Source organism: Delphinus delphis, chromosome 12 (genome assembly GCF_949987515.2).
Source record: "Delphinus delphis chromosome 12, mDelDel1.2, whole genome shotgun sequence".
Taxonomy (NCBI): Eukaryota; Metazoa; Chordata; class Mammalia; order Artiodactyla; family Delphinidae; genus Delphinus; species Delphinus delphis.
In genome coordinates, this window is record NC_082694.2 from 13,140,868 (window position 1) to 13,212,507 (window position 71,640).

General features: G+C 42.7%; 3 protein-coding genes and 1 pseudogene across 3 annotated transcripts in view; 2 read left to right on the forward strand and 2 right to left on the reverse strand.

Annotated features, from left to right (window-relative positions):
• NT5DC4 (5'-nucleotidase domain containing 4) overlaps positions 1-1,530 on the forward strand; it is a 12,520-nt gene extending 10,990 nt beyond the window's left edge. The window contains 2 exon segments of the mRNA XM_060026357.1: positions 12-89; positions 1,474-1,530. Of these exon segments, the coding sequence (XP_059882340.1) occupies positions 12-89; positions 1,474-1,530 (135 nt within the window).
• A 4,827-nt stretch (positions 1,531-6,357) lies between these two features.
• CKAP2L (cytoskeleton associated protein 2 like) lies at positions 6,358-37,129 on the reverse strand. The gene is made up of 9 exons (XM_060027699.1): positions 37,095-37,129; positions 35,145-35,211; positions 33,608-33,659; positions 25,807-27,053; positions 21,759-21,966; positions 16,497-16,652; positions 10,897-10,960; positions 8,976-9,165; positions 6,358-7,543 (listed from the first exon to the last, which is right to left on the reverse strand). Exons 1-9 carry the CDS (start codon positions 37,123-37,125, stop codon positions 7,318-7,320), a joined length of 2,241 nt encoding a protein of 746 aa, XP_059883682.1. The 5' UTR covers positions 37,126-37,129; the 3' UTR covers positions 6,358-7,317.
• A 5,568-nt stretch (positions 37,130-42,697) lies between these two features.
• On the reverse strand, positions 42,698-53,854 carry IL1A (interleukin 1 alpha). Its single transcript, XM_060027701.1, has 6 exons — positions 53,570-53,854; positions 52,184-52,232; positions 50,627-50,849; positions 48,092-48,265; positions 45,929-46,050; positions 42,698-43,640 (listed from the first exon to the last, which is right to left on the reverse strand). Exons 1-6 carry the CDS (start codon positions 53,614-53,616, stop codon positions 43,458-43,460), a joined length of 798 nt encoding a protein of 265 aa, XP_059883684.1. The 5' UTR covers positions 53,617-53,854; the 3' UTR covers positions 42,698-43,457.
• Positions 53,855-59,285: 5,431 nt separating this feature from the next.
• On the forward strand, positions 59,286-59,888 carry LOC132435594 (5'-deoxynucleotidase HDDC2 pseudogene; annotated as a pseudogene).
• Positions 59,889-71,640: the final 11,752 nt, after the last annotated feature.

Consider the following 71,640-nt stretch of genomic DNA (forward strand, 5'->3'; position numbering starts at 1 on the left):
GGTCCCTACAGATGCCCCATGAGTCAGCAGCAGAGCCAGAATGGGCCAGTCTGGGTCCTGCCGCCCACCTCCTCTCCTGCAGCCAGAGGGTGAGTTGCTGGGAAGTGGGAGGAGCCACTTGGCTGGCCCAGGAGCTCAGAGACTTAGGGGCTACCCCAGGGCTAGAGCAGGGGTCCCAATGGAGCAGTATCAACCCAAGCAGGCATTTGGGAGATTTGCAGGAGCTCTTTTGCCTTCCAAGTGCAATCATTCCTGAGTATTTACATAGAAATACATATTATATTATACATTGCTTTTCATTTCTCCTATGTTATAGTTATGGTATTATATTGATTTTTAAGATTATAGAGACAATCATTATATTATCTATGAATTTCAATTCAGGATAGAAGAATTGAAAATATTTGTTTTACATATTTTTTTAATTGAAATAGTTGATTTACAATGTTGTGTTAGAAAATATTTGGATTTAAAATGAGGCATTGGGGCTTCCCTGGTGGCGCAGTGGTTCAGAGTTCGCCTGCCGATGCAGGGGACACGGGTTCGTGCTCTGGTCCGGGAGGATCCCACATGCCGTGGACCGGCTGGGCCCGTGAGCCATGGCCGCTGAGCCTGCGCGTCTGGAGCCTGTGCTCCGCAACGGGAGGGGCCACAACAGTGAGAGGCCCGCGTACCGGGAAAAAAAAAAAAAATGAGGCATTGGGTCCGAGGGGGCCCAGAACCACTGGCTGTCAGCCCAAACTCACAGGTTCTGCTCAGCGGGGTCAGCTGACTGCACTGGGGCCCTGCACCTCTTCACACCAGTTCTGGCTCATTTCTCTGACAGCTCCGTCTCTGCCCTGGGAGAGGTTGCAGAGCACAGGCTCTCGCTGGCCAGGCTTCCTCTCCAGGCAGCTTTTATGGACACAATGGGTAGGGGCTTCTGCTTTGACCCCTCTGCTCCTTTGTGCTGCCTGACTGCCCTTTGAGTGCAAACTCCAGTTTTCCTGAGGGGCAGGCTCAGCTCCTAGCCTGGTTCTGCAGCCCCAAGCCCTGCAGGAGGGTTCCTGTTTCTACCCTGGCGTTCCTGGGCCTTGATTTTCAAAATGCCTGTCTCGTCGGTTCCCTTTAGATTGGTGGCTTCGGGCTCAGTGAGCATTCTTCCCACCGGTTTTTTTACCAAGCACCTCCAGCATGCCCGACAAGGTAGAAACGGAATTGTAAGCCACTTTACTCCTGCCCAGGAGAAGCTCAAAATTCAAGCACATCAATACTTTAATCAGTGCTTTGCAACTATTTTTCCCTCCCAGACCACCAGAGGGCTGGACCCACTCCCATCTGCAACTGCGTGTTCTCTGGGGATGTGTTGGTTTCTCTACCCCCTCATCTCCATCCCAGCCCAGGCTAGGGCATTTTGACACATTTTCTACCCCTGGTTGAGAGTCACTGTGTGAACCTGGGAAGGCTCCATGACCAGCTTTCTTTGTTTCTTAGAAGGCTGAGGGCAAAGAGAGAGGCAAGGACCAGGAGGGCTGCACGGAGGCAGACTGAACCCAGGACACAGGCTGGCATCACGGTCGTCTTCCACTTGAAATATTCTTCAGATAACGGGAAAAATATGGAAGAGAGAAAAAGCAACCATATTGAAGTCTCCTAAATATAACAGGTTTGGAGCCCAAGAGCACTTCTTTTAGGTAGGAGGAAGGTGTCTTGCTCTCATCCTGGAAGGCAACCCTCCCTGGCCTCTGGGCCATTTGTGTGTAACAAGTGGAATTATTTTGCCCAGTTCCCCTGAGTGTATCATTTCACATCCCATTTTATTTCTATCCATTTCTTTTTAAAAATAGTATTTCCGGGACTTCCCTGGCGGTCCAGTGGTTAAGACTCTGCACTTCCAATGCAGGGGGTGTGGGTTCGATCCCTGGTCGGGGAGCTGTGATCCCACATGCCTTGCGGCCAAAAAACCAAAACATAAAATAGTAGCAATAGTGTAACAAATTCAATAAAGACTTAAAAAAAAATGGTCCACATCAAAAAATAAATAAAAATAATATTTCTGTGCACTTTTGATTCCGTCACTAGTAACAACAATACCTAATCGGCTATAGATGACCTCATTAATGTTCTTTCCAGGTCACTATGAAAGACAGCGAGATGCCCAGACATCTTTGAACTTGATGTATACATGCATTAAAAACTGTAAGTCCTACTCATGATTTAAAAACTTGATTCTTTATTTTAGTCGGAGCTCCTCCGTGGTGTTAAGCCCTGGCCTTTCTTGTTCTGTCATTAATTTGAGTTCACTTTTCGTGTTAGTGTATCGTCTGGCATTAATATTGGAGGCTCAGAAGGAATATATTTACATGTTTGAAATGACAAAACAAACTCTTGAAGAAATTGGTCTGTGGCACAGTTCACTAGTTTTATTTTCTGTGGATAAACAAGGGAAACATTTGGAATATCTGAGGATAAATAAGGGACAACAGGCTGCGTGCTCAGAGAGTTCACAGTCATTTTTTAAAATCTGTTTATTTCAGAAGTTTCCAGGCCTTTCACTCTTCTTCCTGGGTTGACTTTTGGGCCTCAGAGTCCCGCAGGGGTAGGTTCTCCAGGCAAGAACCGGGTATCCCTGGCCTTTTGTCTTTAAACACTAGATTTTTATTCAAGAGGTAGACGATAGTATTTTACCGGGAAAACTGCTCAGACCCTAGGGTCCATGCTTTTCTGGAAAGGTGCTGAAATACAGTAGTATTACAAAAAGTATTTTGTAATGCTACAAAACTGAACCCTTAGAATTCCCTCCCAGGGTGGAGAGAATGCAGAAGGGCCTGGGGGTAATCGGCCTGGCAGCAGACCCCTAAGGGGTGTGAGGAAGAGAGTGAGGGAGAGGGAGAGGGGAAGGGGGGAAGGGACAGGGAGGGGAGAGAGACCTGCAAAAAGGAAGAGGTGGCCAAAGGGCCCTTCCCGTGTTTTTCCTTCTGCCTGAAGCACCCCCATCTCTGCCCCCCACCTCACATCTCCGGGGGCCTCCCCACCTCCCTGACTGGATCAGTTCCTTCTTTTAGTCCCTCCCCCAGGGACCTCTTTCTCAGAATCATCACACTTTTTTTTTTTTTTTTTCCCCCCGGTACGCGGGCCTCTCACTGCTGTGGCCCCTCCCCTTGCAGAGCACAGGCTCCGGACGCGCAGGCTCAGCGGCCATGGCTCACGGGCCCAGCCGCTCCGCGGCATGTGGGATCTTCTCGGACCGGGACACGAACCGGTGTCCCCTGCATCGGCAGGCGGACTCTCAACCACTGCGCCACTAGGGAAGCCCAGGATCATCACACTTTGACACTTGTGATTCTTTAACATGTGTCCCCTCCGGACTTGACGCTCCTTAGTGACAGGTCGTTTGGGTCATTATATCTCTGGCTTCCAGTGTCCTGTATGTTTTATTGAGTGAACCGTGTAACCTGATTTATTATTACTCTGGGTCAGCTTGTAGAACTGCAGGGGAAAGGGTGGGGCTAAAGACCTATCATGAGACGGACGAGAGGAAGTGGGGAAGGGCTATACAACTTTGGATTAGAACCCTCCTCAACTCTTAGGAACTCATCTGAGGCAGGGTAGGGTGGGAGATATTTCTAGCTCGGGGTTGTTCATTTGATGCAGTATATATATTTTTAATCCTGTGTCACCTCTGTCCTCATTTATCTGCACCTTAGAGATGTACTCCATTACCCCTAAGACTGTGGTAGACACCGAGAGTCATATCCCGTTTCTGGAAGAAGTTTTAGTTGGGCATGTGGCCACCCAGAAGACATTTCCCAGCCTTCTTTGAAGATGAGTGGGGACACGTGAGCAAGCTGTGGTCCCTCTCACCCTAAGCAGAAATAATGCATCCAGCTTCCAGGTCGTGACCTTAAAAGGAGAGGGTGTGCCTTCCGCCCCCTCTCTTGCCCGTTCCCACTGGCTGCCATGTGAAACTGCTCGGGAGCCACGCTTGTCCATATGGGTGAGGCTGCACCCTGGGGATGGCAGAGCCCCGAGACAGGTGTGCTGTGGGCCTGGCACAGCTGAGCATTGGCTGTTTCACCAGGGTTGCTGATGGGAGAGAGATGCATTTCTAGTTGTGACTAGTCACACCGGCTGAATCGGGGTCTGAATTCCGGCACCCAGTCCCGAGCGGGCAGAAATGACGAGAAGCACCATCCCTGGGGCGGCGCTCTTGTGGTAAAAATGTGATCGATCACCTCATCTGGAGGATAAATGACAGCACTTTGGCTATCACAGTGATTCTTATTTGGTAAGTTGGGAACCGTTCAAGAATGTCTTTCTCAGATTTGCTCTTTCCTTGTCACCGTCCTAGTTCTCATTTCCATACTTGAGAGACAGGAGTTAAAAGCTCTGCACTTGGAGCCAGGCAGCTCTGAGTTTGAAACTTCAGTCCTGCCTGTCATTTACTGTCTCACTCTGTTTCCATACCTATGCCATAGGGCTACTGTGAGAATGTAGTGAGACAATATGCCTGGAAGGCAGCCAGAGCAAACATGAAATAGGAGTTTCCTCTACTACTGTATATATGTGTACTAGTCAGGATTTTCCCCTAGCACCTGACAGAAACCTAAATGAAACTGGCTTAAGAATAAGGGAATCAATTGTCTCACATCACTGAAAAGTACAGGGCTTGGCCAGCTCCAGGCTTTAGCCAGGGATCAAATGATGTCACTGGATGTAAGCTTACTCTCCAGCTCTCAGGCTTATTCTGTGTTGGTGCCATTCTCTAGGAGGTTTTTTTTCTCCATGGTTATAAGAAGGTTTACAGATTTCCATCCTCTTTGCAGCAACTCTACCAGGAAAAGAGTCTCTCTAACAAAAGTCTGGGAAACGAGTCTCACTGGTTTTGAGTGAGAAATAACCCCATCGTCCAGTCAATGCCGCTGGCCAGGATATTGGGCTCTGGTTGGCCTAGCCTGGGTCACATGCTCATGTGGGTGGAGTCCGTTCCTGTTAAGCGACAGATTGTGAGTGGGAAAGAGGTGGTCCTAAGGAAATTAGGGCACTCTTATTAGAAGAAGGACTACACGCCAAGCAGGCACAACAGATGTCTTTTATAGCATGAGTACCTGTACCTAGTAAACAGTCATAAATGTGAACTGTCATGCCTCCTCCTCTCCTCGTCTTCTGGGTCATGGTCATTCTGCACCAGGATGCCAGTATGAAGCCATCCTTATTTATCTTCCTTTAACACTCCCTTTACACTCCCCCCTTCTAAGAAGTTGGACGTTCGTTAGACTTAATTTCTGCCGAGGCCCATATCTCCCCTGCAATTCCCTAAGAATCTTCCTCCCAAGTGATTAAGGGCCTGCTTCTTACCTTGCCTCTCTCCCTCCCTCCTGCTCCAGGTATCTAGGAACCGCTATTTACTAAACAAGAGGGTTACTAAGAATCTACAAAGAGCTCCAGAATCACGGTGCAGTTTCCTGTAGTTGCTATACCATCCCCATCACCTCCACATCCTTTTATATCCTGAAGATGCTACCTAGTCCAATCAGGCTGTTTAAAACCTCCAATTTGTCAGTTTGAAATCTACACGTTATTCAGTGCCAGTGGTTCAGCCGACATTGTCAGTACCCAGGGTGGTACTGTGAGAAGTCCTGCTGGGAACTGGCAATAGCGAAGGTGTTCTTTTGAGAACTGAGCTGTAATACTGAGACGATGTTCTGAGGAGAGAGAGACGTAACATCACCATAGACAGCTGAGTCCCAGTCTGGGTGGGGGGATGGGCATTAGGTGGCAAGGATGAACCGTCTGAAGCCAAAGAACAGGTAATGCACAAAGGACAGCAGTGCAGGCCCAGCCAGAGGACTGGTCCACGGACGTGAGCTGGAGGGCCTGAGGTCTGAGGCAAGGGCGTTCCTAACAAGGAGGGGCGTGCTTCAGGCTCTTTCTGTCTCGTGATTTTGAATATTTGATTTCCCCAAGTCCCATTTTCAGCTGCCAGGACTTCTAAGCAACCCCTCGGGCATGATTTGGCTTTAGAGGTAAAGTGAGTCTGTCTAAAGGGAAGGGAACGCCTAGCTGTGTGGATTCCTGCGTTTTGCTTGTGGTGACAACCTATTTCTCATCCAAAGTTAGTCTATGAGCATTATGGGTTTATACCTCAGCTTTATGAACCTCGTTTTTGTAAATCAGACTTGGAGAGATGGATCTGCTTCCCTCACAATGGAAAAATCCACATGAAGGTGAGCTCTCCAGGGTAGTGGGTGTTCCCTGGGAGGCCTCTTGGGATAGCCTATTGGCGTTCCCCAGACAGACCCCTAATTCTCTAGGCCAAGCCACCAGCACTGTTTTCTGTAATAAATATGATAAATGAATACGCAGGAATGAATAAAAGTCAATTGTTTTTTAGATGATACATAAGTATTAAGAAAACTAAAATCTCAAATACATCGACTAGGTTTTCCTATACATTATATTTACACAACGATTCTGATTTTACCTTTCCACAGGCAGTTGCCCAGGAGGAAGGAAAGGCGACCTATGATAGTCTCTGGGGCTCAGATGTCTTCTCAGGCCAGGTGTCCCCTAGCAGAGCAAAGAACTGAAGAGGCAAGGGTCCTTTCCCCGCCCCTGTCTGCTGCTCCCTTTTGTTTTTATTTGAAGCATTTCTCAATAACAAATGCAAAATTAGGTTTGAATATAAAAAGCTAGATGACCACTCCAGTGCAGGATTGTGTATCATTAAGGAGGCCAGGCCCAGAAAGGATGTGAATTACCTCTCATCTCCAAGGATCTGTGACGGAAGTCAAAGATCACACATAAAAGTCATCTGTGATCTCTGAGCGAAAGGCACAGCCAGCATAAACTCAGCTGCAGAATGAGAGGATCTGACCAGATGGTCTGTCACGTCCCACCTAGCGGGGAAGGCTAGTTTCTACACTCAGATCTTCCATGCTGGAAGGATTTGCCCTCTCTGCTAAGGTGGATGCAGGAAGGAAAGTCTATCATATTGTGGAATTGACCTCCTGATATAAAAAATAACTATGTTGGGATTCAGGCAGGTCAATAAAATTCAAATTGTTACCATACTTGTGGGGTAAGTTAATTTTCAAAGTTTGAGATTTCTGTGTGCTGTAAAGCTGGGGCAAACTACAGTCTTAAGTAACCAGACTTTCCCATGGGGGTGTAAATCTGAGAGTAAGCCCAGGGAATTACTTCCCAGGCCCTGGGCCCACAGTCTGCACCCACGATGCCCCTCTATTACAGTTTCTCCCAGGCCACCCAGGTAAGTGCATTTCTTGTCTTGTGGAGGCTCTGAAATGTCTCTCTTTTTTAAAAAAAAAAATCAAGAAATTACGACTCAAGGACTTGAAACCCTAATGTTACCGGCAAAGCCTCATTTTTGCGGAATATAAAACACTCTGTCTCTTCCACTTCTAACAGTTCGTTGAGAGAAGCCACCACTAGGTCATGTTCCTGCAGCATTTCCGGGTAGCGGGACACTGCTCGCTCGATCCTGGCTGAACGCCGTACAGGAGTGATAAGCTTCATGTCTTGCACTTCCGGCATTCCGTTTATTCTGAGAGACAGCAAGAGATGCATTCAAAACCTTCTAACTTCTTTCAAAATTCTACTTGTTAGTCTTTATTTTTTTCTTATTCCCTAATAAAACACAAGAGAAATGTCTATAGCAGCTCTCGTCCTAAGGTGGACTTGCCCTCATTGTCAGAATGAACTGGGTGGTGTCCATCTGCTCTCACATGGTGTCAGCACAGGGATTTAATTGAGTGAATTGTTAAGTGTGCTTTTATTTGAAGTCAGCTACTTGGCAGTTGGTGTTTGTTTATTCCATAAACTTTCAAAGAGCTGACACGTTTTGATGAAATTGGGCCTAACACCAAATGAGGCTGGACTAACGAATTCTAAGATTCTTTCTAGCTTTGACAGTAAATTATTCAAAAAACATCTTTTAAGATGGTGGACCAAACCACAAATTGAAACTGGAACAAATCAGGCATCTTCCTGGTAAACCTGAATGCATTCCAATCACAGGCAGCCTGGAGGGTACGTTGCAGAGACCTTTCCAGGCAGTGAATCCTGGTCACACATCACAAAACCACTGATTACATTAGCCTCACAAAACTCGTGGCCAGTCTGCTGAAAACGCCCATCACCAATTCCGGAGACAGTAAGAGGTGGTCTTCACGTCAGCTGCCTGCTTTCATCCACCCACGAGCTGACTACAGTGGGGAAATGACAGGTCTGAGACAGGAGTTTAGACTGGAAGAGGCCCAGCTGTGCTTTCCAGAGAACGAAGATACAGAACCGTGGTCTTGGTGCTTTTGTTTGGAATTTTCCTTTCAAGAGCACGAACAGAGACTGATGTGACACTAATGTTTTAGAAAATGACATCGATACCCTGACACAGTTCCTTAAATTACCATGGATTCTTAACCTTACACTTGTCTCAAAACCAAACACTTCTGATACTGTGCGCGGTCTCTAACTAGCACGTGCCTGCCGCCTCCCTGTTCTCACAGGGCTATTCACAGCTCCCTCCTTCCCACAGCTCCAGAGGCTGCCTGCTTGGCAGTTTGCTCCTGCCCCCCAGGACTGGCTGGAAAGGTGGGTGGGATCTGCAAATGCAGCACAAATGAGGGTGAAGAGGGAGGACCAATGCCAGGAGGGAGGGGTGACTCCACTCCAGCAGCCCTCCTGACTCTGGCAGCTCCTTCCTCATTGCAGGTCAGGTCTCCTTGGGGGTGGTGTGAGGGGGGATGGTGTGTGTACTGAGAAAGGACACAGATCTTCCTGGCACTGGTTCCAACCCCCCCCCCCCCCCATCACCCTCAGCTCCTTCCCTTAACACCAAAGATGGATTAGACCACCTGGTCCTCGTATGAGGCAGAAGGTATCACTAATCTGATGGTATCCTGGATCTGGGGAGGAGAAATTGAGAATTGGACTTGAATTAGCCCTGTGAACACAAGCCTGCTTTAGAGTTTGCTTACCTAGGGATCGGGGCGATCTGTAATTTGATACCAGGATGATTATCCTGTTCTGACTTGGTGATTTGGGGTGTTGCTGAAACCTGTTCCCTCTCTTTTGGAGAAAGACAAGACGTCCCAGACTCCATCTTCTTGGCCAGCATTTCTATTGATGTTATATTAGTTTCAGCAGCTAAAGAGTCAGAGGTAATTCCTGTGTATACAAGGTCAAAAAGAAAAGATTTAGCAATTTAATACTGAAGCTAAAAAATCAATAAAATGAAACAGCAGTTATCTACAATGATTTCTCAGTGATCCTTACGGATTCCATATACTCAATAAAGAGTAATTGATTTGGAGTGGGACCTACAACTAGTTTTTCCTGCTACATCAGGCCATCCTCCTAACCAGCCCTCCAGGCAGCCTTGGGGCCTGTGAGAATGGATCCCGGCTACCCTTTCAACATTGTGAACACATCCCCAATCTCTTATTCACTCTCGAGGGAGCTCCCTTAGTGACTAATCATTGGCCTCTTCTTACCCTTACATCACACCTTGGTTCAATTTTCCTGACTCATTAGAGTTAATTCACTTGACCTTCTGATCCCTCCCTACCCAGGTGTGACCATATGGCTATCACCTTGGACAGTAGGTGAAAAAATGTCTTGTGTTGACACAATTTGCATGATAGCCCAACCATAACAACCAAAATTAAGGGAAGGAAATCAGGCTGAGACAGACAGATACTGTGGCTGGAGGCTGAGACCCCAAGAGAGGCCAACAGGGGCCAAGAGGTGGGAAAGGCATGGATTCCTGTCTCCTCTTTTTATCCCTTTGAAGAACACTGCCACACATTATAAACAAATACCTGAATTGTAGCATCATTCTCAGCAAGAGGACCACTGAGTATAGGTACTCTACAACCTTATTCCCAAAAGTAATGGGTTAGTTGGCTGTAATTCCTCATGACGTGATTGTTCCCCAAAGGTCGATCTACCCCTTTGTTTTTTTTTGGCTGCGTGGCACGCATGGGATCTTAGTTCTCCGACCAGGGATTGAACCCAGGCCCTTGGCAGTGAGAGCGCAGAGTCTTACCCACTGGACCGCCAGGCAATTCCCTAAACCTACACTTGAAAAAGATTTGTCATCTTCTAAGATTATAAAAATAATCCATTTTATTTTCTCAAGGTAGCTTTTTTTCCCCCATTCATATAACAAATATTATAATTAACGTGTCACTCACTGTATTTGGCACATTTTTCATAGAAGAGTTCTCTAAAGGTTCTGGCCAATGACAGTAATGGTGAATTAAGTGAAATGATTCCTGAGATGGGTATGATTTAAAGGTATAACATGAATTTGGATGTATACGTGTTGGTGGGCTTGTTATGATGAAACATGTAACTTAAACCAAAGCACCTCTCCCATTTGCCTCAGTCTCTTCTGGTAAAGAGTCACTTGCTGGGCTTCCCTGGTGGCACAGTCGTTGAGAGTCCGCCTGTCGATACGGGGGACGCGGGTTCATGCCCCGGTCCGGGAAGATCCCACATGCCGCGGAGCGGCTGGGCCCGTGAGCCATGGCTGCTGAGCCTGCGCTCCGCAACGGGAGAGGTCACAACAGTGAGAGGTCCGCGTACCGCAAAAAAAAAAAAAAAAAAAAAGAGTCACTTGCCTTCTCCTCTCACCTTCTCTCCAGGGAAGCAATACACCCTAGTCTAGGCTGCTCTGGTGGAAACCTTTGTTTGGTGTTGAGCAGTATATTTACTTGTAATAATAGAATAGAAATGAATCAGCTGATGATGAAGGCCAAAAGGGCAGGCCATGGAAACCAAGAAGCAAGAGGCATTTCAGGGGACTTACAATTCTTTTTTTACCCGCTATGTGTTCCTCAATGACTTCTACTTGAGTGGCTGGAGGGAATGAATTTAAATACAAAATAGTAGTACCTTCTGTGGTTCTGTCTGGGTCTTGCAAAATATTAAGGACAACTTTCCGCAACTCTTGTATTGGCTGGAAGGAAGAAAATACATGAACAGTAGTAAAAATATTCATGGAGAAAAGTGATCTAAGGAACTTACGCTGTTGTTCAACATCAAATAGACTTTTTATAACAGAAACATTTCCCTTTTTATCTCTTGTCTAACTATAAATAACATTTAAAAGGTTTCAGTTTTAGCTTTATGGGAAAAATAAAGGAACAAAGAAAATGTTGGTTAAATGCTGGCATGCTTGACTTTTTTTTTTTTTACACAAAATTGCAGATTTTATATGAAATCACACCAAGAGATACACATTAAACTCAATAAAGTTAACTGTGGGAGGAAGAGAATGATAGTTGGCTACAGGAATAAAAGAATAAATAAAATGAGAGGCTTTGCATAGAACAACCATGACGATGTGTCATGAATGTGAAATATGATCAGACCTCCGACACTTTGAGAGGTAAATAGGTACCTCTTATTTTTGCATGGGGGCTCACGTTCTCAGAGGGCTAAGACTAGTACGTATGTGGACAATGTGAAATCTCTTCACGTCCATCCTGGGCATAGAAGTCTGCATATGGCAAAAGCCGGACAAGTCCATTTTGTGGATGCATACTATACTGTAGTCCAAAAGTTAAATCTAGTCTGTGTTTGGGGTGCTGACCCTTAGCAGGCTGGACAAGTCCATTCTATGGATGACATATTTAGAGTCTCTGAGGGCAAACTAACCCATTCCTTCTTTTTTTTTTTTTTTTTTTTTTGCGGTACGCGGGCCTCTCACTGCTGTGGCCCCTCCCGTTGCGGAGCACAGGCTCTGGACATGCAGTCTCAGCGGCCACGGCTCACGGGCCCAGCCGCTCCGCGGCACACGGGATCCTCCCGGACTGGGGCACGAACCCGTCCCCTGCATCGGCAGGCGGACTCTCAACCACTGCACCACCAGGGAAGCCCCCATTCTTTCTTGCTGGTGAGTTCAGAAACGAAAAGTCTGTCAAATCCATTCATTGGAAAGGTAGCTCACACACTCAGAAGGCTGAACGAGAACCAACCATGGGGAGTGGGCTCAGACACTCTTTGCTTTGAGTAAGTGCATTGATGTATTGTGGAAGTCCTTTCTGGGGATCAAGGGTTCAGCAACTCTGAGCGATAGCAAATAATCGTTCTGTTGGATTGGGATTTACTCCTGTAGACTGAAGCATCCTCTTCTGCAGAAGGCACCTCAGACGGTCTGCTGGTGGGGAATTCGAGAAACTGGCTTCAGGAGGGCTTTATCAGGAGTCTTCCCAGTCTCTCGGCTTCTTGGCGGTAGCTGCCTCTTTGGCCTTTTTACTTAATTGCCAGGTAAGCAGCGTGCATCTTGCGGAGCGACTGCTCCTCGCCCCACTGACGTGTGCCACGCAGGGCGAGAGCGAGGTGTGCGACTGGGGGGAGTGCCGGCTTCCGACACGTAGGCTTGGGCTTCTCCGGGGTGGTGGGTCCCGTGCTCCGAGGTGACACTTTTTGGTTGGTGCGAAGCTGGCGCGCTATATGCGAGCGCGAGGAATGCCGGGAGGGGCTGGCGGCGTGGGTGGTGGCAGTGACCACGACAGCGGAGACCTGGGTGGGGGGTTTGCTCATGTGGCCGCCGCCATCTTGTTTTTGGCATGCTTGACTTTAATGAAGAGATGTATTTATGGAAAGTTGTCTATAATAAAATTTCTCTAAATCAATTTTCTTACTGACTTATATAATCCCACTGAAGATGTGTTCCCACATAAAGATTCTGATCCAAAGATGTAAAGCGAGCCATACAGAAAACTTGGCATATGTTTTTAGTGTTGTCTTAACTGAATTTTTGTTTTTATTATAAAAGTCATATATCTTTTTTATTTTATTTATTTATTTTTGGCTGCATTGGGTCTTTGTTGCTGTGCGTGGGCTTTCTCTACTTGTGGCAAGCGGGGGCTACTCTTCATGGCGGTGTGTGGGCTTCTCATTGCGGTGGCTTCTCTTGTTGCGGAGCACGGGCTCTAGGTGCACGGGCTTCAGTAGTTGTGGCGCACAGGCTCTAGAGCGCAGGCTCAGCAATTGTGGCGCACGGGCTTCGGTGCTCCACAGCATGTGGGATCTTCCCGGACCACGGCTCAAACCGTGTCCCCTGCGTTGGCAGGCGGATTCTTAACCACTGTGCTACCAGGGAAGCCCAAAAGTCATATATCTTATTACAGAAAACTGAACAATAGGTCAAATTTCAAAAGGAAAACCACCCATAATCCCATCATCTAAATATAACCTTTAGTTGGCATTCTGGGCAATTTCCCCCCAGCCTTCCCTTTCTTCTTTTATTTGGTAAAATAACGTAAAAAACAATTAAAAAAACTATTATAGAATAGTAATTTTCTGATAAAATTATCTGAGATAGCCATCCTTTTTTGTTTTTTGTTTTTTTGTTTTTGTTTCTTGCGGTACGCGGGCCTCTCACCGCTGTGGCCTCTCCCGCTGAGGAGCGCAGGCTCCGGACGCGCAGGCCCAGCGGCCATGGCTCACAGGCCCAGCCGCTCCGCAGCATGTGGCATCCTCCCGGATCGGGGCACGAACCCGTATCCCCTACATCGGCAGGCGGACTCTCAACCACTGCGCCACCAGGGAAGCCCTGAGATAGCCATCCTTTTTAAAGCATGTTAACCAGGCCATGAAGCAGAACATCATAAATGAGTTGTACGTTCTCATAGGAACGTGATATTTGGAGCCTGGCCTTCCTGACCTGGGACTCTGTATCAAGTAAATAACAGATACAAACTGACAACAGAGCATAAAAGCAAAGCTATCTATACATTTTTACAAAATCTAAAAGGCTGTAAACTTAAGAATGGGAATAAATGTACCGAATATACTGCAAAAGGTCTTAATTATATGCAACACTCATCAAGTGTATTTTACATTTTCACAGGCTTCTAGCTAAAGACGATGCATTGAGTACACATTTCTTCTTTTTTTTACACATTTATTTCTAATCACTCTTGAAACTCTACTGAAATTATACTAAAGGGATTAAAAAGGAGGCAGTAACCACAGGGAATAGAAGAAACAGCAACAAGACTTTGGAAGTTCGAATGTGGAAGGAAGAGGTAAGCAGTTTGACCAACTTGAAAGAGCCAAATTCTAAGCTGGCAGTGTGGCTAAGAAAGAACCTGATTCGACCCCAGAGCCCCTGAAAGGCTGAGGAATGGATGGAGGGGTCAAAATCAGGAGGGCTCTTGAGCATCTGTCAAAAAGCAGTCAGACCTGGGAATTCCCTGGCAGTCCAGTGGTTAGGACTCGGCGCTTTCAGGGCCACGGCCCTGGTTCAATCCCTGGCTAGGGAACGAAGATCCCGCAAGCTGCGTGGCTTGGGAAGTAAGCAAGTAAATAAATAAATACGGCCAGACCTCCAAATCCACCCTGCATCCCTAAACTCCATGCAGCCCGGTGACTGTGCCCCTCCCACCTTCATCCAAACAGGACACTGGGCATGTATCCTCCAAGTCTCTGGGGGATATCATGCAAGATTGAGGGTGGGAGTGCCTACTGAAAAAAGGGATAAATGAAAGTTTCCACGCTGAAGGTTGAGACACCCAGCTCTCTCCTCCCCCATAACACCTGGTAGCCTGGCTTCTAGTTCCTGGGAAGAAGACTGGATGAGGCTTCTTCAGAGAATATAACCAGTCTTAGAAGGAAGACCTGAAGACACTGATATGGAGGGTTCTTCAGTCAACTGACTCAGCCAAATCGCCCTATGGTAAAGCCTCATCTGTGTCCAGAGTTTTTAACAAGCTTTTTAAAATCCACCTCTTATACTGAAACAGCCCAGTTTCACTGGCATCTGAGTAAAGCATTTAATGAACAATAGAGAACAACCCCCTACCCACCAAAAAAAAAAAAATGGTGAGAGAAGAAAAGTATTGGAGAAGAATCAGGCAATGCAGGAAGAAACGGGAATCTGAGGGTTTTGGTGAAAGGAGATCCCAGAATGACAGGCAATAAAGACAGGGGTAAAGAACAACCTGTTGAGCCTGGAACAGATTAAGAAGGGTCTGGGAGAAAAGTCTCTGAGAAAAAGAAATCAACAGAATATCGAATGTTTTGAAAGTATGGAGAAATTTAGATAATTATAGAAGAGTATGGGAATTAATTATATAATAAATACTCAGAAAATTAAGCAAAGGGAAAACAAGAAAATAATTTCAGGAAAATTATGAAAACATACTTGAAAGGCAAAGTAATCACAGTGTATACCACATGGCTCAATGCAAATTTCTCACATAGTCAATAACAATGTGAACACTGAATAGTGACCAGAATTTCCATATGACTCTCATGGAAATATGGAGGACAGTAAAAGTCTGCAGGGGTGATAGGGGTGTCTATGTGTGTGTGTTGGGGATCTGTGTGGGTGTGTGTGAGAAAGAAGGTTAGATCCTCATCCTGTATAGTTGGATGTCTACAAATCATGTCTAAAGAGAGAAAAATCAAGAAATAGTAATATAAGCATGTTATCTGAAACTATCAAGGTAACAAAATACTCAGTTTGCTCTGGGAAGTGGGAAATGGGAGGGGAGGGAATCAGGCCTTATGGAACAGACCTTATCAAATTATTTATTTAAACTATGTCCATGGACAAGTCTGATTCTGAACAATCATGGAAAAGGTATGGTAGAATATATGATGACATGGAAAGTGATATTATAGGGAAGAGTTATGAAACTATTTAATGCAGTCTGTGTTAAAAAAATTATATATAGGGCTTCTCTGGTGGTGCAGTGGTTAAGAATCTGCCTGCCAATGCAGGGGACACGGGTTCGATCCCTGGCCCGGGAAGATCCGACATGCCACGGAGCAACTAAGCCCGTGCACCACAACTGCTGAGCCTGTGCTCTAGAGCCTGTGCTCTAGAGTCTGCGAGCCACAACTACTGAAGCCCGCGCGCCTAGAGCCCGTGCTCCGCAACAAGAGAAACCACTGCAATGAGAAGCCCATGCACCGCAACGAAGAGTAGCCCCTGCTCGCCGCAACTAGGGAAAAGCCCACGTGCAGCAACGAAGAGCCAACACAGCCAAAAATAAAGAAAAATTTATTTTAAAAAATTATATATAGACATTGGTTTTACTAGGTTTTAGGATTAAAAGTTATTTCATAAAATAGCCCTGAATTATTGATTTATGGACATTGATGTGTTGGGTTTAATATATTTTTAGGTTCTTTAGGTGAGGTATGACTTTCTTAGTATTGGCTATTGACGTTACATTATAATTTTCTATGCTATTACTTTTCACAAGTGCTTATTTCTACAGTGAGTGTACAGTGAGACATATTCGCTTGACAAGAAAGTGATTCTATTGGTTTACATGTAACACTATATTCTACAAAATAAATATTTTAATTAAGATGTTCATAAAGGACATATCGTACTTCATATTTTGCATATAACTTAATGAAGTGAATTAGAAGCTTCAACATTACATTACATAGCCGCCATTTTGCAAACAGCAGAGAAGTCGTATTAAAGAGAAGTTTTAAGAAGTCACCCACTCAAGGTAGATACTTACTCTGGCCCCATTTCTAATGGCCTCTTCATATAGCCCAATGACATCAAAGGTGCCTTTACTTGCCAACAACTTGGCTTTGCAGATCCAGAACTGAGCAAACTTTTCAGCCTCAGGAATACTGGACAAAATGGCGCCTATTTCATTAGAATGTACACCCTGGAGAAGAGAGAAATACCCAGAGGTAATTATTACTGTCTTGCTGTTATTCTCTCCTAATATTTATCATAGAAGGTATGCAGAAATCAGTCTGGTCAATATTTTTTTGAATTAAAAAAAATTGAATTTTATTGAAGTAGTTTATATAAAATGCACCCGTTTAAATAGCATGTTTTGATGAATTTTGACACTGATCATTACATTTTAAATTAAGAGACCAAATAGAAAAATATTTATCATAGTTGAAAGTAAGAAATATGTTCTCCATTTTTATGCAAAACCAAAACCAAACCAAACCCAACCCTGGAGTAATCAGCCATTCATGTATTTCTTACACATTCATAATAATGTGAACACTGAATGGTGACCAGAATTTCTGCTTGACCCTAACAGAAGAATGAAGGATGGCAAAGGTATGCAAGGGTCATGGGTGTATATGTGTGTGTGCTGGGGATCCACACAGGTGTATATAAAGATAAAGAGGGTTAAATCCCACAAAAAGGAACTTTAAAATGGCTTCACTGGTTTGGTTCCCTTCTGCCTTGTACCAAGAGCAGCGCAGTGACCTGGACCAGGAGGACTATGAAGAGCCACATGCCCAGAAACCCAGGCACTGGCACACTCAGCCAGGCAGCACCTCCTACTTCTCCTGAGATGGGAAAGACACAAGGGTAAGCTCACGGTCAAGAATCACTAATGTTTGAGGAAACCAACACTACATGAAAGAGGCATAAAACTCAAGAACCAGAAGAATGAACATTGGAGCAAACAGCTGAGGGAGCAAAGAGAAATACATTTTAAGAGTACTGTAGTCAGGACAGGAATAAAGACGCAGAAGTAGAGAATGGACTTGGGGACACGGGGAGGGGGAGGGTAAGCTGGGACAAAGTGAGAGAGTGGCATGGACTTATATACACTACCAAGTGTAAAATAGATAGCTAGTGGGAAGCAGCTGCATAGCACAGGGAGATCAGCTCAGTGCTTTGTGACTACCTAAGGGTGAGGGTGGGATAGGGAGGGTGGGAGGGAGACGCAAGAGCGAGGAGATACGGGGATATACGTATATGTATAGCTGATTCACTTTGCTATAAGGCAGAAACTAACACACCACTGTAAAGCAATTATACTCCAATAAAGATGTTAAAAAAACAAACAAACCTGTAGTCAATATCTTCAGAGTGATAAGAGAATATTGCCATCATAAAACTAGAACTAATGCTGTGAAAAAGAACCAATAGAAAGGCAGAACAGTGGCATGGACCCTGCTGAAGAATAAATCAGTGCGCTGAAAATTTGGCTGTGGAATTCTTCCAGAACCCAGTGCAACAGAACAAAGAAATGAAGAGTATAAAAGAAAAGTTAAGAGTTCTGGAGGATACATCTATTACTCAAGAATTCCAATATCCATGCAATAGAATTTCTAGAAGAAAAAGTAGAGAAAGAACAAAGCAGAACATACACTCAAAGCAGTTGTAGAAGAAAATTCCCAAGGACTGAACAAAGAAACAAGTGTTCAGACCGCAAGGTCCTCAGAGAGCTAAGCAAGATGGATGAAAAAAGACCCATACTTAGAAAACCAAGGAGGGAATTCCCTGGTGGTCCAGTGGTTAGGACTCCATGCTTCCACTGCAGGGGGCGTGGGTTCGATCCCTGGTCGGGGAACTAAGGGCCTGCAAGCTGCATGGTATGGCCAGTTACAAAAAAAAAAAGGGATAAAAGGAAAATCTTAAATCCTTCCAGAAGGGAAAAAAAGGATTACCTATAAGGAATGAGAATTAGATTGACATGAGACTTTAATAAATCAACAATTTCAGATGTAAGAAAGAAAATGAAAGAGTAACTTCAAATTTTCCAGGGAAGATCATGTGAATTTAGAAATTTCCCCCAGCCAAACTATGAATCCAGCAGGAGGGTGAAATAATGACATTTTTACAAGCATAACAAACTCAGAAAGTTTACCATTTGAAAACATAAAGTTACTAGTGAACAAACTTTAGAATTCAAGTGGAAGACTTGAAACAAAAGTAACCATGAGAAGAATATATAACTTGCATACCATGTTTGAACTCACACTTACCACTTTCTTTTGTGATTTCAATTTATATGCTTTCGTTATGAAATAAAGAAAACTGGATAAAGAGATGAGGGAAAATAAACCAAAAAATAATTCATTGATGTGTTGAATGAATTGAATTACAAAATAATAATATTATAGGGAAGAGTTATTTATTATTCAATAAATTGAATTACAAAATAAAACGGCAGAGATAAAGTTAAACATATGCGTAATTATTACAACAGATGTATATGGGTTAAATGCACTTTTTTAAAAGCAGGGAGTTCCAGATTTGGTTAGAGAAATTAAAGTTGTATGTATTCATGAGACATACCTTTAAAAATAAAGGAATAGAAAAAAATTTACTAGACAAATTGTAAGAACAACAAAGCACGTGTGGCAAGATTAATATCAGACAAAAGAAAAATCAAAGCAAGTCATGAATCTTTAGTACCTAACAACGTAACTTTGAAAAGTAGAAAGTAAATGTTGACAGAAATACAAAATGAAATTATCAATCACAAATCACAGTGCCAGTGACAGACTCTGGCATATTTCTTTCAGAGAGCAATGGATACCCATGTAGAATTTTCTGTTCAACAGAGAATACGTATCCTTTTCAAACACTTTTGGAACATTCACCAAGACTGATCAGACATTAAGACCAGAAAGAAAATTTCAACATTCACCAACCACAATGCAGTATAATTAAAAACTGACACCCAGAAAAAACAAAAAAAAGAACCCCCCAAAACCCAACACCAACAAAACCAACTACATATCTGGGAGTTAAAAGATACTCTTCTAAGATAACTTTTGGATTAAAGAAGAACTCAAAATGGAAATCTCAAACTAGAAACGAAAATGAGAACATGTCAGTTATTAGGCTATGATCTCTTAGCTCCAAACCCACCTTTTATCCTCTGCTTTGTTGTGCAGAATTCTGTAAATGTGCTGGAATTCTATAAATCACTTTCTGCTTTGACAGCAGTTCTCTGATGGGCTCGGCCAGTATGGGGCACTAGAGGGAGGTTGCAGGGCTGGAGAAGAGAGGGGACTGCCTCTTTCCCATTTGCTTTCATCACCCCAGCAATGGTCCTTCACTGTGGCAGCAGCAGTTGGTTCCAGCCTCTACCTTTTTACCCTGGCATTCACAGACTCTGCCTCACTGTGCTCCTTCAGAGGCAAAAGCACCAACCGGCTAGCTAGCATCGTTTTCTCAAGGTCTGAATCCCAGCCCTGCAGGGCCCCTCCTCCAGCTCCGGTGGCACCAGCGTTGCTAGTAGTATGCCCTCCTTAGAGCTGGAGTCCCACTTCCACCAGGGTTTGTCTCTCCTAGCTGCTAGGTTCTGATATCCCCAACCTCTCTTTGTTCCCCTTTCTTCCTTGAAGGGTCTGCTTCAAGGACACTCACCTAAGACACTGTGAAACCAACCTTCATATTCCATTCTTTCTATTGAGATACCTTGTGTTTCTGTTTTTCTGACTTGACTCTGATACAAAACATTACCTAGTCAAACATGAAGGATATGACCAAAGCTAAATTCAGAGGCAAATTGACAGCACTAAAAAATATTTTTAATAAAATAAGAAAGACTGACATAAATGCTCTAAGCTTTCAACTAAAAAAGCTAGAAAAGAAAAATAAACATAAAAATAGATGCAGACACTGATGCAAGAGAAAAAAATAAAACCCAAAAGATGGCCTTTTAAAAAGATGAATAGAGAAATCTTTAGCAAGTCTGATTTAAATAAAAGGCACAGAATTACTAAAATTGGTTCAAGAAATACAAAACCTAAATAGACCAATGACCATGGAAAAAATTGAAAAAACAGAAAATTATCCCCCAAAGTCCAGATGATTTTAGAGGTAAGTTCTTACCAAACCTTCAAAGAACAAAATAATTCTAATGAATCTCAATTGCAAATAAAGTATTTTCAGGGTACAGGAAAAAAGGAAAATACCCAACTCATTTGACAAAGCCAGCATAATACTGATACTAGGAAAACACAAGAAAAGACAACCAAAGAACACACATAAAAATCTGAAATAACTGCAGCTCACAAAACCATATACTTCATTTCTCTACATACCTATACTGTTAAGCAAATGCATAAAAACTGTCTGGAAGGATAATGGGCAGTAGTGGTCACCTCCAGGGAGAAGCCTGGGGTGCGTACCTTGTGTGTGTGCGTGCACCTGCGCAAGTGCTGGGAGTAATTTACCTGTATTATCTGAAATGCTTTTAATAATAAAAATGTATTCAGGTATTTTTTTAATGCAATGAAAACAAGAGAAAGAACAAACAAAGAACTGAAGTTTAATTCCACAAAAGAGTAGTTAATGTTTAACTGAATCTAATGAAAAAAACTGCCCAGAGTAGACCTAATTTGAAGGTTTCCTTTTTTTTGCTGATATACAATACTACCAGTCAAACGACAGAACTGAGTTTGCTTCAGGCAAGGACCTTAGTATAGAAGTCTATCCAGTTATTTTTTATTAATATATTTTTCCTTCAAGGAATATCCTAAGGATCATACCCTTTGCTTACCATTTACTTATCCTTATCTGCAAAATCCAAGATACAATTTGGATGCCATTCATAGCTACCTAGAGACCTTAGGATAATCTAATTCTACATGAGGCCTTGCCTTTTGACTTCAGCTTCGTATCTAAATGTCAGATGTTTACTCTTTGGACCTCAGTACATGAAGAAGGCAGAGTTCCTTTTGAATCCCTCTGGAGCCAGGCTACTTGGGTTAATTTCCCAACTTCTCTGTGCCTCAGCTTCATTTGTAAAGTGAATATCATAATAGTCATTATGTAATTGTATGAAATAATATAAGTAAAGTGCTTAGAACAGTACCTGGCATACAAGAGTCATTATTTAAGTACAGGTTTTTTATTATTACTATCCTTCCTCTCTATTAAAAGGAGGAGCTAAATTTCTGCTTAGACAGAGGTTATCTCCCCTACGCTATATTTAACAAAAATGTTTAAAAAACTCTAAGATTCAGCAAAGCTTTGGGAGCTTATTGTTCTCACTCACCCCTTCAATGAGCTGCAGACATTCTGTCAGAGTGTTGTTAATTTTACTGGATAGTTCAAGTTGTGCTTTCTTTTCTTCCTCTTCTTTTTCCATACTCTTCCAGAATGAAATATTCATTTCCTCTATTATTTTTCTTTTTGTTTTAAGTTCCATAGGAGGCCGTTTATAGATCCTCCCCTTAGATTTCTGCCATTCTTCCAACTGTTTCCTGTTATACAATTAAAAAGGGGGATGGTTTTAGGGGTCTTTTTTGGTACACGGTTAAGCTTCTAAAGTATGACATGCATAGATTATCACTGAACACCTTCAACTAGAAAGTCAGGAGAGTGTTTTAAAAATAATTTACCAATTGGTATTGGAAGCACTGGTTGCCCCCACCCTTCAGAAGGCAGATGCCAGACGGATTAGTTGGATTACAACAGGCGGTTAGCATCTCAATCTTCAAACTCCTTAATTTCCTGTTTATTTTTCAATATTTTTCTGTGACAATTTTTACCTGTATGCTACTCCTGACAAATTGCTGTCCTAAGACATCCCTCCATCTCTGAGGTCATTAACTCAGCACTGCATTTCTCTTATCATGAGCTTTGTATCTGCCACTCGACCAGACTCCCCAAACCTGTATTCTGCCCTCAGTAGGGTCGTGGCCCCTCAGTGACCCACTTTGCCCAGTTCCTTAGCCCTCTCCTACCACACATGACCCCCTCTTCCCCAATGAGATCAATAATTTCAGGGCTCTTTTCTTAAGTAGCTAGTCTCTGATGGTGCCACGTCCTAATCCTCGCTCTCCCCACACTGTTCACTCTCCACTCCTGCTCCTAGGCAGTCCACAGACTACTGTTGAAGGAGTCACCAAGACATGTAGGCCCAAGCATCTGAATGTAGGCTCTTCAGTTTCTTTAAATTACAACTACATGTTTATGACTCACAAACGTACATTTCAGCCCAGATCACTCTCTAGGGTCCCAAGCTTTGTAAACTCCAGTGCCTAACTGATAACTTTTATCTGATGTCTGGCAGGCATTTAAAATTTAATATTGTTCAAAACGAAGCTCTCGATTTTCATCTCCAAATCTTTTCCCAAACAGCCTTCCCTACATTGGTAAACAGTGCCCCAATCTACCCAGTTGCTAGGGCCTAAAACGAGGAGTTGTCTTGAGTAGTCCTTTCTTTTCCCCACGTCCAATACATCATCATATAATCAGTATTGATTCTATCTCCACTACCACCATTCTTGTCCAGATCACTGTCACCTTCTGCCTGAAATGCTGCAGCAGCCTCCTAATTCATCTCCTTCCTTCCACTCTAACCCTTCTCAAATTCATCCTGTGCACAGTAGCTAGTGATCTTTATAAAGTAAACCAGTCATGGCCAGGTACTTTCCATGGCTCTTGGAATAAAATTCAAAATGTTCTCTGTGGCCGAAGGTGAAGTGCAGGTTGGTTCCTGCCTACAACCTCATGTTACACCACTCTCCCCCTCACTCACTGCCTTCCAGGAGCTCTGGCATTTTTTCCGTTACTTAACCCAAGCTCATTCCTCCCTCAGGGTCTTGTATTGTCTGTCTTCAGTCCTCTGCTCAAATGATAACTCCTTGAAGAGGTAATTTTCTGTAATTATGCTGTCTTAATCAACATGTTGATTTTCTATCTTTTCCACTAGAATCCAAGGTCTATGAAGACAGAAACCTTGGATGTCCCAGTGCCTAGCATAGTGTTTAGAACACGTGTTTAATTACAGTAAAATTCACCTTTTTTGGTACACAGTTCTGTGAGTTTTGACAAATGCATGAAATCATGTGACTGTGAGTACAATCAAGATACAACACCCTCAAAAATGCCCCTGTGTTCCTCAGTGGTCAGCCTTGCCACCCATGCCAGCTCCCAGCAGTCACTGATCGCTTTGCTGTCCTTATAGCTTTGCTTTTTCCAGAAAATCAGTAACTATCAAAAAAAAAATTTTATTTATTTATTTTTGGCTGCATTGAGTCTTCGCTGCTGCACACAGGCTTTCTCTAGTTGCATCGAGCGGGGGCTACTCTTCGTTGCGGTGTGCATGCTTCTCACTGCAGTGGCTTCTCTTGTTGCAGAGCAGGGGCTCTAGGCGTGCGGGCTTCAGTAGTCATGGCACGTGCGCTCAGTAGTTGTGGCTCATGGGCTCTAGAGTGCAGGCTCAGTAGTTGTGGCGCACGGGCTTAGCGGCTCCGTGGCATGTGGGATCTTCCCAGACCAGGACTTGAACCCGTGTCCCCTGCACTGGCAGGCGGATTCTTAACCATTGCACCACCAGGGAAGCCCCCGAGAAAACCAGTAACTATTAACTCTCTTGTTTCTCCCTTGATTTCTCAGCACAGTCCACACAGTGCTTATATCAGCCCTAACTGCTTCCCCTTTACCTTCACCGGCTTCATGACAGAAGCTGAGTCATCTGGCATGTGTTTCCCCTATGTTCCCAGCATTCTTCTTATCTCCTTAGCCTTGCTTCTAATCATAAATGAAGAGGGAACTTGCTTTTTCTAAAGCTAACATATTCCTAGGAGCTGGCTTTATTATTCTAGTACTTTCCATATATACACCAGAAAAAATGTTCCATAATAGTAGACTATGACTGTATGCTGATCACTGTATCTCCCAGTGTAGGTGCTAAAGGAACACTCGAGGAATGAGAGAGTGATCTATCCTTCTCCACAGACTCCTCCTATTTTTTGTCATCAAACTTGGCCCAGCTGTAATCTGTCTTAGGATCCATCGTCTGTTATCTGGTCTACATTGCAAAGCTCCAGGGTAGGGACCCTGACCTCCTCATTCACCAGCTCAAGGCCTTTTCATTCAGTTTTCTTTTTGCTCAGAAGACTCATCCTTCTTCCTGTCACTGTCCTTTTTTTTTGTGGTACGCGGGCCTCTCTCACTGTTGTGGCCTTTCCCACTGCAGAGCACAGGTTCCGGACGTGCAGGCTCAGCGGCCATGGCTCACAGGCCCAGCCGCTCTGTGGCATGTGGGATCTTCCCGGTCTGGGGCATGAACCCGTGTCCCCTGCATCGGCAGGCGGACTCTCAACCACTGCGCCACCAGGGAAGCCCTCTGTCACTGTCCTTTTCCCAGTCCAGATGTCACTGTTCAAAGTACCTCCCCTGACCTTTCTATCTAAAGTCATCCCAGCCTCCCTCTCTCAATCGCATCACCCTGAATTAAGTTATTTTCTGTCTCTTCAGGAGGGCAGAGAGCTTGTCAGTGGTGTTCAGGGCTGTATTCAGAGAATAAATCCTGCCCTCACTTCACTCTGCTATACCTTTTAGCTACCATCTAATTTTACATGTTCCTTTTGCCCTTGCCAGGAATCTCCTTATTTTCTACTCCAATCCAGTGTACAGAGGTGCTTCTCCGGGGAGGTTCACCACATCATCAGAATATGTCTGGTCCTGTTCAGAAAGTGTATGAAATCCTTTGGCTCAGTTTCAAGCATCACACATGTTAATGTTAACTCCCAGCAGCCTGAGATTCTGACTTCTAACATCTGAACTCTGTATGTGAACTGATTACTTCTCTCTGCCTTAGCGTACTTTCCAAAACTTGGCCTGCTCAGACTCATAGCAGTTCCCTGCTCCTTCTTCTCTGATAACTTTTCGGATTTCACATTAGTTGGCTTGACAAGGGGCTACCATGTCCGCACTTCCTAGCGGTGTAAGTTCACTACTCTGGCTCCTCCTACCCTGCCTCTTCTGTTGCTGTTCAGTCCCTGCAGGGCACTTCTTACATGAATGGTCTACCTCTGCAACCTCTACTTCTTATCCAACTATTCTGTTTCAATTTCTTTTTTAAAAAATAAATTATTTCAAGCATACAGAAAATTACAGAGAACAATTTGAACACATGTATGTACCACCCAGCTCTATCAAGTCTTCATATTTGCTTTGTCTGTTTTTCAGAGTTACAGCTAAAAATTACTCAGGAGCCATTATTTATGACCCATCTCCTGACTTTAGCACTCCTGATGGTCAATTTGCCTAGTCATCTTACTTTGCAAAATTTTGGAATTAAAATAAAGTACCTTCGATCCTCTGCTGTGGTCTTCTTACTTGGATTAGTTTGGGTCCCATTTGGGAGTCCTCTTCCATTTACGGTTGTGCCACCAGCTTGAGTTCTGGGAGCTGTCTTGTTTAGAAAACAGTTCTGGGGAAGAGCCCTTTTCAACTTGGAGTCCAAAGTCCGTGCTTTTTGTTGACAGCTGTTGTTGCATTTATTCCCTTTGGCTCCATTTGCTCTTATGCTAGGGGTGCTTGGAATGACTGAGTTAAAGCTGCCAACTGTCAAATTAGGCCTTTGGCTTATGGCTTTTGATTTTTGCAGTACATATGATGTCCGACGTCTACAACAAGCTTGCGTGGGTTTATGATCTTGCTTTGTGTTTGGATGTCTGTTGTTACATCCTCTTTGAAGCACTTTGGGGTATGTGCTGGGTTTGCTATGTTTTACTTTCTGTTCAGTAACAGTGCATGACTGTAACTTAGTTTCATTTGGTCTTTCATACTTACCCCTATTAACCTTTATATTCTTTATGTCCTTAACCACTGTTTTCTTTGATGCCTGAGTCCTGTTAAGTGTCTGGACAAAGTGAGAGGAAACTGTTTTTGGGGGTTTTCCCCCTGGTCTTGCAAGATCTGTTCCTCTAGAGAGTTGCTGAGCCTTCTCTGGTGGAATCCTGATCTGTGTTTCTTCGAGGAATTGTTTGTTAGCTCTGTCTTTCAGCACAGCACTGTGCACTGATCTTTTGCCCAAGACTTCTTTAGTAGGAGCCACACTGCTCTTGGTTTGATTAGTTTTTGGCTTACTGACGGTGCCTAATTCGGGATTTGGCTTGCCCCCAGAGTCTGGTAAGATCTGGGGTGAGCTCTCCTTGTTCGTCTCTTTTAGGCAGCTGCCCAAGGATTCATCTCCAACATGGGTGTTGTCCACAGAGTCTGTACATTTAGCAGTTCCTTGTTGTGTTACCTGCTGCTTTTTAGTTTTCAATTCCTGTATATTAAGTGACCCCGTGGTTCTTCTTGACAGTTCTCCAGTAGTGGATGATCCAAATTCATGGTGGTGTTGACTACTTCCGGAAGGCTTACGGTTTGGGTTAGAAGAAACACATTCTGAAGTGAGCCTTTTTCTGCCCAGAAGTTTTGGTGGCTCCAACTTTGGCCTCTGGGACCCTGTGATACTGGCAGGTCTGGACTGATGTTTAATGCTGATGGGTCTTGTAGCTTTGACAGGCAAAGCAACATGGTTGGTAACATCCTTTTTAGGTCTAATAGTCTAAAAAGACAGAGAAAGATATAAAAAAAGTAAACTCATAACAACAGTCCACTGTTTTTAAAATAAAAAAACTAGTTATTTTGTTTATAATTTCATTTAAGAGAATTGAATCCTGAGAAAATAAAAGACTCACTAATAGATGATTTTTATAACTGGTGCTCCTATTAGAAATACATTAGAATCTTTTAGCTTGATAGAATTCAGCAGAGATGCAGTGAACACATAAAAATTGCTGTTTAAAAAAATAAATTTGGCTCCATCAAACAGGTACTTGCTGAATGCCCATTATATCCAAGTGAAGTGTCATTCTAGGGACTCTGGAAAGATACATACATAATAGACTTATGTTAGGGTAACTCCCAAGTTCCTCCTAGTACTTTGCATTGCTACACTAATTTTCTTAAAACAACACTGCCTTTGTAAAGGTCAGAGTGTCACTCAAGAAACTTTGTCTCATCCTGGAGATCAGTGGTATGGATATGCTGGGAGTCCTGAGATACTCTGGAACAGTTCTGAATAAGTACCTAACATCTCAGCAGAAAGTCAGTCATATTTGTGAAGTCAGGAAAGGGTTTTAAGGTTAGATTGTACATTATTAACAAGTAAATATTTCAGTCATGTGATTTAATTTTGGATAAGAAAGGTAGGACTAGGTTGCAGAGAACTTTTAAAACTAGGGAGGGGTGTTTAGAATTAATATGGTAAATAACAGGGACAGGCCACTGTGGATTCTGCAGCGTCTGCATTGAACGCAGTTACTCAGAAAGGAGAATTTGGCAGAGATTTGTAGACTATCCAGGGAAAGATATGGCAGGGCTAGAGTTACTGTCCTCTATTTTTGGTTTGATAATATGATGAATAATTACTATGTAAGCTTTGTGAACGTGTAAAGGACGTCTGTAACTAGAACCACTTGTCCTTAAGGGCAAAGAGATGGCCACCCTAGGATGGCCTGGGCATGTGCACTGTTGCTCATGGGTACTCTAGGGGAGCACAGGGGGCGGGAGGCAGAGAGACAGACGGTGTGCTCACGCGGCCACAGCTGGGTTACTCCTTGAGCCCCAACATTTACATCAACCTCGGCTCTCCCCATTATTGCTCATTACTGCTTACTGAAGAGGCAGGGATGTTGGTATAAACTTTCCAATTATGTGCTATTCCTTACTCGTTCTTTTTTGTATATTAAAAAAAAATCGGCATATAATTTGTACCCCATTCACCATTTTAAAGCATACAATTCAGTGGGTTTTAGTATATTCAAAAGACTGTACAACCATCGCCACTAATTCCAGAATATTTTCATCACTGCAGAAAGAAATCCCACATTTGTTAGAAGTCACTCCCCATTTCCTCCTCCCCACGGATCTGGACAACCAGTAATCTATTTTCTGTCTCTATAAATTTGCCTATTCTGGACATTTCATATAAATGGAATCATATAATATGTGGCCTTTCGAATCTGGCTTCTTCCACTTAGCATAATGTTTTTGAGATTCACCCGTGTTGTGGCATGTATCAGCACTTCATTACTCTATTTTTTAAATAATAAACTTTAGGGCTTCCCTGGTGGCGCAGTGGTTGAGAGTCCGCCTGCCGATGCAGGGGACACGGGTTCGTGCCCCGGTCTGGGAGGATCCCACGTGCTGTGGAGCGGCTGGGCCCGTGAGCCATGGCCGCTGAGCCTGCGCATCCGGAGCCTGTGCTCTGCAACGGGAGAGGCCACAACAGTGAGAGGCCTGCGTACCTAAAAAAAAACAAACAAAAAAACCCCAAAAAACAAAAAATCCAAAAAAACCAAAAAAACCCACTTCATTTGTAGAGCAGTTTTAGACCAAAGCAAAATTGAGTGGAAGTACAGAGACTTCCCCTATATTCCTCGCCCCCACACAGGCACGTCACTTCTTTTTATGGCTGAATAAATATTCCATTTTATGGCTATGTCACATTTTGGTTATCTATTCAATTGATGGACATCTGGGTCATTTCCACCTTCTGGCTATTATGAATAATGTTGCTATGAATATTTGCTATAAGTTTTGTGTGTTTGTGTGTGTGTGTGTATCTCTGTTTTCAACTCTCTTGGGTATATATCTAGGAGTGGAATTGCTGGGTCATATGGTAGCTCTATGATTAACTTCTGAGGAACTGTCAAACTATTTTCCAAAGGTACTGCACCATTTTACATTCCCACCAGTAATGCATAGGGGTTCTAATTTCTCCACATCCTCCCCAACACGTATTATCTGTCTTTTTGATTATAACCATCCTAGTGGGTGTGAAGTGGTATCTCACTGTGATTTTTATTTGCATTTCCCTAATGTTGAGCATCTTTTCATGTCCTTATTTCCCATTTGTATACTTTCTTTGGAGAAATTTCTATTCAGATCCTTTGTCCATTTAGAAATTGGGCTGTCTTTTTATTGTTGAGTTGTAAGAGTGCTTTATTTATCCTGGGTCCTAGATCTTTATCATATATAAGATTTGCAAGTATTTTCTCTCTTGTACAGTTTTTATATCTTTATTTTAGATCAGCCTGGCCTTGCTAACTTACTGTAAGTGGTAGAACTGGTCATGCAGTTAGTTTCAAGTACTTCATTGAGAGAAAAACTAGGCTTAGAAGAGTCATTAGGCTAGCAGAATAGCCTGCAATCAATAGGCAAATACACACCATTCGAGCTGGAAGGGATTTTGGAGATCATTAAATTGAGCCCCTTCATCTGAGAGGGAACGTGAGCTGCCCAAGGTCAGGCAGGGTGTTAAGAGGCAGGGTTGGGGATAGAACTTCAGTCTCTGACTCCTGGCCTCAGACAACTCACGTCAGATAGATCTGATTAAAAAAAAAAAACAAAGAATGTACAAGAAGGAACAAGTGACACAAATTGAATTTGGTCACTTCATTCTGTACATATGAAGCCAGAGAAGGGAGAAAACTCACAAAGGATATGACTAGGGTTTAAATCAGGAGAGATTTACTGCATCTGTACTAGGCACTGTGCTAGACTGCAAGGGGATACAAAGATGACAAGATGACACATGCCCCTGAGGAGTGCTAACAGAAAATTATGATACAAAGACATGAGGGCTGTAATAGGGCTGGGAGGGATTATAAAGCTCATCTGATTGGTGGTTTTCAAGCATTTTTGTTCATATACTCCCAACATAATTTTGACAAACTCTGTGCCCTCCTATACTTTTAAAAGTTAATAGCTAACATTTTTCATCATTAGTTTAAATAGCTGCAAATATGTAATTTCAGGCACACTGTCAATACTGACATTTCAAGATGAAATGAAATTTGATACCCACTATAATCCATTTAAAAACTATAGAAACACACTCTTCTTTAACAACTGAAAAGATAATACCTTTCTTTTTTCTCCTGGTCTGTTCTCATTCCAGTTCACCACAAAATTTTTATACTAGATATTTGTGCTTGGAAGTTTATAATCCATTACCCTATCATACTTCTCAACAAATATATGTCTATAAGTTTACCTTAATCTGTATTTACCATAACTATAAGTAATTCAGCAAAAGAAGATAAATGTTACCAATTTTGATCAATAATTATTAAGTATAAAGAGTAAAATACTTTTTCATAAAGAAATGGAAATATCTCTTAGTGAGTTGGCTGGAGGTTTCCCCCCACAATTAGTTCATGTATTCACTGGAAGACATTATATTATTTATTGCTAGAATGAGACAGAGGTCTTCATCAGTTTTATTCCTTTGGCTTTTTAAATAAAAACTCAGAAAATCTGTGCATATTATCAAGTAGATGGGAATAGAAGATGTTTTGTTACAGCAATTACAGTCAATTCTTTGAACTCATCCAGAGGCATATGCTAAAAGTCATGCAGTGATCTCTCAGCAAAAAATTATTTTTAATGTTCTTCCACATGACAATGTTGAATGCAAAGAACTGGAAGCTGCTTGAACTGCAAAAGGCTTTCTGAACATCACCACCGTTATTTCAAATTGTCCCTTGACTTTGTACTTTGGAGGTACATATTTCCATCCCTGGGCAAAACAAGCAGAGAAAGAACTGAAAAGTGGAAGAAGGATGACAAGGGAGTGTCAAGGGAGGTGGGAAAGGAGAAACTGAAGCACATTCGACGACAAATCAATTTTGGGCAAAAGCACATACGCAAGTTGAAGATGTGGAAATTGGTTCTGTTAAAATGTGTACCTGCTGGAGATGCTTTATGCACCTCCAGAGGAACATATATCCCAATATGCAGACACTTCTAAATGTACTTCAATCTGCATTAACTCAATCCTTTCAAACAACTCTATGAGAAACCTCCTATTGTTCCCATCTCACAGATGAAGTTAAATAACTTGCCCAAGGTCCCTGAGCTAGAAAACAAAGGAGTCAAGATTTGGACCAAGGCAATTTCTTAACTATTATACATTACTGTTTCTCAATAAATCCAAGAGGATGGCTCCAAGGAATCTTTTCAAATATGTTAAAACTCCTAATAGGAACAGAAAATGAAAAACTTCTTTTGTGTGTTCCTTTGTGTGCCAGAATGAAACCTGAAACAGTTATGGTGAGGCTGTTAATTTCAAAAAGTGAGGCATGGTAACAGTACACTAAGAGTATGCCAGAAAAGCTTTGTTCAGGTCCTTATTGGCTGTATAAATGTGGCCAATCTCCTTGAGCCTCAGTCCTCTCATTTGTAAAATGGGAATAATAATATCTATAATCTGGGGAAGGTGCTATAAAGTCCTGGCTTTTGCAAGATAGTTTTGATTTATGCCTGTTGGCCCAACATATTAATAGCACTTCCTTTTACTCTCAAAAGGTCTCTGGACATTAAATCATATGACCACCCTGCTTATAGCGTTGTTTTGAATATTAATTGAGATATTGTATGTAAGGTGTCTCATCCAGTATCTGCATAATAACAAGTACTCAAATGTTAACTCTTACGGTTATATATAAAAAATGTTTTATAAATTGTGAAGCCTTATACAATTGTAATGATGAGTTATTTGCCTAGTACGTTGAGTTTCTCCCAAGTCCCATAATTGCCTTCCCCACTTCATTTTTACCTTCACTACTGTGATATCTACCGTAAAGGGTAGGTATCACCTCATTTAAGAGATGATTTACTGAAATCAGTATTGTCAGCTTCGAGCGAACCTTCTGGGAGCTCTTAATGAGGGCCCCTTCCAACAGAGTTTTTAAGCCTTGCATGCTATACCAGTTAAATCTTCCTAAAGCAGAAGTCTAACCCAGGGGCTTCCCTGGTGGCGCAGTGGTGAAGAATTCACCTGCCAATGCAGGGGACACGGGTTCATTCCCTGGTCCGGGAAGATCCCACATGCCGCAGAGCAACTAAGTCCATGCGCCACAACTACTGAGCCTGTGCTCTAGAGCCCATGAGCTACAACTACTGAGCCCACATGACACAACTACTGAAGCCTGCGCGCCTAGAGCCCGTGCTCTGCAACAAGAGAAGCTACCTCAATGAGAAGTCCACGCGCTACAACGAAGAGTAACCCCCATTCTCCGCAACTAGAGAAAGCCTGCGCAGCAATGAAGGCCCAACACAGCCAAAAGTAAATAAATAAAAAATAAAGATAAAAAAAGAGTCTAGCCCAGTAATTCTCAACTGTTCACATCATCATGCACCACTTTTGCTTTCTATGCATTTCCTATCCTCCACAGTGTCTAATGATGTCACGTGTACACATAACATATATAATCTATATATGATAGATACATGCCTATGCATATAGGTATATATGTATACGTGTGTGTGTCTGTGTACATTTAATGAACGAATCATTAAAACTTATGAAAATTGGCACCAGTGTCACACTTTGGGCAACATTATTTCAATTACACTTGAACTTAGATAAAACTATGGTTTTAAAAATTAAAGTTGGGATTTTTATTGATTATTTTATTGCAGATGAACAATTTGTGCCATTTTCAGGAGGATAATTTCTCCCATTTTAAAACCTTAAGTATGTTAGGATCTTTTTATCATTCCTTCCAGTCTAGCTGAACCGAACTGATTGGGAAGCACAGGTTTGCTAAGTACCTTGGAAGATCCAACACAGATGTTCTCTTTTAATGACTACTGAGCTATTTAACTTCATGGCAGCATACCAAAGTAGTTAAGACCATGGGCTCTCAGCCTATCAACCTATTAAGAGATTAATAACTATGTGACCTTGGGAACTTAACCCTTCTGTGACTCAGTTCCCTCATCTGTAAAATGGGCTACTAATAGTCCTACCTCATAAGGTTGTAAGGACTCAAGGAGTTAATGCAAGTCAGAAAAGATCCAGACACATAGTAAGTATTCAATAAACGTTAAGAGGACAAAAGTGCACTTAAAGATTTTTTTTGGCTAATAAACTGAACTACAGTATGTTGTACTTTTCAAAAAATGATACTATTGCTTACTAAACCAAACTGTTCTTATATTTATGTAAATACCTTTGAAAAACATGTTCTTTAGGTTGTTAACATGTTTGTTATTTTTATTGCTAATCATCCAAAACGGATATTTTTTAAAAGACTAATTTCTACTTACAGATTTAGAAGGTGGTGGATTCGGGCAATTATTCTTGGCTTTTAGATAAGGCCTATAAAAGATGAAAGATGATTAATTCTTTGTACAGAAGAATCAGCAAGGCTTGGGAAGTACAGTGCTTAACAGTACAGTGATTAAAAATTTTTATGGTTAGAATTTTAAAGCATTAGAATTTCCATATATGGTAAAAAAAAATTCAAAAATTATGATTGATAGAAAGTCTCCTTATCATCCCTTCCTCAGTCCTATTATTCTACTCCTCAGCGACCACAACCACTGTTGCCCGTTTTTTTCTGTGATCCTTTCATAGATGTCCTATGCATAAACATAACATTCTAACAGTATTAATAAAATATGTGTTTTCTTCATATCTGCATAGTCTTACTCAGTGGAACATCATTCCGGGAACACTGCAATGTGCCAGGCACTAGAGATTCAATGCCAAATAAGATAATTAAATGCTCCTTTAAAAAGCGTGTTTTCTATGACTGTGAATCTGTTTCTGTTTTGTAAATAAATTCATTTATATTAAATCAACTATAAGTAAGAAAAAAACTTGCTTGTTTTTTAAGTATCTTCACATAGTGAATTTTCAGGTGGGGAAAGTGATATAAATAAAAAATACTGAGGCACATATGAAATCTAGCTAGTGAGAGATAAAATGCAAAAAAAAGAGAAAAACAGAGAATTTAGACTCAGTCTTCACAGATCATAAACTGACAAGACTAACAGGGACTTTGATCACGACTTGACGCTTGTTTCTCCCATCTTGGATGTATGTAAGTCCTGGGAAGGCAGGGAGCGCATACCTTCAGAAGCAAGAGTGACTGATACATTATAGGTATTAAATAAATATATGTTGACTACATGAATTAGGTTTATTTAATCAAGGAAATAGAGTCGAGTAAAAACCCAAAGTAAAAAGAAACTAAAACAAAGGGTGAAAGCTAACTTTGTAAAAATTGGTTTTCAAATAAAAATTTAGCAACATGTTGGGTAGAAAAACATATCAATGCTAAGGCAAGTGAGATAACACCATTTAGATGACAAGATGTTGACAAAAGATCAAAGTGAAGCAGTCCTATTCCGTTTACCTCAAGAGTAAGTGCTAAGAGGGAGACCAAAGAGCACTGTCAGGCTGGAGGATGTGGGTGTGCAGCTTATGGAGGATGGACTGAACCGGCTCTCCTGCTTTAGAGAGAGGCACCAGAACCAGGGTCACTCAACTCCTCGGCCAAACATTGCCTTCACAAGAATCGCTCTCCCAGGAAACGCAGCAGGGACAGGAAAAGCTTGCAGCACTGCAGGTGATATTGTAGACCCTCCTCTCCCGCCTCTGGAGACTGTCACAGTAGTAATGCTTAAATCTTTGCCAACATCTTTGTCATGGCTTGCCTGGAAATGCCCTTTTTGAATAATCATAGGATCCCAAGGCAAGTCTGAGTAGACTGCAAACAAAAGGGCTATGTTTTGAAAAGGCTTTAAGTTGCTATTAGCAACCAGGGCAAACGTGCATAACCGCGGGAGACAAACTCACTTGGCGTTTTGGCACTTCAGTTTTCCCTTGGCCGCTAGGTACTCCTGGAGCTTTCTCTGCCGCTCTTCTGCAAAACAGGCGAGCAAACAAACGCGTGAGATTCTAACCAGTTCATTTATATTCTAAAAGATGACACCTCTCTGTAATGATTCTGGCTTTGGACCATAAAGCTATAAAGTCCCTAGCCCTACAAATGGGCCTCCAGGTTAACACTAACATCAACAATATCATTTATATGCCACGTACAAAGGTCGTCACACACACTTCCTTTCGTCTGCACTACAATCCTATGAAGTATTTTACAGTCCGAAATTTAAAGAGGATAAATGATATGCCCAAAGTTACCCAGATAACATGTGGCTAAGCCAGGATTTGAAACCAGGTTTATCCAAACCCAAAGCCCTTGCTCGCAGCCACTGTTCTCAGCTCCAACACATCAAGCTTTGCTTGAAGAGATTCTGTTACTGGCCCATCTAAGCTGGCAAGCCCGGGCCTTGTTTTATTAATCCCTTCTGACAGGGATGATGACTTTTGGCCCCAAACCTTTACACGGTTTCCTTTGGTACTAAGGACAAAATAGGCCAGGTTAGGGGGTTCATGGCAAACATCTATCCACATGGTGACTTTCTAAGCAAGGCATCTGTGAGGGAATGAAAAGTCAGTATTTCCATCTTCAAGAAGTTTCAATCTAGTAGTGGAGATAAAATAAACACAATAATAATTACAATATAAGGCAAAATCTAAATGCCATAAAATAGGGTCAAAGAAAGAACTATGGGAGTCCAGAGGCAGAGACTCAGTGAGGGGACTGGGTGGTTGGAAAAGGCTAAAATTCAGTAATGGTTTAAAAAAAAAAAAAAAAAGCTATAGGGGTGCAAAACAACTCAACCTCATTTAAACTGAGTTGCCCTGTGTTTTTTGGGGTTTTTTTGTTTTTCGTTTTTGGAGTATAATTGCCTTACAATGTTGTGTTAGCTTCTGCCGCAGAGCCAAGTGAATCAGCCATTCGCATACACACATCCCCTCCCTCTTGGGCAGCCCCCCCCATCCCACCCAACTAGGCCATCACAGAGCAGGAGCTATCTATTTTCCACGTGGTAGTGTATTTATGCCCTGTATTTTGATATCTGGCTCTGATGCATCCCTAGGAGACAGCTGTGTCAAGAGGACTGTTGGAGACTGAGAGACGGGGCTGGAATCCCAGCTCTGTGACTTCTAGCAAGTTACCAAACCTTGCTGCTGCTGAGCCTTTAAAATGCGGCAGAAATGCCCATCTTGAAAGGCTGCTGTGTAAAGTGCCTAAACAGTCAACATGCATTACTACCGAAACCAACAAAACACTATACGCATTTTGGAGCAGGTGGCAGGCACCTGAGCAGGAGTATGCTGAAAGTCAGCAAAGGGCTCCAGGCACATCTAAGAGGTCGGGGAGCCCTTCAGCCTCCGCGCACGTTTAACCCATCAGCTTCCACCAGGGCGCGCAGGCTTGCGAGGAGATGAGCTCCGCGTCGGGGTGAGACCCTCCTTGACAGCTGTCACTACTCGGGCGGCCGGCGCTGCCCCGAGGGCCACACCCGGGCTCCGCCTGGAGCCAAATATGGGCCGCAGGAGCGCCTAGCTTCCTACTGACTGTGCCACCCCGGGCAAGGGGCCTCAGGTTCTTTACCCAAACGAGGTGACAATGACAGCTTCTTGCAGAGCTGCTGCGGGAGTCACTGGGAAGATGCCTGGGAGGCACATGGCCCCGCGCACACCCTCCCCGACCCCCGGCCCCGACTTCTCACCGGGGCCTAGGGCCTGGGCTCGGGTCAGCGCCCCCTAGACCGGAAACGCCGACGGAGGGGCAGAGGCAGGCAGGCGAGCGGACCAGCCACTTCCGCCTAAAGGACTCACTCGGGGGCCTCCCTTCGTCCCCGGCCGTAAGACACAGCGGCTCGAAGTCATACTCACCCGCGGCGGCGGAGGGCCCCGGCTGCACCATGACTCCCCAGCTACAGTTCCTCTTCAAAAGGCCGCGCCTGCAGTCAAGGCCGGCGCGTCGGGCGTGCGCCCACTCTCATTGGCTCCCGTTGTTTTGAAACCCGCCAGTCGGAAGCAGGGGAGGGCGGGACAAAAGGAAATAGACGCGTTGTGGTTGGCTCTGCCAGTCAAATCACCCAGGGGGCCCTTTGATTGGAAGAACGTACAGTTGAACGGGCAGTCGGCACTGAGGGCGGCTGGTTAAGTGGGAGAAGCCCCGCTTTTAAGGATGCGGTTTCTGGGCCGTTGTGCTGTCACTTACGCTGAAGGCAGCGGGGATGGGCGATGGGGGAGCCCCCGGGCCCCATAGACAACGCCTCCCCAGCCCCCTTAGATGCTAAGGTTCACATAAAAATAAGATAAAACCAAAATGATGAATTTGGCGACTCCACATGAGTGTACATCTCCACTTGTTATGGGTCTCTGAAGCTAAAGGATCTTAGTTTTTAGTACTGCAGCGTGTCTCCTTTTATGTTTTTCAGTGTGCTAAGATATACAAAACAAAGTTTACCATTTAAGCCATTTTTAAGTGTACAGTTCAGTGTCATTATGTTCATTTACAATGCTGTACAATCATCACCACCGTAAAAAATCAAACATGTACCTCAAATAGAGTAGGGAGATCAGAAGGGGGAGTTCTCATATTCTGCGACCACAGGGAGCCCAGTCATAAGAAGAAAGACTCCTGCTTCCTGGCAAGGACTCGCCAATGAAAAGCCAGGGACTCTTTGTTTATTACAGCTCTCCCAACTTCCGTTTCCCCCTCTGTAAAAGCCTTTTCCTTCCCTCGACTTCAGTGTGGCTCGTCATGGTTGCAGATCCCAAATTGCAATTCTCTGCTGACCCTGAATAAACCCATCACTGCTGGGAAACTATCTGGCAGTCTATTTCAGGTCAACACCATCATCTGTCTCCTGAGCTTTCGCATCCTCCTAAACAGAAACTCTATACCCATTAAACACTAACTCCCTGTTGCCTTCTCCCCCCAGGCCCTGGCAACCACCATTCTACTTTCTGTCTGTGATTTTGACTACTCTGGGAACCTCATTTAAGAGGAATCATACAGTATTTGCCTTTTTGTGACTGACTCACTTCACTTAGCATTAAGTCCTCAAGGTTCATCCATGTTGTAGCGTATGACAGAATTTCCTTCCTTTCTAAGGCTGAATAATATTCCATTGCATGTATATACTACATTTTGTTCATGCATTCATCTGTCACGGACACTTGGGTTACTTCTACCTTTTGGCTATGGTGAATAATGTTGCTTTGAACATGAGTGTACAATTATCTGTTTGAGCCTCTGCTTTCAATTCTTTGGGTATATAACTTGAAGTGGTATTACTGGATTATGCAGTAACTCTATTTTGAATCTTTTGAGGAACCGCCATACTGTTTTCGGGATGGCCCCTTTTTGATGTATATTTTTGATTAGACCTTATCAGCTGGGTGTATGCCTAACCAAGGAAGGGACAATGGGGGCAGGTCCAGACCTCCTGAGTCCCTAGACACACCTCATTCCTTTTATTTCTGTCCTAAAACTTTTCTTTCAAAAATTTCCCCAGTTTGGCTAGTCCACAGTTTCATGAAGAGGTTTGGGAAATGCTTTTGGCGCTCTATGTGTTAGGGTTCCACTTCCCTAGGTGCCAGAGAGGTGGTGGATAGAGAGGTGGAGCTGTGTGTGGGCCCATTTTTGCCAGGTTTGCTTCACCACTTGGGTGCTCAGCTGGGCATGAAGCCATTGGGGCAGCTCTTCTCTTTGTTTCCAAACAGGGTGTTCAGGAGGGAGCCATGCTGGGGTTTCTGGATTTATATATTTTGACACACTAGTAGTATACAAATATGTTTAAAATAGGACAACTGATAATTATTTAAGTGAAAAACTTGGACTCTTTGTCTAGTGCCATGAATCCTTGCCTAATGGTTAAATCTAGCAGCTGGGCAGAACGTTTTTGGTTAATGAGTAAGAAAGTGGCTCATGTACAGTTTCAGAAAAGTGAAAGGAGTTCTCTTGGTCTTTATAGAATCTTAGTGATCGAATGGGTTGCAGATTGAGAAGTCATCTTGTCCACCACCCAGTGCTAGAGTATTCTGCAGGTCCCATGTGTGCATTGCATCTTTGCAGGAATACTGCTTGGGTCAGGGAGCTGCTTCACCTGTCCTGTTTTTAGACAACTGCTGATTATTATGAAAATTAAAGAAAAAAAAAGAGCTCAAATAAGCCTCTTGCTCATTGATCCTTGTTCTCTGGAGCAACATGGGCTGACTCTGCACCCTTTTCTAAATTCTTTGGATATTTGAAGAACTATTTTGTAGGACACAAAATATGGAAAAAAAGCTAAATAGGTTTAACAATTCTCAACTCATCTAGCAAAGTATCCATCTTGTGGCTTGAATGGCTTCCCGTTGCTCTGAGGCTAAAGTCCTACAACTCCTGCAGGGCCTAGCCTTTGCCTACTTTTACAGCTTCAGCTCATACCACTCTCCCCTTGGTCACTGTAGTTCAGGCACCTTGCAAAAATGTTTGTAACCTATTTTTTATACTCTATGATATACTATGTACAAAATGAAAACATGCTCACCAAATTACAGATGTCACAAAACTAAGAGGAAGAGTCAGTGTATAAAAAAAAAAAATCAGAATCTGGAACAATCTAGAAAGATCTGGGGCCAAATAAAGATTAAAATTGAACAGGGATATATGTAAAGTTTTGAATTTAGGATGAGAACCTATAGGTTTTTGTTGCCTACAAACCCTATATGAATCAACAATGTCACTTGCTTTCAAAAAGCTAATGTCACTTTCTAAAAACAGCATGGTGTCTAAAATTGGAAGGACAAGGTCCCACTCTAAGCTGTGCTGGGCTGGCCGTATCCTGAATAGTATACTAATTTCTGGGTAACAAGTTTTATGAGAGATATTGACAAGCCAACATTGGCCAAGACTCAAGAGGACAATTTTGACAAATGTATATGGTCATGAAACCACCACACAATCAAGGAATAGGTATAGATACAAAAGGATATTTTACATCCAACACAGTACTTACTGTTATCCCGACTATTTCCATCATCCCCCAAAAGTTCAAGTGTAGGTATATGTAAGCATCAGAGGGATGATTTAATTGGGGGGAGGGTTAGGGAAATATCCTTTCCCTTTTCCTTCCATACCTTGGACTTACAGGTGATATGGCTCTATACTCATCAATTTGGAGACTGATGTATAAGACCATATTAAAGAAATAGACTCCAACAAGTTCAGTGCTAGGACTGTTGAAGCTCATCATGGTGACCTTCTCACTGTTTATGCAGCTGGGGAGTAGGGAGTAGGGGATATGCATAGCTGATCCTGTTAGAATAATACTTGAGGCCATTTCTAGAATGATTCAATATTTCACTGTTGAAGACTGAGCAGCTATTATGCTTTTTAAGGTTTCTTGAATTGGTATTGCTTGCTCAGTGTTTTGTATTTCTCTATTTCTTAAAATATTGATACCTAGTCTTACTCTAGCCAGACTCGGGGTATAGAAAACCTAGGAAAGTAATGGCAACTAGAAAGAACAGTGTGAAACAAACAAGAGAACAGGTTTTTTCCTTTTCTCTCTGTTTGTCTGCAGTGCTCTGTATCTGTGTCTGTATTCTGTGGTGCTCAATTAGGCTGAGTTCGGCTGTAAGTAATAGCAAACCAAATGTAAATGATTTAAAATCACAATAATGGGACTTCCCTGGTGGTGCAGTGGTCAAGAATCCACCTGCCAGTGCAGGGGACATGGGTTCGAGCCCTGGTCTGGGAAGATCCCACATGCCCTGGAACAACTAAGCCCGTGCACCACAACTACTGAAGCCCTCATGCCTAGAGCCTGTGCTCTGCAACAAGAGAAGCCACTGCAATGAGAAGCCCGCACACCATAACGAAGAGTAGCCCCCACTCGCCACAACTAGAGAAAGCCCGTGCACAGCAACGAAGACCCGACGCGGCCAAATATAAAAAGAATAAAATCGCAATAATGCTTCTTGTGGTCTTAAAGTCTGGCAGTAAGTAGATTCTTAGTGCAACAATGTCATCAGAAATGCTGACTCTATTTCTCCTTCCATTCTGCCATCCTCAGCGTGTGGCTGTGTCTTCCCAAGTGCAAGTTGGTTAGCACAGTTCCAAGCTCTACATCCTCATAGAACATGTCTCATGCAGGAAGGAAGGAAGAAAAAAAAGACTTTCTTCTACATGGCTCTTTTATCAGAGTAGAAAATCTTTCCCAGAAATTGCCCCCAGCAGACGTCTCATTAGGCAGGACTAACTCAACGTGACTTAGTCATGGGAGGACAGAATGACCATGATTGGCTCAGACCAATTGGACTCATTCTTTGAGTCCAGTTGGTCTAAGCCAATTCAAGACATATTTCCTTCTGAATGAAGTCAGGGTTCTGTCAGTAAGGAAGATGGGGAGATGGTGATTGGGTGGACAACCAACAGTGTTCATCATATTCTTCTCTTCTCTCTCTGATGTCATTTTTAGGATTTTACCTACTAAAAACCTGCTGATGTCTTCCAAGTCTGTATCTAGTTCTAACTTTTCTTGAGTTCCAGACACATCATCATCTGCCCATTGTACATCTGCATCTGGGTGTCCTGCCAGTAGCTCAAGTTACGTGTCTAAAATGGTACTCATTATATTTCATCCTAGAACTCCATATTTTCACCAAAAATACTGATTAAGACACCACTGCTCACCCTCTCTCCAGTAGCAGGAAACTGAGAATCATCTTGGACTACTCCTTCTCCACTACTTCCCACATCTAATTCCAAGTTCTCTTGATTTCAACTTTTTCCAACTCAACATACTTTGTATCTATGCTTTCCGAAAGGATCCATTAGTCCTTAATGTGGCTCTGAATGTGTGAGTTTGTATGGACATATGAACACAAGTGTTGTGTGTAATATGAGCTTTAAATGAACCTGGGAATATTATCATTCTTATGCCTTTTATGCATACTGGCAAGCTAACAAAGGGGAGAGAAAACCCATAAAATCTTGGTATGGTTTTGTAACACTACTTATAGTTATTTACTTTTATTATCTGTTCCTAATTACCATGCTGTAAAATAATGATTAAGACAACATGTAATTATGGGCCAGATTTACTTTTTTCTAAATTATATTCAATCATGATTGATAATAATGTATCAGTTCACATTGTTGATGGTAATGTAACACTACGATTGGATCACAACTTCTAGAACCTAGAAGAAACGTTGCTCATGTTCCAGAAAAGAAAGTTGAGATGACAGTTGTCCTGTGGTTGCCAAAGTTAGGTTCATCCCATTTTAGCTAGTAGGACTTGAGAGCAGGTGAAATTGAATGACACAAGAATGACAAAGGCGGAGGAGTGAAAGAGTTTGGCCAGTTATCAGTTCAAACGAACAAGGTAATTAATACAAATTTATTATCGTAATTACAGAACTCCCAGGTACTAGAATACAGAGCTTCACAGCAATGGAAAAAGCACAACTTGGATCAAAGTGCCTTAGTGCCTGAAACTCATTCAGCCTGGAAAACACTGTCTACTATTGTTGAAGATACATGGGCATACTCAGAGGCTGCAAAGAAGTGCTATAAATATAATAATGTTACAATTATCTTAGAAATAATATTTATAAATATATAAGTGTAATAAATAATAATTTAAAATAATATTGCATCCTTTGCCTTCTTCTTGAGGCTCAGCTTCAAGAAGTGTTTTACTAAAATGAGCTCACGGATTGGCATAAAATACTGTTGAGGCAGGAAGGATATAGCCATCATTCCCTCCATTTTGAAGATGATCAAACTGAGGTCCCAGAAACTTACAGTGTTTGATAAAGGGTCCATCAGCAACTTAAAAGCAGAAGCTAAGCAGTTGGAATGAAATCCTGGGTCCATGGCTTCTCATTCCAAATACTATGGTGGGTATTTCTTAGTATTCTTATGCCTTAGTTAACCCATCTGTAATATGGGTAGAGCTTTTTTGGTAGCCAGAGTCAGTAGCCCTGGCCCTCCCAAGATTGTATGCATCATAATAATTAAAATGATTGGTAATTTGCAAAGCATGGGGTGTTCTTTAAATAACAAGCAACATTATATGTTAGTGTTGGTTCTACTAGACCTTGTGCCCTCTCTTAGAAAGAGAGTAAATATTCATTTAGAGTTACAAAGGCTCAGCACATGCTCAGAGAGTGACTAAGAGTGCAGGATTTGACTCCTTCATGTACATGGTACATACAGATTGTCAACACTTCACAGGTAAGTAGACTCCACAGTCAAAGCTGAAAGTCAATGATAGAGGGCGGGCCCCTTGCCAGGTGCACCAGTTTTTCTCCCTTTGTGGCAAAATACAGCTTGGGATGGGCAACTGATTTGAAGTGTTGCATACTTCCATGGTTGCTCCAGAGGAAGAGGAGATCGGTCTCATCTTTGATGGTTTGGGGTGTCTCAGGCATCTCCTAGGATAAGGAAAACAAAGATCTATTAAAAGAGAAGAGGAAGATGGTAAAAAAAGAACTGATGCTCAATTCCTTGGCGTTTGGTCTTCATGAGATACACAGTACTTTAGGACTATGAGTAGGTAACATGATGATATAGGTTCTTCATTCATTTTTTCATTCAGAAAGCATTTATTACATGCCTGTTAGGTGTATGGCCCCATCTATTCATAATAATTGGTTTCCTCAGTTAACTGGAGAGAAATCCAATGTCATCATGAAGATCGCCAAAGACACTAGTGTCTCACTGTATCCTGACAGGTAGGGCGGAACATTCTTCTTGTCCTGCCTGAACATGGGAATAGAACATTTTGCATCAGATATGAGCACTAAGGACGCTAAGACCTGGAAACCTTTTGACCTCTAAATGTACAAAACATACTTTGGGAAAATAACTTAGAATTTAGACATGTTTATCTCTGTATTTAAGTCAACAACTGAAGACTAAAGAAACCCAAATCTCACACACACACATACACAAAACTTTCCAGACATATTAGAAGCTGAATCCTTTCAATACAATTTTTTGAAAATTGTGATCCCTTTAGACGACACTCCTCTTGTTCCTCTTGCGAGTATGAAAAAAACTTAAGATGCTTCTTCTCTATTCTTTTAATAGAAAAGAACTAAATATCCTTTTGAGGTTTCCTTGGGTTTTTCAATGTCAACAAGGATTTTATTTCTCAAACCTATTTCTCTCCCAGTTTCCCCCTCTTCCTCTTGTTGGTTCTATCTCCAAAATATAACCAGATTCTGTCTCCTTCTTTCCACCTGTCTCACAACTCCCGCCCCCACCCACCCCGACTGTTACTACCACATCTTAATCAGATTTTCTCTATTGCCTCCTTTCTGATCTATTCTCTGAGTTAGAAAATATAAGTAAAGTCAGGATACTTCCCTGTTTGAAGTCCTTTCCTCTATTTATCTTTCCTTTTTTTCAGGGTGTCCCAGCTCCTTGGGTGTCCCTTCTGATCTTTGAAGCTGGCCTTGTAAAGCTCTAGGGCTGGGTGCACTCAGATCCCTCTGTTTGGAATGCCCCCCACCCCCCATGGCATGCTCCCTCCTGGCAGCAGCTCTCATCTCTAGGGAGCTCTGTGTAAAAAGCATGCTCTCATTTTCTCTATCTCAGCGCCCTGTTCATTGGCTTTACAGCATCTTGCACTTTTTGCTGGTTGTTTGGCTCGTCTATTGTCTGTGCCCTTCAGAAGAGTGAGTTCTATAAGGCTTTGGCTCACCACTGTCTACTGAGCTGTTGACACTGCTTGAAAAATAGAAGGCTCTCAATAAACAACGTTTGTTGAATGAATTCACAAATGAAGCTACTGCCCTACTCTATAGACATCACTTTCATCTGACTTGATCCAGGAAGAGAGACACATGCATCCACGTAAATCCTAGTTAGGGTGGGAGCAGGGGTCGGGTTTTACACATTTACTGAATAAGAGTCACCCACTAATCAGTGGAGAAAACATCTGGCTCTAGTTGGCAGGTGTGTGCGTCTGTATGTTTGGAGGGGAATGTGGTAGTAGAGATGAGGCTGGGCTGAGAGAGAAAGCTGGCACCAATGGAGAGAGAGAGACACTGCAGTCAGAAAGCCAGGGTTTGAGCCTTGGCTCCCAGCTTTTGCTTTGTACCCACTGGCAGGTGATTAATCCTCTGTGATCTCAGTGGCTTATTTGACACTCTTGGAGGCAGGCCCCCTGGTACTAAAGCCTACTGTCATGTAGGTCAGATAGTAGATGTCAGTAGAGCTCAAAGAGGGATGGAATAAACAGATGCCCAGGGATGGGAGGTGAATAGGACCAGGCAGGGAAAAGAGAAGGAAGAAGAAGGCAGTTTGCCTTTTATGTCATTTTGCCACCTCCACCTCCACAGATCCTGCCTAGAACTGCCTCTGAATATAGTGGGTAAGAAGTAGGACGGGGGCTTCCCTGGTGGCGCAGTGGTTGAGAGTCCGCCTGCCGATGCAGGGGACACGGGTTCGTGCCCCGGTCCGGGAAGATCCCACATGCCGCGGAGCGGCTGGACCCGTGAGCCATGGCCGCTGAGCCTGCGCGTCCGGAGCCTGTGCTCCGCAACGGGAGGGGCCACAACAGTGAGAGGCCCGCATACCGCCAGAAAAAAAAAAAAAAAAAAGAAGAAGAAGAAAAGAGGACTGTGCCATCCTGCTAGGGGTGTCTGCCTCTTGGGATCATCTACAAATGCATGGGTTGTAAATGAAGGTAAATTGGAGACTGAGAACAACTGACCTTTAGCAATACGGGTTCGCCTTCGTTTTGAGCACAAACAAACAGTTGAGTTTTTGAGATTCTTAGAGTCACAGGAAGTTGAGTATCATCTCCTGATGTATAAGCAGCTATGTCAAATTCCACTGGCAAAGAGAAAAGCCAAAAAAAAAAAAAAAAGTAAATCCATTGTATTTGTGTAAAATCAAGTGTCTATGAAGATGCTGTGTGTGGGCTTCCCTGGTGGCACAGTGATTGGGAATCCGTCTACCAATGCAGGGGACACGGGTTCGAGCCCTGGTCCAGGAGGATCCCACATGCCACAGAGCAATTCAGTCTGTGCGTCACAACTACTGAGCCTGTGCTCTAGAGCCCACGAGCCACAACTACTGAGCTCACGTGCTGCAACTACTGAAGCCCACATGCCTAGAGCCCGTGCTCTGCAGCAAGAGAAGCCACCGCAATAAGAAGCCCGTGCACTGCAACGAAGAGTAGCCCCCGCTCACCGCAAATAGAGAAAGCCCGCACATAGCAACGAAGACCCAATGCAGCCAAAAATAAATAAATAAGAAATAAATTTATATATATATATATAAAAGATGCTCTGTGTGTGTGTGCAGTTCTGTCCCCAACTATGGTGTAAGTACCCGAAGGTCAGGAATGGAATTTATACATCTTTGTATCCTTCACAATGTCTGCCTTATTCACTAGGCAGGTAAATACTTGCTTAATGGCTTTAGAATTTTCTATGTTGAATGAATGCTTGGGGGCTGCATATTTATTGAATCTCTTATAATTATATTAGTGGGATAAGACCCTGGAATTTGTGAAGTCATGAGTAAAATGGAGGGGTTTAGAAGCTGATACACTCATATGTTGCTAAGGATAGTGAAAAGTAGTTCAGTTTTCCTTAGAGAACAATGCTTAATAAGAGCTGTAAAATTATTTATGCCTAGAAATCCAGCATCTGGGATACGTTCCAAGAAATAAGCTCATAGAGAAAGAAATAATTTAAACAAAGACATTTGCAACTGAATTATTTAGAGCAAACCCAAGGCACCAGCATAGCAACATGATTGAATATTCTAGTGCCATTAAAAATGGCAAATACATATACTCTGTCAATATGTGGGAAAATTGTGTGAAATAATATTAAGTAGGAAAACAGAACACAAAATAATTTGTAAATGTCTTAGAGTGGAAAGCGTGTTAGCTGAAATATATCCAATCAGAAAGAGCCCTGCTTGTTTATCACAAAGTAGCCTCTTTGGACCTCTGAAGATAATTTTGTTTACTGATGACATGTCCTTAAGCTAAAATATGTACACCATGGAAATTGGATCGTTGTGACAAAATTTCTTGCATCCTAAATTTCATTCTTCAGAACATATTTGCAGCTTATTGGCTACTTTGCCTCACAATTATGTTATCAGAGATAATGATTCTTGGGCTTCCCTGGTAGTGCAGTGGTTAAGAATCCGCCTGCCAGTGCAGGGGACACGGGTTCGAGCCCTGGTCCAGGAAGATCCCACATGCCACGAAACAACTAAGCCTGTGCACCACAACTACTGAGCTCACGTGCTGCAACTACTGAAGCCCTCACGCCTAGAGCCCGTGCTCCACAACAAGAGAAGCCGCAACAATGAGAAGCCCGAGCACCACAAGGAAAAGAAGCCCCCTGCTCGTCGCAGCTAGAGAAAGCCCGTGTGCAGCAATGAAGTCCCAACACAGCGAAAAAATAAACAAATAAATAAATTTATATATATATATAAAAAGATAATGATTCTTCCTAGTTTGGTGTTATTTGGAAGTTTGATCAGCAGGCTCCTCATTGGCTTCTGAGTAAATTTGCATAAGTCACTGAATATTTCTGAGGCTCCGTTTACTTACCTTTAAAATCAAGGATAAGACTATCTCAGAGAAACAAAGGAGACAGTATCTCAGAAAGCTTTAAACTGCACTTAGAGCTTTCATAGCTAAGACACTTCTCTCTTGTTAAAGCTTCCAGATTTGGCTGAAGTTCCTGTCCTTGCCCAGAATTTTTACGAGGGGTGATGTGCTTCATCTTATTCTAGATAAATCGTGCAAAGCCGGGAATCTAGAGAGGTTTATTCTTTAAAAGCAGAAAGCTTAAAAGAAATACAGAAATAAAAAGGGTGGGGGAAGATGACAGAATTGTCCATTTACCTGCCTCATCCAGATTATTTAATGCAGCAGCCATGAGGTGTTGACCTGACGGATGTAGAACTATACTTTGATGGAGGGCGTCATTCAGGATGTATTGCTGTTGGATGAGCTTGATAAAGTTGTATTTCATGTTGCTCTGGAAGCTGTAATGTGCTGATCTGGGCTTGATGATTTCTAAAACCGTTATCACGAGCTCAGATTAATGTCCAAGTACAAACATAGATGATATACATGCTCTAATACAAGGCATTGAAGGGACATGAAGAATATCCCAGTCTAGGTGAGGAAACTGAGAGAGAAATGAAATCACCCTGTCAGCAGAATTGGTTCTAGAATTATCCCTGTGGTTACTTATTTGTTTCTTTTTAAACTTAGATTTTTCAGGCAATAGTTTTTTTTTTTTTTTTAAAGATTACCTGTACAACTTTTTGGTTGTTTGGAGGTTTGTAAGGAACCAGGAAGACTCCTTGTATATTCTCCACCTATATTTTCAAATGAATGCACTCTGAGAAAAAAATGAATCCACTAGGAATTTTATATGTCACTGAGGTGCAGGTCTAAATGTCTGCCACCTTTTTTTTTTTTTAAATCTTTATTGGAGTATAATTGCTGTACAATGGTGTGTCAGTTTCTGCTTTATAACAAAGTAAATCAGCTATACATATACATATATCCCCATATCTCCTCCCTCTTGCATCTCTCTCCCACCCTCCCTATCCCACCCCTCTAGGTGGTCACAAAGCACCGAGCTGATCTCCCTGTGCTATGCGGCTGCTTCCCACTAGCTATCTATTTCACATTTGGTAGTGTATATAGGTCCATGCCTCTCTCTCACTTCGTCCCATCTTACCTTTCCCCCTCCCTGTGTCCTCAAGTCCATTCTCTACGTCTGCGTCTTTATTCCTGTCTTGCCCCAGGTTCTTCAGAACCATTTTTTTTTTTTTTAGATTCCACATATATGTGTTAGCATACGGTATTTGTTTTTCTCTTTCTGACTTCACTCTGTATGACAGACTCTAGGTCCATCCACCTCACTACAAATAACTCAATTTCGTTTCTTTTTATGGCTGAGTAATATTCCATTGTATATCTGTGCCACATCTTCTTTATCCATTCATCTGTCGATGGACACTTAGGTTGCTTCTGTGTCCTGGCTATTATAAATAGAGCTGCAGTGAACATTGTGGTACATGCCTCTTTTTGACTTATGGTTTTCTCAGGGTATATGCCCAGTAGTGGGATTGCTGGGTCATATGGTAGTTCTAGTTTTAGTTTTTTAAGGAACCTCCATACTGTTCTCCATAGTCTGCCACCTTTCTTTTTATTTTTTGAAAAAAATTTTTTTATTTTGTTTTTTCTATCTACCACCTTTCTGAACAGGGGTATATGTCAACAGCTTCACAAATCCTCATGGCTCTGAATAATTCTACTTCCAGGAATATTTTATTCTAAGTAAATAAATGATAGAAACGAAGATTTATTGATATGGCTCTTCATTGTCACATTACTTATAATGGTAAAAAACTGGAGCTCTAAAATGTCTTTTATTTATTGACAAATGAAAAAAGTTGGATATTCAATCGTATGTAATTGACCTAATAATGTTTAACATGTATATTCCTGTGTGTGCAGGCACATAGAAGACTTTAAGGAAGGTAACATAGTGCTGGCAGTGGTAAACCCTGAGGGGTAGTATGCGTATGCGTGGTTTTAATTTTCATTCTTGTATTTTCCAATTTTCTAGGTGAACGTGTTAATATTTAGCTGTTACTTTAAAAATATTAGGTTTATATCTCATGTGGAGGCTTGTATAGTGGAGGCATGGGAGAAAAATCATGACTTCTATAGTCAGATAGAACAGATTTGGTTTGACACTTTACTACTTAACACACTGTGAGATTTTGGGCAGGTCACTATCTCACTGAGCTTACTTTCCTCATATATAAAACAAGAATGTAGGATTGTTGTGAAGGTTAGAGATAATGCAGCCATTAGTAAGTTAGTAGTGTCAGTAGTATTAACAAAATAGTAGTAGTAATAATGCTAATGATAGCTAACATTTTTTAGGTATTTTCTACGTGCCAGGCATTATTTTAGTCCAGAAGCTTGCAAGTATCGACTCATTTAATCTTCACAACAGTTAGGGGATTACCCCCATTTTACAGTAGAGGAAACTGAAGTACAGAAAGGTTAAGTAACTTGCCCAAGGAGACATAATTAGTATGTGGAGGAGCATAACTTCCACAGTGGAAGTCACCCACTAACAGTATATAACTGCTTTCTGTCGAAAGGCGCAAAGTCACATGACCTTAAGAATATGGCCACGAAGTGAGCCTGTGAGCAGGTATGCTAAACTCAAGCCACTGCTGACCTCTTCCCACTGGAGAAGGCTAAAAATTAATTTTCCTTTCTTATAGTTACAGACGAATGGTTGGTTGCCCTCTTGTTACTCAAGGTTTTATTTTTCCCTGTACTCTGCTGTCCCCATTTGCTTAAAAGTAGAAAACAAAGATATTATTGCACTTGACCCCTTACCTTCTTCTGTATCATTGGCAATGTCTTCCAGGTCATCGTCGGTGAGGAACTGATTTAAACTCAACCATCTGTTCTTCAGAATCTTCCTGTTGGCTGCCACCATCATCACATTTTCCTTGAAGGTAAGCTTGGATGTCTTAGAGGTTTCAGGGGTATTCAGAGACATATATTTATCTATGCAGTCCTGATGAAGTGGTTCATAGCTTGCATCATAGAAGGACTTCTGTGAGGAAGGAAAGTGAAAACTGAAAAGCTGCCCATGGCCATAGAATGAGACTCCTTTATAATAGGAGTTTTATTCAACAGACTTAGAGAGAAGGATGTCCATTTTGGTCTCGGGTAACCCATGTTTCATCAGTCTTTCCCTCCTTCCTCCTTTCCTCCTTTCCTTTCTCCTTCCTCCTTTCCTTTTCCTCTGCCTCCTTCCTCTTTACCCACTTCCTCCCATCCCTCCTTTGAGGATTTCCCTGAAAAGATGTGATCTCTGGGAAGGTCTTTGTCATCCAACCACAGACTCAAAAATGAGATCTTGTTATACTTAGTGAAGTAAGTCAGAGAAAGACAAATACTATATGATATCACTTACATGTGGAATCTAAAAAATAATACAAATGAACCTATATACAAAACAGAAAAAGACTCACAGACGTAGAAAACAAACTTATGGTTACCAAAGGGGAGATGTAAGGGGGGAGGGGCAAATTAGGGATATGGGATTAAGAGATACACACTACTATACATAAAATAGATAAGCAACAAGGATTTACTGTATAACACAGGAAATTATATTCAATATCTTGTAATAACCTATATCAGAAAAAAAAACGGTATCACTATGCTCTCCTCCTGAAACTAACACAATATTGTAAATCAACTATATTTCAGTAAAAAAAATGACATGTTGTAATGAAACAGGTCTACAAGTGATCTTAGTGAGTGGTAGCCTTCTAGTCAGTTCCCCCTCAGGAGGTCAAACACCTACTTGACAATGCTTAAATATTTTAGAAATACTCCCCTAGGTATAGCTTTTAGAACTAGTACCAAAGACACACAAAGCAGTACCTATTTGTGGTCTCCTAACCAAATAACACAGCATGTGAACGGCTGCAGATTTTTTACTTTCAACTGGTCTGCTTCTTCCACCTCAGCTTCATGGGCTATTACACTTAGAGGGCTATCTCTAATCTCTGGAGCTGGTGTTAGAGAAGGTGTCAACAACACGTCACTTAAGGAGACAGAACCCTGGTGAAGTGGCCCAAAGGGGCTGTCCCAGGATGGCAAAACCAACATTCTGATTGAAGGCTGACCCAGAAGACTCCATTCTTGGAGTTTCAGGTGAGTTCTGCTCTGTTCTGGGAAAATCTGGTGACCATGAATGATGCCATCAACTGTTAGTGCAAAGAGGCAGTTGGTCTCACTTATAATGAAAAAATGCATGTCTCTGGACTTCTAGTGAAGGTAAAACAGAAGCATCTAAGATTCAAGCCATTGTTATACTAGTGGAGAAAATACTGCATAAACACAGCAATCTTATAAGAATTACAGTCATATGCTTACCTGATTCAGAGACAGATGGTCAATTTCGGAACTGTATTCTTCATTTTCACTGTTAAACAAGAGGATGAGAATTTAATTCTGTTTGTTATATCACTACAGTCACTGGGCAACATATTTTAATAACTATATTAGCTTTGGGTAACACACACACACACACACACACACACACACACACGGCCATTACTGTCATCTTTGAAAATTAAGGGCCTCTGTGCATACACACGCACACAGTAATTTGTACTTGATAATTTGGAATTAGTAATCATCGGGCCAGGCCTTGAACTCTACCTGCTCTCTACCTATAAAAACGAGACTTGGCTAACCAATTGAAGAGTTGTAATCGAATTTCGGGGAAAAATTTTAAGCTCCTCAAGAGAGAAGAAACACTTTTGAAGCACCTCATTTAAATTTGAACCAAATGGGTTATACGTTACACTTTGCTTTCATGTATTTACTAAAACAGATTTAATCATTTATACTTTGCCAAATATCCAGGCAACATTTCCGTAGTCTAGTTTGTGGTTAGTGTATCTTAATAGGTAATGGGAATACCATGTTGGCTTAAAGTGTTACACAATTTTAACTTTTTATTCATTATCTTTCTCCTGTGTCTGAATGAGATTGACCGTGTATGTTTCACATGCTCAAATTGCTGTGAAGCCATTTCCTATTCCAGATTGAGATCAAGAAGTTTTCCTGAGAAAGGTTTCTCTTTCTGACAATCCATTAAAACTCCTTACTGTATCAGGGCATGTGAACCAGACAGAAGCTGTGTCTAAGTAGATGTTGAAAACCACTAGGACTCAGCAGCCCTTAAAAGTGATCTTTCGGGCTTCCCTGGTGGCGCAGTGGTTGAGAATCTGCCTGCTAATGCAGGGCACACGGGTTCGAGCCCTGGTCTGGGAAGATCCCACATGCCGCGGAGCAACTGGGCCCGTGGGCCACAACTACTGAGCTTGCGCGTCTGGAGCCTGTGCTCCGCAACAAGAGAGGCCGTGATAGCGAGAGGCCCGTGCACGGCGATGAAGAATGGCCCCCTCGCACAGAAACGAAGACCCAACACAGCAAAACTAAATAAATAAATTAATAAACTCCTACCCCCAACATCTAAAAAAAACAAAAAACCAACCTGATTAAAAAATGGGCAGAAGACCTGAATAGACTTTTTTTTTTTTTTTAAAAAAAATGATCTTTCTAGAATGGCTGCCTCCTTGTCAATTTCACCTCAGTTTAAATTCTGGGTTCTGTTTCCCTGGGTCTTCACTGAACCTGCCCTGACTTCAGAGGTAGGACACATCTTTACAGCCTCTGCGGGTCTGGCCCAGCTGGATTCTAATGTACCTTGATCCCCTCATTAAATCACAAGAGACAGAAGCTCTTTCCTACCTGTAACAGTTCTTCAGGTCTTCAAAGAGGTCGGGGACTTTGGCCATCTTCACTTCTGCAACAGAGAACACCAGTAGCTGTCAGTCCTGCCAGCCTCTGAACCAGATGCCAGCAACGAGAACCACCTCCCCTTTGTGTTTCTTGAGACATTTAATGAATGACTTAGCTCACACTCAGCATTCTTCTTTTCACTCCCTTGAATTATTTGCATATGTATCTGCCTCCTCTGCTACACAGTAAACTTCTTTTAGAATCTTGGTAACCCTTATGTGTCCAACCCAACGCACCACACATGGTAGGCATTCAATGAAAGTTTGAATAAGTAGAAAACAAGAAACAGAAAACCCCCAACAAGGATGAGATATTTACCTTACACAGATGCAAGAGAGAGGCAGCGTTAGAAATTCCCAGTTTTCTCCTAACAGTTTTTGGTTGTAGAGATTCCCTTCAAGGAAAGCCCTGGCTGCACTCTCCAATGCCCTCATATGTAACCAGTTCCTCTGTCCCTCAATTTCCCACCAGTAGAGAGAAGCATTTTCTGAAATCTGACTGTGATAATAACTCACACACCAAACCAGAGAGGGATGGGAAAGGAAGGAAGAGGCTTTAGCTTCAGAGGAGGCAGTTTGAGAGATCACAGCCAAGGAGAAAAACAAAAAAAATGTGTTAATATCCAAAGATGTGATAAGGACTTTACCTTTGCTGACTCCAGCGAGCGACAGTGAAATGACTTGCTCTCTTTCCGTGTGGAGACTGTAGCCCCAGTCAGCTTTCTTCGCCTTTTGTCTGCTCTGGAGTGGGCGTGGCCATGATTGCACCACTGGAAATTCACAGGGAAAAATTCTGCTTTGTATTTTTTTAAGTTCATTCAACCTTATACTGGCCAAAATAATGACAAACCATATACTTGATCATAGTGTTTGCAGAGATTCCAGGAGTTTCTGACTTGGTTCATTTATTTATTGCTTTGCTCTAAACAGTGATAAACATGTAGTCTTAGAAAAAGGGAAGAAGAACAGGAAACTTAAGTTTCTAAAAATATTTGGTGGGGGATGGAGGGAGAACTCCTAAAAGCAGAATTGTAGATGGTTAGAGTTGGAGGGGCGCTTAGGAGTTGTAGTTTGTGTTTTGGCTTAATTTGCTTATTGCGCCCCAGGGCTGAGTATGAATTGATGGAATACTTGGAAGTCCCCCGGCAGCTAAGGGGTGGCTCTTGAGAGAAGATGGTCCATCTTTTCTGAAGAGGGAGGTCTGCTTGAGTAGGCATCCATCACTCGAGTATGGGGTGACCACTTCTCCGTTAGGGCAGGGTAGAGGAGAGAAAAATCATAGTCAACCACAGAAGTCAATCCTTTTACTCCTCTGAATACTGTCAATCCATTTCAGACAGAAGTGACAGAGCTTTAGGAGAAAACTCTTTTCCTGGCCATGTTTGGCTTCTACCAGAGCCCAGAGAGAAGCATGGTCTTCTCTAGGATAAACCCAAGGTGTGTGAGGATAGCTGCAGACTCAGGGAGGTATGGACAAGGCTAGAAGCCAGTGGCTGGATTCAAGAATGGAGATCGGGGGACTTCCCTGGTGGTGCATTGGTTAAGACTCCACGCTTCCACTGCAGGGGCCTGGATTCCATCCCCGGTCGGGGAGCTAAGATCATGCATGCTGCGTGGCACGGTCAAAAATAAAAGAAGAATGGAGATTGAGAAAGGAAGGGACTCAGGGACTCTTATACACGACCCTGATTCAGTGTTACCTGGCTGTTATCATCAAAGACTTTTTCAGTATACTGAGGCTGGCCCAGTTCAGGTGGCAGAACGCCAGACTCTTAGCAGATAAATGTTTCAGGTTTCCTGGTTGGAGTTTAAGCCATATAATTTAAAATAAAGGAAATGGATGGGAAAAGAGGGTAGAGGAGGAATATAAAAAGTAAAGAGAGGAAGGCAAGACACCACAATGCAACATGATATTAAAAAACAAAAAAGCTCAGAAGGGCTAGGAGTAAAGTGGTTTGGTGTGAGTTGAGTAAAGTACGCTGTGTGGGCCTTGTTTGACATAAATCATGAGGTTGGTTAGGTGATCATTAAGGTCTGTCCTAGGTGCAAAATCTCTGGTACTGATTCTATTGTCCAGTTCAGTTCCTTCTGCTCACAGACCTGGTGTTATAATAGTTATAAATAAGAACCACAGGAATAACTGGCATCCTGGATGCAGGCAATGTAGATGGAGGACCAGACTGGGACGAGCTTGGGTGTCTCAGGATGGATCCTTTCGTGAAAGGTTTTGGCAGTCGGTGCTTCTCTTTCAGGCGACACAGAAATATTAACACTCGTTACCCCCTCTGCCTCCTACGGATCTCGTGAAGACTATTACTAAGAAACAACTGCAAAGCACATCGTGAACGTGGGCTGCTATGGAGATGCAATTAAACAAAAATAATAACAGCGCTAACGATGGCTTCTGTCACTTGGGACCCTGTAGAGTCATCATTGTAATGCCTTAGTTCACTGAAGATAATATAGTTCTTACGAAAATAATGACTTGAAACTTCAACAGGGAGGACATTTTCAGGTGAAGGCCTCCACTGAAACCTAGGGTGGGTTCAGTTTCTGGGAGGAATACATACCACCTCTTTGGTAATCCAGGAAAATACCCTTGGTTCCACCATCAGTGGCAACACCCATCCTGGCCCATGTCACATCTCTGTCATAGAAAATTGCTCAAATGTGGTTGCTGAATTTCTCAAGGAGGGTCTGAACTGATTTTCTAGCCAATCAACTCAGGTTGTGTCTCACTTAACTTTTTCCTGGACATGACCTTTTTGGAAACTGGTTTTTAAAGGAAGAACAAAAATGTGGGTGAGGTTTAGAGAGTGAGGAGTCCTTGCTTTGTTTTGGGGAACGTGCTTTTCTGTGAGTGTGAACAAAGCTTGACTTGCAAGTAATTCTCAACACCACACCATCTCTTTCTAGGAAACAGAGAGAGGAACATACTGGAGCCCCAAGTGTGTTTGTGGGTTGTCCTGTGACTGGGAATTTGGGTGGTTTCCTGTATCCACTTCTTGACTCCGGGGAGGCCTCAAAAATCCTTCTTTAGTCCTTTTAATCTAAATCATTCAGAAAAAAGTTCTTGTGCCCTTATTCTGTGCCAGGGGTTTTGCTGGGCGTCAGTATTTTTCTTTCATGATTCACAAAATTAGACAGGTATTGGGACTTCCCTGGTGGCACAGGGATTAAGAATCCGCCTGCCAATGCAGGGGACACAGGTTCGAGCCCTGGTCCGGGAAGATCTCACATGCCGCTGGGCGACTAAGCCCGTGCGCCACAACTACCAAGTCTGGGCTCTAGAGCCCGCGAGCCACAACTACTTAGCCCGCGTGCCTAGAGTCCGTGCTCTGCTACAAGAGAAGCCACCACAAATGAGAAGCCCACGCACTGCAACGAAGAGTAGACCCAGCTCGCCACAACCAGAGAAAGCCTGCACGCAGCAACAAAGACCCGATGCAGCCAAAAATAAATAAAATTAAATCTTAAAAAAAAAATTATAGGGCTTCCCTGGTGGCGTAGTGGTTGAGAGTCCGCCTGCCGATGCAGGGGACATGGGTTCGTGTCCTGGTCCGGGAGGATCCCGCATGCCGCGGAGCGGCTGGGCCCATGAGTCATGGCCTCTGAGCCTGCGCGTCCGGAGCCTGTGCTCCGCAGCGGGAGAGGCCACAACAGTGAGAGGCCCGCGTACCGCAAAACAAAAATAAGTAAATAAAAAATGCTATAGGTATGCAGGATGAGAGGATGTAGTATTTTGGTAGGTGATTGGATACGCTTTATGAGCTTGGAGGCTGTGGGTCTAACAGTCACGGTGGTGCTTTTCACTTGAAAACTGCTTTACATAGTTCACAAAGAACTCTCACCCGCACTGTCTCACTGGCTCCTCACTTTACCTATGAGAGACAGTGATTACCATGCCCTTTCACAGCTGAGGACACTTGAAGAGGTTAAGTGACCAACCTATGGTCGCTAAACTGCCAGAGCCAGCACTTGACCTCGGGTTTCTGATTCCAAGTCCAAGCTTCTCTTTCCACTGCATATAGATGTGCCAGTCTCTTATCACCACCAACGCCAAGTGACAGAGCTGAAACTGATTGTCCTTAAAGGTCTTTCCTGCCTCAAACAGCCTATCATTCAGTGATTCTAAGGTTCTTTGTAAAAAAAAAATAAAAAATAAAAAAAAGAAATGGTTTGAAATAGCTTTCCTCTCTTCTTCTATGAAATCTCACTTTTTTCTTTGGAAATACAGGAAAGGGGTGAAGGCAATCAGCGTAATTGAGTACATGATCGTGGTGGAGTCTGAATGGGGACTTTGGTGATGCTCTTGTCATTGTATCACGAAGACAGGAATCATCTGTAAACATCTTGGGAACCAACTTTAAAATCATTGCATGTAGTTGGATGTGACAGGGTGAAAGAGTGCTTGATTGAAGGGAGATAATCAAAACTGTGAGGTCGGTATTCTTATCACATTTATAGAAGAGGAAACCTAGGTCCAGGGAGGTGGAGCAATCTGTCTAAGATCGCAAGGTAACCAAGTTGCCGAAATGGAATTCAGATTCCAGAGTCGAGGCTCAGTCAACCACCAGGGATTCTCTTTTTCTTAGTGGGTGACCTCTTTCTTTCTTTTGCTCTTGTTAATCTCTAATTTCTTCTGCTTTGTCTTGTTAGTCTTTTGAAGGGCCTAGAACGATATGTTGGAGAAGGATGCACCTCAGACACTATGTAGATTAAACACTTCCTAAAAGAGAAAGTAGGCTCAGAGAAGGGGGAGCGTCAGTGTCCCGAGGTCACATGGAGAGTTCATGATGAGAGTGGGAAAGAAAAATGAAAACTCGCTGTTTCTTGATTTCTAGTTCAAAATATCCCACTACCTAGTGACACTGGCTCTGTAGTAAAGAAAGGGAAGGTGAAGATATAATCTCTCCATGGCTCCTCATTAGTAAGTAAAAAAGGAGTTAAAAAAATGAAACCCTATTCAGTGAGCGAAACCAGCTATGGTCTCTGCTCTCCTGGAAGCTGACACCAAAGTGCTCATCAATAATCCCCTATATGAGTAGATATGTACAAACTGAGATAAAAGTGTTGTGAGGACATTGAACAGAGGAGCTAGTCTGAGATCGGGAGTGGGTAGTTCAATGGGAAGGGAAGAGGGAACGTTCCAGGCAGAGAAAAAGTCATGGGGGTCAAATGATGACATGAAAGCAGGGCATTGAGGCTGGAGCCCAGAGTTGAGGGGAGTTGAGAAGGTGGTGAGATGAGGGGGGGAAGGGAGGCAAGAGCCAGCCGGGCAGCGCCTTGTGTCGACCCCACTAAGGTCTTTACGCATTTAATATTGGGTAAACTTTGGGCAAGTGCTCTGGGAACTCGGAGAGCATAGAGATGGCTGTGGCTTGGAGCAGATGGAGAAATTCAAGTTGACAGGGTGAGGAAGGGACAGTTTCCTGGTCAGCCAGCAAATCCCCATTTAGCTGTGATCCCCTGTCTTCCCCTAAGCTTGTTTGTTCCCTGATGTATGTGCTTTTATTGTTTCTAAATTCTCTTTCTTTCTTCTCTTGAGATGGTGGTAAATAGAGCTGTGCCCCCTCTTTGCCTTCTCCATTGGCTCTGTGTCCTTTTTTCTCTCTTTCACAGACACACTTTAAAAATCATAGTTCACTGTTGGGTTGGGTAGCCGCATGGCTGCGCCCATCTCGGGCCACGGGGCCTAGAACCTGCTGCAGTTCCTGCGGCTGGTGGGACAGCTCAAGAGAGTCCCATGTACTGGCTGGGCATACAGAAATGTCCAGAAGCCAGAGAGCATATCAGGTCACATGTATAGGATGGCAATTATGGCTCTGGTGACCAAAGATGAACATCTTAACAAAGACCGATGTGTACGCCTAGCCCTGGTTCATGATTTGACAGAATGCATCGCTGGGGACATAGCACCAGCAGATAACATCCCCAAAGAGGAAAAACATAGGCGAGAAGAGGAAGCTATGAAGCAGCTAACCCAGCTACTCCCAGAGGATCTCAGAAAAGAGCTCTATGAACTTTGGAAAGAATATGAGACCCAATCTAGTGCAGAAGTTAAATCTGTGAAGCAGCTGGACCAATGTGAAATGATTCTTCAGGCATCTGAATATGAAGACCTTGAGAACAAACCTGGGAGACTGCAGGACTTCTACAAGTCCACAGCAGGAAAATTCAGTCACCCTGAGATAGCCCAGATGGTTTCTGAACTCGAGGCAGAAAGAAACGCTCACATAGCTGCCGCCGCCAGCGAGCCACACTCGTGAGATGCACTCCTGTAACAAACATTTTATTTTTCTGTTTCATGGTATTGTGTTTTGCCACTGTTGGTCTGTTGATTCCCCAGATGTGAGTCTGTTTATTTTCAATTGCCTGGACTCCAGCAAGAAACATGATACAATTTGGACAGTAAAAGAAGCTACAGAACAGGGTGTGGTCCTGAAAATACCATGGATGAAGACTTGGAGGGTGGGGAACTTTTTATGAACTGAATAAATAAATTTTTAAAACCTTAAAAAAAAATCCTAGTTCATCAGAAAGCTTCCTGTGTGGCACAGTCATGTCTATGCTTCTCTCTCATTTTCTTCTTGCTGGCTAATTGTGACTGTCTAATTAGACTGTCTAATTCATGTCTAATTAGAAGTGCATTCTTAAAAGATTTTCTTTTCTTTTCCTTATGGGAATCATAGTTATCTCTGGCCTGAACTTGTTTCTCAATTAAAAAAAAAAACACTTGTATTACTCTTTTGGGTTCTAAAACATGTTGATTAAATATTGCTAGGGAAATACAAAAAATACAAAAAAAAAGAGAGAAGAAGAAAATAAAATCCCCAAACAATTGAATAATTATTCAAAAAAAGTATTCACTATTATTATTTTGGTGTATTTCCTTTCAGTCTTTTTTTCCTCAAGGCATGTATACATTTGTTTCGATACAGATGAGATGCTCCAGCATTTCAATATTTGCTCTCTTGAAATCTAAGGAACATATATTTGGTAGACCATGCTCATCGAACATCCATCTACTCATTGGTGGGATTACTTGGTAAATGTCTATCGTCATGCCCTGATCTCCCTTGCAGTTAGATCAGGGACACATGGTTTGTCTGGCCAATGCACTGTGAGCAGGAAGTCAGACGTGACATGTTACACCTCTAGGCTGATGCAATCGAGGGTCAGTGTGTGCCTCTGTCGTTGCCAACTTCCCCTGATGCAGCAACTTCAGAGGTGGTGTGTTCCCGAGGGTGTGGCTGTGGGGTGTGGCTGTAAACGTATGAGACTAGAACAACCTGCATTCGTGTTTAAGTTACTGAGATTTCAGGGTCTATGTGTTACTCTGGTACAGCCTAACCTATTCTGACTACTGCCGGGGATGACTGTCCTTCCTTTATCACAAACCCCAAAGTGACACGCATTTTTTTCCTCAAAATTCCTCTTTCACATAATCGATGTCTTCTTGGACAGAAGTGTGTCTAGATTAGCATTCTTCTTGTCACATTCTTTACCCTCTGGGAGATGAATTTTCCACTAAGGTCATGTTGGCCAAGTTTCAATTCCAGATATAAAGATCAATTAACTGTGAAAACAAAATAGCCAATCATAAAGTTGAAGTAACAGCCCAGAATCAAAGCACATAATAATTACATTCAAGCTCTAACGTTTATATGGTACTTTACAATTTTTCAAAGCATTTTTTATAAACAAAATACGGGCATCTAATATGATGCGAGACTGACTTATGCATGCAGGTGGTCAATTGCAAAGGTCCCATGCCCAGTGCATGATTCTCTTCTCCCTCCCTTTGTTATGAACTCCTGGCTGCTGGAGAAGATGGGCCCCTGATTAGAGCAAATGTGGCCCAGGCAGGGTGTGGAGTGGCAGGTGTGGCAGACAGTGTGGTGGGAGAGGCAATAGAGTTGGATCTGACTCTGACCCTGACCCTAACCAGTTGCGTGACCTTTGGCAATTCCCACACATTCTCTGGACCTTCCTTATCTATAAAGGGAGGAAGTTGTACTGAATGACTACTAGGCTTCTAGCCCTGGCTGTCCATTCCATATTTCATGACTACCCTGAACATGACCATGTTCTGCCTCATGGCAGCTCTGTGCTCTTGAAATGTTATGTTTGGTTACATAGAGCCCACACTGAACTCATTCCTCACTATCTTTTTAAAACTTTTTTAAAAAAATAAATGTATTTATTTTTATTTATTTATTTTTGGCTGCGTTGGGTGTTTGTTGCTGCGTGCGGGTTTTCTCTAGTTGCAGCGAGTAGGGGCTACTCTTCATTGCGGTGTGCGGGCTTCTCATTGCAGTGGCTTCTCTTGTTGCGGAGCACAGGCTCTAGGTGCGTGGGCTTCAGTAGTGGCAGCGCTCGGGCTCTGTAGTTGCAGCACACAGGCCCTAGAGCATGTGGGCTTCAGTAGTTGTGGCTCACGGGCTCTAGAGCTCAGGCTCAGTAGTTGTGGCCCACGGGCTTAGTTGCTCTGAGGCAGGTGGGATCTTCCTGGACCAGGGATTGAACCCATGTCCTCTGCAATGGTAGGCAGATTTTCTTTTATTTTTTTTTTGATATTGGGGGTAGGAGTTTATTAACTAATTTATTTATTTTTGCTGTGTTGCATCTTCGTTTCTGTGCTTTCTCTACCTGGGGCAAGCGGGGGCCACTCTTCATCGAGGTGCGCGGGCCTCTCACTGTCGCGGCCTCTCTTGTTGCGGAGCACAGGCTCCAGATGCGCGTGCTCAGTAGTTGTGGCTCACGGGCCTAGTTGCTCCGCAGCATGTGGGATCCTCCCAGACCAGGGCTTGAACATGTGTCCCCTGCATTAGCAGGCAGATTCTCAACCACTACGCCACCAGGGAAGTCCCCTCACTATCCTTTGTAGAATCTTTCTCAGTCACACATACATTTGAGTCACAAAGACATACCTGCTTTTTCATTACTTCAATGGCAAATTTGATTTACCATTCTGAGTGCATATAGAAAAAAGTTCCTTTTCTAGTACAGAAATATATAACAGTTGCTGATAAATTAGAAGGAAATGACAATTTTACTCCATCTGTTAAGTGATGATGACTCAGGCTTGTTTTCTAGAAAGCTTGATATACATGGAGGACCATCTGAGCCCTCGATGACCCTCCAGAAAAGGAAGTTTAGGTTTCTGAGCCTGAAAGGCTGGACAAGTGTTGGAGTATTTTGGTAAAAAAAGGAATATCCAAGGAAAAAATATGATCTTAATTTCCCCTTTTCTGGACTCTTCCATCCAGGAGGTCTTCCATCCAGTGCTGTCCACAAGTAGGCCGTTATATTCCCTGTAGGGTTGCTCAAAGCACTGTGGCTTCCCTGGAGGAGAAGCCTAAGAGAGCCTGGACTCAGGAGCAGGACTTGGAGGCAGAGGGGAAAAGGTGATCCTATAGAGCCTACTTCCGTGAAGCCCTCCTGGAGCCCTCTTGACAACCTTCTTCATGGTTCCATCATGTGTAAGGCATTGTACTGGAAGCCATGGGAAAGAGGTGGCAAAGAGAGCCACTGGCCCTTAACAGGCTTGGAACTTGTGGGCAAGACCCGTGTAGAAGACAATAGCATGAGCAGAATAAAAGAAGTGCTGTAGTAGAGACAGAAACAGACGGAAGGGAAGGGAGTGACTGAAGCTAACACCAAGAATTAAGGAAGCTTCCCGAAGGCTGCATTTTAGCCGTGTCTTGAAGAATTAGATTTAGATAGTGGAGAATGGATAGTCCAGGCTGAGGAAATAGGCGGGGTGAAAGCATAAGGAGTAACATTTCATGTCTGTCTCTCCTACCGTGTGGCCCTGGGCAATTTCCTTAACTTTTAGAACTTTGGTTGCCTCATTTGTAAAACTGGGCTAGTAATTCTTCCTTCGCAGGATTTTAGAAAGATTAAATGAGGTTGTGTTTGTAAGAGTGTTCAGTTTAGTGTCAGTTTCCTTTCCCTTCTTTCCAAATGTCCAATGCTCTCCCATCTCTCCACATTTGCTCAGGCTGCCCCTTCTTTGGGATCTATCCGCCTTCCTCCATCCATGGAATTTTAGACCTTTTTCTTACTAGTCCCGGTCTCTCCGTGATGCAGAATGGAAAGCATAGATTTGCTGCAGGGAATGTCAAATATGGCTAGCCAAAAATCAGGTTACAGTCAAAGGAATTTAAAGTGGAATGCAAGCTTGTCTATAGTGAGCATAGTAGACTGGAATACTTTTTAAAGTTATCAGTTCTTTCATTCATGCATAGAAGATGGAGATCTTTGGTCCAGGAACGTGTTTGGAGCTGAGGAATGAGGCATGATGAAAAGAAACACTGTTCTGAATCTCACGGAGCATCTCTGCTAGCAGGGAAGCCAAAGCTTGCACAGATGATCACGGTTGGGGGTGGTTATTAAGAAAAGGGATGTATGGAGATAGCAATATATGCAGTGGGAGGGGAGAACCTAATCTATTCTGAAAAGTCACGGAAAGTCTCTCTGAGAAAGCAACCTAATGGATAGGAAGGGGAGGGTTTAGCCAGATGAAGGTGCAGGTAGACGTATGGAAAGAGATTCATGTCTCGGGCAATGAGAACAGCATGCGTGGAGACCCCGAATCTAGAAGGACTGTTGTGTATTAGAGAAACTGGAAAAGAACCAGTTTGGCAGAAGCCAAAAGAATGAGGGGCAAAGTGGCACGAGTTCAGGGTGAAGGGGTAGACAGGGCCAGGTCACTGACAACCTTGTAAACATACTAAGGACATTGGATTTATTCTGAAGGCATTTTGAGATATTTTTAAGCAGGTAAAGTCAGGTTTGTGTTTTTAAAAGATCAGGTTTGTGTTTTTAAAGGGGAGAAAGCAAATGAGGGGAGAAGCCTGTTGAATCCTCCCAGTGAGAGATGAGGATGGCTCGGACTTGGGTGGTGGCAGTGGAGGTGGAGAGAAAATGATGTACTGGAGTTATTAGAAGGCAGCATCTACACGACTTGGTTATTGGTTAGACGTGGGGTGTGAAGAAGATAGACGGCCCTAAGAAAACTGCCCACTTGGATGGCTGATGTATTTGAGTTATCCATATTCTGGAAGGAGCAGCGAGGAATACCAAGGTACCACATTCTGAGAGAAATGGTGGCAGACTTGGACAAGAGGCTGTGGGGTGGGAGGAGCTTATGAGGCGGGAGTTGCAGGCATACGTTTAGAGCTCAGAAGAGACAGTGGGCTGGAGCTGGTGTTGTGGAATCCTTAGCAGTGGAAGGCTTGAGAGCGGGTGAGAGGGCCCGGTAGGCAAACCGACTGGTTAGAGGGCAGGTGCCCAGGAAGGGGCAGGTAAAGGCAACTGGGAAGCCAGGGAAGTAGGGGAAGCATGGAGAGTGTGGGGTCCTGGGAGGCAAGGGAGCTGCCGGCTCTGGTCCATCCACGTGAGGATACAGGTCCCAGTGCAGCCAAAACCATTGCCAGCTCACCTTTGGTGTTACCGCTCCTTCCAGCTTGTTCTGACCTATTTCAGCCCTTTCATTTCAGTCACCCAGTGCCCTATTCTGATCCCAGCTCTTTCTTGGCTTGGAGGGAAGTGGTCTGATAAAATCGTCGACGCAAAATTTCCGGGACCGAATATGGTGCAACTTGCAGACATTTATGTCTCTTAAAAGAAGAGCTTGGAAAAGGCAAGGCCTTACGTTGGGACTGAGAACTGTGCTTTTGTGAGGGCTACTGACCCACTGAGAAAAGTAAATACATGGGCATTAAGGTGCAGTGTAATTTAAAATTTTAGAAATTAACAGTGGGCACTGTCATACTTTATTCAATACTTGAATAAAGATCCCTAAATCCAGTTGAGACTGGAGGTAAAAGAGGAGAGAAATAACGAAATATTTACGAGATAGACAGAGAGCTCGTGTCAGAGGAAGGAGAAAAGATTGAGGAGGTGGGTGGGATTCCCAAATTGCAGCGGGCATCGCTGAGTATTGATATTGTTGCCAAATCTGGCTCCCTGTGCACTGATGCCAAATAAAAACACTGAGACAGAGAATTGGAAGATAAGAAATAGAGAGGCTTTTTATTTTCTTTGCCAGGCAAAGGGAAGACACAGTATGCTAATGCCTCAATAACTGTGCCACCCTCCTTTGGGAATCGGAGAAGATTTTATAGGTGGGGCTTGTAGTCTGGGGTATATGATAAGGATCAATTTGGTGAAGGTCTTGCATTTCTTTTCTTCTGCAAATTTATGGCCAAAGCTGGCATCCTTGAAGTTATCTGGTCTGGTGTTATTGGCCCGTGACCTTCTTTCTGAAATGAAGAATGCTACAAGGGAATGCACGGGGAGAAGAAATGCCAGGTGCAAAGGGTAATTTGTATGGAGTCAGAAGGTAATCAGCTTTGTGAAGGATAAGTCTAGCTACAAATGTTTGTTAGTAGTAACAGCTAAAGAATAACCAAGATTGCTTAACTCTTTCAGGCCTGTTTATGTTGTTTCCCCAGCCTGTTCATTTTTTCCTTGTTTATCAGAAAAATCTCATTTCTGGTTTTGCTGCAACAATATGATATCTGGACTGTCGTTTATGAGCAAGGAGGAAGCCCTGGAGCGTTTGGAGCAGAGCGATGCTGTGATGGAGAACATTTTGACAGTGATTAGAACAGGAAATGAGTGAGGCAGGGAGACGAAAGGTGAAAGGTGAGCAAGGCGTGGGCTGAGAGAAGCCGTGATGGGACCAGATGAAGGGGCGGATCTGAGAGGCCCGAGTGGGGAAGGAGGAAATGACGTGCTGGGTCCTGGGTGTGTGAGAGAGAAGAAAGAGGACTCTAGGGTGACATCAAGATCTTGAGTCTGGACAATAGAAATGGAGAAGTCTTGAGGAGGAAATGGTTTGGGAAGGAAGATGATGATTTAGGCTTTAGACAGTTTGAGTAACAGCTTAGGGTAGGTTGAACCAATAGCGTTTCCCAGGTTTCCCCATTTTAGTTAGTTCTGCTTTGTCTGTAGCCCCGGGAATTTCTATACAATGGAACCAGTGGCCTTTCCTTGCAGAATTTGGAAAGAAGGAATTCATAGAACCAAAGTAAAAAGAGAGGAAGTGACATATTATTTGTCTCATAGGTTTGAGGGAGGAGACAGGATGTTCTGACTTTCAGTCTAGCATTTCCTGAAGTGTAGCCCAAACGGCAGTGGATTACATGTCAAAGCCAAACTTCCGGTATTTGCAAGCAGAGGGGGAAAGCATGGATTAATTAATAAATGGTGCCTTGGGAACTGATAATGCATTGGAAAATAAAAAATGAAAAGGTTGCATTTTTTTCCTCATGCCAAATTCAATTCCAAATAAATGAAAGACTTAAACATTAAAAAAAAGAAATCATAAAATTATGAGAAGAAAATAAAGGCAAATACTTATATAATCTGGGGAATACATTTCCATAGGATAAATTTTCCTCTGGCTAAATTTCTGAAAGTGGAATTCAGTGTCCAGAAGTTTATGGACTCTATCACCAGATTGCCCTCCAGAAAGGTTGTGTCCATATACACTGCCACTAGCATTGTATGAAAGTGCCCATTTTCCCACACTTTCACCAATGCTATTTTCACTTTAAAAATTTCATTAATTTTCTGTTAATGATTTTTACCTTTTCGATTTTTTACTGTTAGCTTTTAAAACCTCTTCATAAAATAGTAAACTCATTGACACGGATGAAGCAAATATGTTTTTTTCCTTTTGCCCTGTATTTCAGTTACTGAGCAGTATTTATGATTCTGTTTTATAAAAACAAAAAGACTGGCTGGATATATACCAGTATGTCAACAACAGGAATATTTTGCATTTTGAATCACAGATGTTTTAAATTTTCTTCTTTGTGCTTTTATTTATTTGAAAAATTTCTGCAACAAACCTATATTACTTTTGTTATAATAAGAAAAACATTTAAAAAATGTTTAAAAGATTTAAAATATTAAAAAGAAGTCTTCCCAGCTAGCTTATGAAAATTTTTCAAAGAGATCTTCCTCTGGCCTTCAGTTCTTGGGACTTTTCTGGGCTCTTTGAAGAGGGTAGGTACGCCTCTTTTTGTTGGACACCTTGGTGGATTTTGGGGTAGTAGACCCCTGTATAAAAGTCCTTCCAGTCTGTTGCTCTCCAGCTGAGCTGGCCTCATGCTCAGCATTACTTAATATTCTGGGAAGTCTTCCTACTCAGCCTTTACCACTGTAATTGAGCCAGACCCTAGAACTCATTACTTCATTGCCATCTACTTGTGTTGACTTTTTTTTTAATATATACATTTATTTATTTATTTATTTATTTATGGCTGCATTGGGTCTTCGTTGCTGCGTGTGGTCTTTCTCTAGTTGCAGGGAGCGGGGGCTACTCTTCATTGCGGTGGGCGGGCTTCTTATTGCAGTGGCTTCTCTTGTTGTGGAGCACAGGCTCTAGGCGCGTGGGCTTCAGGAGTTGTGGCACGCGGGCTCAGTAGTTGTGGCTCGCAGGCTTTAGAGTGCAGGCTCAGTAGTTGTGGCACACGGGCTTAGTTGCTCCGTGGCATGTGGGATCTTCCCGGACTAAGCATCGAACCTGTGTCCCCTGCATTTGCAGGCAGATTCTTAACCACTGAGCCACCAGGGAAGTCCCTACTTGTGTTGTCTTAATGCAATCTCTATTAATGTCTAATTTGGCATGTCCTGTCTCAACTCTTCAGTTTCATTAAACGAAGACCTTAGAAAACTCCAAGTATGTGACCATACCTTCTACTTCTTAGAATTTTGGAACTGTTTTCCTAGTCCGACTCTTCCTCAGGGTGGCAGTAAGTACCTTCAGCTGCATTCCTGCAGAGATGAGAGTGATTCAAGAAATGGGGTACCTGTAGCTTTGTGAAGGAGCCCACTCTGCAGCTGGACAGCTCTGCTATTAGAATGCGCTCCCTTTTGGTGAACCAAAGACTGTAAGCACCTCTGTGAGTCCCTTCTTTTGATCCAACGTATATCGACAAAGATGCACGGAAGTTATGACACCACAGCAGAGATCTTGAGGAAGGTGATGACATCGATCATGTGCCCCCGAATCTTCTCTAACTGCTTTTCACAGAGCTTGTCTCTCAGACCCCTCATTGAGTTGGTTGTTCTCCTCAGTGAAGACTCAGCTTGTCCATGGCCCTCCTGAAATATGGTTGACCCCTGAATCCTCGAGATGTGAAGGACAGTGTGGGCTGACCTTTCTGCTTCTCTTGCTCTGCTCTCTCCAGTAGAGAAGAGGTGAAACACATTCTTCTTCTTTTCTTTTTTAATTAAAATTTTTTTTAATTAAAATTTTTTATTTTTATTGAAGTATAGTTGATTTACAATGTTGTGTTAGTTTCAGGTGTACAGCAAAGTGGTTCAGTTATATATACATATATATATATATATATATATATTCTTTTTCAGTCTTTTCCCTTATAGGTTATTATAAAATATTGAGTATAATTCCCTCTGCTGTACAGCAGGTCCTTGTTGTTTACCTATTTTATATATAGTAGTGTATATATGTTAATCCCAAACGCCTGATTTATCCCTCCTTCCCCCTTTCGCCTTTGCTAACCATAAGTTTGTTTTCTATGTCAGTGGTTCTATTTCTGTTTTGTATATAATAAGTTCATTTGTAACACATTCTTCTTCTTTTAAATCCTCAGCAACTTTGTTTCTAGGCCTGATTAAACCATTTGTGTTAAGGATCGGGTTGAGGATGACTGAGGGGATTATTATGAAACTGCAACTCTATTCAGTTTGGGGGACAGAGTGCACATACACAGGGTTCCTGAGTGATGAATGCATCTGTAGGGAACTAGTTGCTTCATTTCTCATTGCAGAAGAAGAACCTGGGCTTTGGAGTCTGACAGATTGGTGTTTTCTAGCATCTGAAATGGGGTAGCTCTCCTTGTAAGGTAGTTGTGGAAATCAAACAAAAGGTGAATTTCCAGGTAAAAAATAAAGACTCAAAAATATTCAAGTTCTCTTCTTTTGCATCTGATGTAGTCCTTAAAATATTTGGAAATTTGCATCCCTCATAAAAATGAAATTTCTATTATATAGAAAAGACTTCTTCACTGATATACATAATTTTGACCACCCATAAACTTTTGCAAATCAGTTATCCTAATGTTTCCCATTTTACAGATAAGAAAATTGAACCCCTGGGAAGTTGAGTGACTACTTAACTAATACTTTACTTAACTAATACTACTACTTAACTAATGGCTACTTAACTAATACTTTACTAGATGATGGGCCAGGACTAGAGCCCAAGTCATCTCCTTACCAATCCCTTGCTTTGCCTTCTATACCTCACTGTCTCTGTGTCTGTGCCTTTGATTAGGAACAGTTTAACCCGTAGGCCTACCAGTTTGTAACTGATTCCATTTACTGAAAAAAACTGATCAATCAAGCAACTAGTATTTCCTCTAGGCCTGGCATTGTTCTTGGTGCCAAAGAAGATACCAGTGGAACTCCAGACTCTTTAGGTCTCATTGCACACCTACAAGAATGTCTGAAATGAAAAAGACTGACCATATCAAGTGTTGATGAGGATGTCGAAGAATAGAACCTTCATGAGAATGAAAAATGGTACAACCACTTTGGGAAACAAGTTGACAGTTTCTTAAAACTTTACACATATATCTACCATATGACTCAGACCTTCCACTCTTCGGTTTTTATTTACCCAAGGGAAATGAAAACATATGTTTATACAAATACACATACAGGAATATTTATAGCAGCTTTACTTGTCATTACTAAAAATGGAAACAACTCAACATCACGAGCAAGTGATTGGATAAACAAACTATGGTACTTCCACACAGTGGAAAACCGCTCAGCCACAAAAAGGAATAAACTAATGATACACACATCAATGTGGCGGAATCTCAGAACAATTATTCTGAAAGAAGCCAAACATGAAAGAGAACATATCATATGATTTCATTTATAGAAAATTCTAGAAAATGCAAACTGACTAATGGGACAGCAAGCATCGGTAGTTGTCTGGTGTTGGGGGCTGCTGGTCGGGGGAGAGAGGGTTACACAGGGGCATGAGGAAACTTTTGGGGGTAATGGAAATGTTCATTATCTTGATTGTGGGGAAAGTTTCACCGATGTATGCCTTTGTCAAAACTATCAAACTGTATGCTTTCAGTGCGTGCATTTTTTAAACTGTAAGTTGCATCTCAATAAGTCTGTTAAAAGACTAGACAGAAAAACAAAACAAAGACGCTTTGGGCCTCACAATTGTGCGGGCGTAAAGAAACTGCAAAAACAAATAAGGACCTACGGTATAGCACAGGGAACTCTACTCAATACTCTGTAATGGCCTATATGGGAAAAGAATCTAAAAAAGGAAGTGGACATATGTATATGTATAACTGATTCACTTTGCTAGATACCTGAAGCTAACACAACATGTAAATCAACTCTACTCCAATAAAAATTAAAAAAAAGAAACTGCAAAAACATAATTGCAGTTTCCCTGGCTCCTGTTTTCTTCTGGCCAAGAACTCAGTCTCACCCAGCTTATCTTAGATTCAGAGATAGCTTTGTCGCTATCTCACATGTAAATCAGCCTGGCAGCGACAGTCCCCACGTGGCACTGCCCCTGCTGTTGTTGGGAGCGGCTTGCGATGCTTCCTGAGGGCATTGCACTGGCCCTGCTGCCAGGGACCAGCAGAGACGTTATGTCTACGCCAGAGGCCCGTCTCTCCAGGAGCGGCTGTCCTCTGAGGACCCGTGTGTGTACAGGCACAAAGGCTTTTCTGCATCAGTGCAGAAGAGGGAAGATCACGTCCCTACCCACTGCCTCTGTGTCCTGGGTATAGCCATGTCTCACGGAGCGTCTGATGAAATACTGCCTCCAAGTCCCTTCCCCGTGATTTCCTGTGCCTGAGTGAGGCATCTACGAAAGAAGGATGCCACGATTTCCTCACGGGCAGATTCCTCTGATTAGATTGCCCCCGCATTCAAGTCAGCTCACGCCAATGAGTGACTTCCTGCTGCTTGCCAAACCCGCTCATCTGACCTGCC

Coding starts and splice junctions, on each gene's coding strand:
- CKAP2L (XM_060027699.1), bottom strand. CDS start 37,125: ATGGTGCAGCCGGGGCCCTCCGCCGCCGCGG. Junction 33,660..35,144: donor CTGAAGTGCCAAAACGCCAA/GTGAGTTTGTCT, acceptor CATCTTTTATAG/GCCTTATCTAAAAGCCAAGA. Junction 10,961..16,496: donor CCATTAGAAATGGGGCCAGA/GTAAGTATCTAC, acceptor TCTTCCTTCCAG/CCAATACAAGAGTTGCGGAA.
- IL1A (XM_060027701.1), bottom strand. CDS start 53,616: ATGGCCAAAGTCCCCGACCTCTTTGAAGACCTGAAGAACTGTTACAG. Junction 50,850..52,183: donor ACCATCTGTCTCTGAATCAG/GTAAGCATATGA, acceptor CCTTCCTCACAG/AAGTCCTTCTATGATGCAAG. Junction 46,051..48,091: donor AAATAATCTGGATGAGGCAG/GTAAATGGACAA, acceptor TCTCTTTGCCAG/TGGAATTTGACATAGCTGCT.